Consider the following 72,089-nt stretch of genomic DNA (forward strand, 5'->3'; position numbering starts at 1 on the left):
TTGAAAAAACTGGGGCTGTTAGGCTAAATCTGTTGTGACTGGAAAATGGAAACATCACGTCCATATTCAAGAAAGGAAGAAGAGAAGATCTGGAAAACTACAGGCCAGTGAACCTCATGTCTGTGCCTGGGAAGATCATAGAGTGGATTCTCCTGGAAGAGGCATATGAAAGATGAAGAGATGATCCAAGACAGCCACCATGATCTCACCAATGTTAGATGGTGCTTGACCAATCTGATGGCCTTCTATGATGGAGTTATGGAATCAGTGGACCAAGGAAGGGCCACTGTCATTCACCTGAACTTGTGTGAGGCCTCTGAAATTGTCCTGCATCACATCCTTATTTCTAAATTGGAGAGATACGGATTTGAAGGCTGGACTATTCAGTGGATAAATAATTGTTTGGATGGTTGTAGCTAGAAAATTATTGTCAACGGCTCCATGTCCAGGTGAAGACTGGTGGCATCCCCCAGCAGTCTGTCTTGGGATCAGTGCTATTCAACATCTTTGTCAATCTGGGACTGAATGTACATTCAGTTGACAAAATAAAAGAGAAATGTCATCCAGAGGGACCTGGACATGCTTGAAAAGTTGGTACATGAAGTTTAATGAAGTTAGTTTAATGAAGTTTAACAAGGCCAAATGCAAGGGTGTAGCACTCGGCTCTATGCAAAACCAGATATGAGTAAAGACTGGGAGGTGAACTCCTTGAGTGCAGCCATGCAGAGAAGGACTTGGGGTTCTAGTGAATGAAAAGTTGGACACGAGCCAGCAGAGCACACTTGCAGCACAAGTAGAACAGTTGTATCCTGGGCTGCATCATAAAAGGGGTGGCCAGCATGGAGAGGGAGGTGATTGTACACTTCTCTGAGGCCTCAGATGGAGTACTGTTTCCAACCCTAGGACTCTCAGTACAAGAAAGTCATGGAGCTGCTGTGTCCAGAGGAGGCCACGAAGGTCATCAGAGGGCTGGAGCACCTCTCCTTTGAAGAACGGATGAGATGTTCAGCCTGGAGATGAGAAGGCTTTACGGAGACTTTACTGAAGCCAGTACTTCCTGTACTTACAAGGAGGAGGGGACATTTTAGACAGTCTGATATTAATAGGACACGGGGGAGCAGCTTTAAGCTAACAGAGGGAAGATTTAGGTTAGATGTTCAGGTGAAAGCTTTTGCTCAGAGGGTGGTGAGGCACTGGCACAGGCTGCCCAGAGAAACTAGGTATGCCTCATCCCTGGAGGCATTCAAGGCTAGGTTAGGTGGGGCCCTGGGCAGCCAGAGCTGGTGAGCGGCAAATCTGCCCATGGCATAGGGCTGGAAACTAGATGATCTTTAAGGTCCCTTCCGACTTAAACCATTCTGCAATTCTATGATCCCTCAGTCAGAAGTCCTGAACCTGGGTTTGCTGAGGCAGTGAGAAATTATTATGTAGAAGACTTGACCAGCAGCTCTGTGAAGTTCAAGAGACAAAGGGCTTTGTTTGTACCCTGGAAGTGTGTTTTCAGAACAAAACCACAAAGTGCCTTTTCTGTGCCTTGACTGCAAGCTGTGGCTGCTGTCTCCCTTCACTGCCAGTACCAGAACAGCACATTCACCCCCATACTGTCAGCAGAGGCTTCTCAGTGGGGCTCAGAGCTGTAACACCAGCATCATGGCTCCTTCCTATGGGCTGCAGTGGGTTTCTTGTATCAAGAGATGACTTAAAAAAAAATAAAAATAAATGACAGTGGCTACTTTTGCATCTGCAGATATTGACTTGGTGCTGGAAAATCTGCTGAAGGAGCTGAAACACTCTAGCTACAACTTTTTAATATTTCTAATTGCTGTATATGGCATAAGGTCTCCTAATCAGGGAGATCAGGAAAAATGCAGTGTACTAACAGCAAGCTCCAGAACAGGAATTCCACTGAGGGTACTTTTTCAGTATTGAATTTAAGAAGGAGTATATACATTGTAAAGGCAACAATTTATTTTAGTATATACTAGTCTAGAACTTAAAAACACAGAGGAACAGAAGGAGCTTGTAGGAGTCAACATGCTTTATGCCAGCAATGAGAAGATTTTCCCTAAGTGAAAAGCAAGTACAAGCACTAATGCATGCCTCAGCAATAATGCAAAAACAATTAAGCCTCACTTCCACTGCAGCTACGTGACACTTGTATCACTTTTACCTAAGGAACAAACCTCTGTTTCATTTATTCCCTTCCTGAAAGAGGAATCATCAGGCATAAGAAAGGCTACAAGTCCCTAAAATCCTACCTCTTGCTGGGGTGGGAGCCTCTTTTTAGGACTGTCCAGCAAGGGAATAGCAGGATGGGTGCTGGCCTGTAAAACATGGAATCAGGACAGCCTTTCATATGCTGTGAAAGGAAGTACAGAGGAGAGGAGCTCCCACCACCTTTAGGGGCCAGAGCCTGTCCTCCACTCTTCAAGACAAATGTGGCCAGGACAGACTTTCTACCCCACAAAATTCCACCAGTAGAAACACTATCTATCTCAACTAGTATATCTTATTACAAAGGAAAGACCTTAAAATCTTTTTCATGTCCTTGCAGGAGCTTGACTGCCATTTTTTACTACTGCAAGGACCAAGTGGCACAAAGCAGTACTGTGTCAGCACATGGGTGATTGAACGACCTGTTGCAGCCTCCTGAGGGAATAAAACTATTCTACAACCTGCTACATACTTCACAGTTTCCTTTATCATTCTATAGTGCTGTGCAGCCCAGCTGTGATCAGTAGAACGGTGATGGGCAGCAGTGCCAGGCAGTGGGTATAACTGGTAGGGGAAGCCACCATGGGCAGTGAGGTGTAGAATAACAGAGCAGCTTCCAGATGCCATTCCTTCATGCCCAGGAGGTGCTATAAAATAACACAAGGTATTGTCTGTGGCTTTTATCAGCATGTTTACATACTGAACCAGAAGAACAAGAGTGTGTTCAAAGAAGCTGACTGCCCTGACACCTTGATCCGTATCCAGCTATGAGTGTTCATCAGCAGCCATTTTTCATTAGCAGATCTGGGAGCAAGTGTACCAGCCATTCAGTGATGGTGACAACAATGAAAATAGGCATATGCATCCTTAAGGGAGGCATAACAGTCAGTTCCAAGGTAGGAGTGTGTTCCTGCCACATGGAGTCACCATGAGGGTGGATGCTGGAGCTTGCAGCTTCAGGGCAGCTCTGAGCACAGTCAGTCAGAGGAAAGTCTGTCAGGAAGAGTCAGAGCTCAGTGCTAATAAAGGGATAGAAACTGGATTCATGACCAGTACTTCATTTCCAAGTCTCTGCTCTCACAAAACAGTGCATAACTGTGTATTCACTCCATTCCTTCCAGATTCTGACCATTTTGAAGCATGGAGAGGCCAGCACCTGTAACCTGGTTTACTGAGGACTGCTGCTTGATTTGTTTGGTGCTTTCAGCAAGGAAGAAGGGATGCACTATGAACATGAATATGAGAGGACAGTCTTATCCCTTTGATTCACATTTGTAGCATATGCAAATCTCTCATGTTCCACTCACTTTGATTTGTGGATATTGGAATTTCTGCTGAATTTCTCTTTTTAACAAAGTGGTTTAAAAGTAGGCAGTTCTGCTCAGTTAAGCTCTTTTGCTTTTTCCCCTTGTCTTTTCTCATATATGTACTGTAGCCTGTACTAAGCCCTAAACTGTCAAGTATCCTCACCTTAGAGGTGGTGGAGGACTGCAGTTACAGGCATCAACCATATGTACTAAACAACACACAGTGAATAAATACAGGTACACACGGTTGGTTATCCACAAGTAAATAACTGCTTTTTTCCCTCAGGAGACTGTCCCCATGTCATATTCTAATCCTAGTGCTCTACTCTATTACCTCCTCCTCCCTGAGAATTATGTATCCTACAACTTGAAGAAGAGTTTGGGCATTTCTGTGAGAATGGTGCCCAAGACCAGCTCTGACAATCTGTGGAAGCCTTGCTGAGTCTAGCAGTCCCTGTGGCCTCTCCGACAAACTTGGAGACTGTGTATACAGTGAACACAGGCTGAACCTATGCTTAAGATTGGAAAAAATAAATGAATTTTTCTTAATGGTAGCCTGGCAACCCTTGACTTGAAATAAGGCGGAACTGAGAAGTAGCCATAGCTGTGGATGAGTGCGTGAGCAGAGCCTTGCAAAACATTAATTTGCCGTTGGCTAAGAGATTGCATCTTTGTGCTGTGAGAAATGATTAGGATTGACAACAATAATGATTGGAGTGGCAGGCTCTAACTTTTTCCAGATGGATGTAACAATACTACTGGGAATGTCAACTAATAATTTTGAACTGAAGTGAGTATAACTGCGATGAATTTTAGCTTAAGTCAATACTGAAATCTGACAGTAAGCTGCATGATCTTCCAGAAATGTAGAATTTTTTCTTTGGCTTTCAAACTGATCTCACTTTTTAATCAAAATTTAAGACAGTTTTAAAAATCCAGAAAGAAGTTCGTAATGCTTTTTTTACTCACAGAAATGAAAATGTTGAGCCAGTTGTGTTGTCTCTCTTTCCAACAATGCAATGAAAACAGGCATACAAAAAGCAAACTGAAAATGCAGAGAAAGGGCATTGTTTACAGATGAAGAAAACAGAGTAGTGTTTCACTAACAATTTTGATAGGAAAAGCACAGACTGAGCTTTGTGAGTACATGTTGGTATCCCCTTGCAAAGCATACAACTGATGAAATAATTGCTCATTGAAACACATGGTAAAACTGTCTTTATACAGAGCTGTAAGTCTGATTTTAATCTTTTGAAGATCACTGAGTGTTAGGCAGGCATAGTCAGTATTTCAGTGAAGATCTGTGTAATTGAAATATGCAGAGAAATGTTTTTCTTCAACAGATTCAAACTCTTCACGTTAGCTTTGTTAGAGAAGCTGGATTACTCCATAGAAGTAATATATTTAAAACTGTTAAATATAGGATTCGATAAAATCTGACATATAGTTTAGTTCAGCATTTTGCTGCACAGATTTTTGTATGGCAGTTGTCCTATGATTGGTCAAACTACAGAGGATACTGACTGAAATGGATTTTTGATTACTTAATTTATGACTGATGACTTAGTTCTGAGAATAATAATCAATATGGATCATTTCACATGATCACACATGAGACATTTTAGGATGTTCCTGGAGCTGTTCAGTCCCTCTTTTGTAAATACACTAGTAATAACCTCTTGAAAAGCAACAATGCCAGCCTCTGTGCCTGGCACAGGACGTTATCTGGAAGCAAAGGTTACAGAGAGAGGTTGTTTTACTAGGCTGTTGTCCTCAGAACTTTGAGGCCACCTTGCTGTGGGGTGACCTTTGCTTTTGTACTTCCTATTGACTTCTTTCTACTAACTGTTTCTAACTGTTGTGAGTTCAAAAGAAAATTAGGAAAATATTTTTCAACAAAAAAGTAGAATTGAGTCATTGTGGCATATTATTAACTGGTATAATTTCCTGCACTGTTGGCTATATAAATGTGACAATTTTTAAGAATTTCTTCACAACTGGCTAAAATAGCATTCGCCTTCTATGTCACAAGTAATGGAGAAATTCAAAAGAGGGTTGGGAAAGCACAGGTCTTCGGTCAATGGTAGGAGATGAGAATTTTTATATAGGCATCTCAAACATTTACAATTTTATAAAAGTACGAATGAGTAAAAAATTATGCTTAGTGTTTTGGTTTTTTTTTTCTTATTCCTTGGGCTGAAGTTGATGGATAGTATTCTGAGTAAAGAGTCACCTTACTATTCTGAGTAAAGAGATAGCTCATGTTCATGACAATTTCTGTGGGATGTAACAGTCTTACAAAAATATTTTGCAGACTAAGGTTTTTTATTTTTTTACCTGTCCTTAAAGTGCAGGGGAAAAAATTACTCTTTGCATGGAATTCTAACTGTCTAACAGCCTTGTCTCAGGGAGAAATACAGATACACATTTTCATAAGCTTGAAAATGTAGGACTACATTTAAATACATCTAATTTGATTTGTCAGGGAGCAGATCACCTTAGGTAAGAACTATAACAATTACTAAACTGCCAGAGCTACTGGATTTGGATGTGTCCCATGGCACATCAGAAGAGAGAGGCACTGCAACTATTCTTAAGCCCTCCAGAGCTCCAACAGCCCAAGATGGAGGTTTTGAGTGCAAGAAGAGGGAAACTGTGTAGTGCAGCACTGCCCAGTCCTGTGTTGACCATCACAGAGGTACAAAAGGAGAAGAATGCATCTCCATCCCACATGTCCTCTAATATGGAGACAGCTGCACTAACAAGCAGGGGTTATGTTATTTCTCCTGCAGTGAATGTGGGTGTGTGGGTCTACGTACAATTATAAGGAGCTTGGGGAGCATTAACATTAGGCATGCTACAGCTTGGTGACTCATAACATCCTCCATCTAATCCTTTCTGAGGAATATGACGTAAGCATTCATTCTCATCCACAGGAATAACACCAGTGCCAGCCCTCATTTCTGGGCAACAACACTGCTGACTCAACTCTACCCTAAAAAGTGACTGCTAAGCTTTGCTTTCAGTTCTTTGCTTCTCATATTTTAACCATATTTCAGTCTCCGCTGGCTGCAAGGAAATATGGCTTCTCTAGTACCTTTTGATGCAGAAGTTTGTGAAAGCATTTTGGAAATCCAGATGCACTGTGACCATGGGTGTCCTTTATCTGTGAGGTTCTAGATACCCTCATAATACTCCAGTAAGTTATCGAGGGAGAAATGTTCTTTGCAGAAGACACAAAGGCTATTTGCAAATAGATCACAGTTCTCTATATAAGCATAGTGATTTATTTATTTCTTTCCATTACCTGTAACAGATTTTAAACAGTGATATTTTGGAGGTGAGCAATTTAGGCAGTTGATAAAAATGTTACTCTGGTTCATTAACTGCAGCAGTCAAGAAATGATTAAAAATGAAAATAAAAAGTGGATAAGCATACCTCTTGTATCTTGCCTTGAGGAAGAAGTTTATTTGAAGTATTCCCTCGTAATCTACATACTTCTCCATGGCTGTAACCTACTGAAGGAAACAGAGTGATCACTCTGGCTTTGCTAGTAAATAAGGCAAGATCTGCCCTACAATCACTTCATGACAAAACCCACAATCTTCAATAGCAAGTAAGTGTGACAGTGAGATATGACACTAGCATGGAAAAAAAAATAAATCTGTCACTGTTTAATCTCAGCCTAAATTCACAGAATCACAGAATTATCAAGGTTAGAAAAGACCTAGAAGATCATCTAGTTCAACCATTACCAATACTTCCCAGCTAAATCATATTCATCAACACAACATCCAAACATTTTTTGAACACTCCCATGGTCGGTGACTCCACCACCTCCCTCAGCAATGCATTCTAATGCCTGACTACCCTTTCCGAGACTTTACGCTCTTGCTGCTTTCCTAAACCATCTAGGCCTCACCAAACACAGGGGCATAATCATGCCCAGTGTGTCCTGGAGTATGTGCCATGTAGACTGAACCACTAAAGATTGATCTGAACAGTTTAGTAGTTAAGATCCTTTCTTCATCCATTTCACACTTCACAGAACAATCCAAAGCCATTCCATGGACAGAATATTAAGGCACATGCTGATTTCCACTGCAGAACTAGACCTGCTGCTGGCTTTTCTATTGTCCAGGGTTACAGCGGTGCATTACAGAACTTAGCAGGCAAGAATAATGTGCCAGGACACAACTGAAGGCCCAGAAGGTAAAGCTACTCTTAACTGCCAAAGGAAATGGTTTCATAATAAATTGCAGTAGAAGTGGTCAGAGGACAAACTGCTTAACGATCAGTACTGATGGATTTAGACTTTATCTTATTATTTCATATTACATGTTTGCACCTTGCTGCAATAGCTATACAGGAGATGATATATGAGATTTTTTACAGTGAAAATATTTTTACCCCATGGACTGTGAACTGTGCATTATTTTGGCAATAGTAATGCGAATACCATTATTTTATTTTATTTTTTTTTATTTACTTCTGGGCAGAAAATACAAATGCATAACTATTCCAAGTTCAGGCTGTATGCCCCTTAGACAAGAGGGAAGTCTATACAATAGTTTCTCAGGAACCATTAACCAAGGACTTGATTTTCTACATGGGTATGTAGGGCTTTATATGTGATCATCAACCACAGGAGACCGGATTGTAGGACTACACACCTCTGTCTTTGAAGTGAGGCATATCTTCTAATTCATGTTTTCTTCTTTCACTTTATGTAAGGAGCAAAAGATAAAGCTATTCAAGGTGTAGTGCATGACTTCAAGTAACTCAGTATGATGGCTGTATGTATTGTTCCTCAAACTTAAGAACAGAAAACAGAAAAGCACAGACCTGTTTGTTTTGTCAAATGTGACTCTCCATGAGTGATGGTATTTTATCTATGAAGCTGAATGTTCTCAGAGTCTGTACTCATTAGCTGGAGAGAAATAGAAATGATTAGTTTTCTTCCTTGCTTGAGGCCTACAAACACTAATGTAAAGAAAGAGTGAACTCAAGATTGCATAATGATCTCTGTCAAGCAGAAACTGCTCTACCTCTGAGCTTAGGTAGCTGCTAGTATGACATTCCTCAATAACAAAATAAGAAACTTTTTCCTTACCTCCATATTTTGCGTCACCTCTTGGTGTAAGGTGAGAATTCAGGGCTTTGCTATCTAACTGAAGAATTATTCTCAGCATGTGATATAGGGAAGCATGGAATAATCCTCCCCCAAGCTGTTTTTTTAGCTTTTGCTGTCACTCTTGCAACAACAGTATGGCACAGGGAACAGCAACAAGCAGTAAATGTATGTCTGCTCCCAATGTACATGTAGTTCTTGTAGTTGTGTGTAGTTATTAGATTTTTATGAAGTAACTAATATTGTTACTGAAGCCTAGATCTTCAAATTCCATTCTCTCTAAAAGAATTTTACTCAATAACACCTACAGTTGTTTTATATGTACATACATAAAATATATAAGAATTGATAATGGTTTCCTAAAAATACAGGAAAGAAGTACAAATAAATAAATAAATTAAATAAAATAACCATGTACTTTCTCAGACAGTACATTTGTTTCTTAAGATTGCATAATATGAAAATAGTACATCCTCACTGGGTCTGTGTCATGATTTTCTGCAAGGAATGGCTTTTACTCCTCCTCACCCCAGGGCCCATGAAAGAAGCAGCTCCACTTTGTACTCACGGTGAGCTGTTCACCGCTGCCTTAAACCCAGTCTCTTCTGTGACACACTGCAGTCTGTGACTAACCCCACTGACACAGTACAAGATGTGCAGTTCTTCTCTGACCGTATCTATAACAAATAAACAAAATTAGCCTTGGGAAATGAGTAGTGACGGCTGACAGTCAGCTGCCTTTTGGCTAGAATACTAAACAGTAAATGTGTCATTAGAATGAGATTGTTCCAGAGATATTCAAGTGTAATTTATTTTCAGAGTATTGCTGCTGTGTGCATGTGTGCCTAGACATAGTGATTAGATTCCTTAGGAAAGAAATCCCTCTATAGATAGATTTCATTTTCCCACACTACTTGAATTTTTCCATCTTATTAAAATTTGAGGAGCTGAATTTTCACAATCTTTTATTATTAGTTCCCTGACTGTACCTGGGCATGAAGTTTCTGTTTCAGATAGTACTTTATTTTACTGCAAAACTTATTATGTAGATAGTATATAAACTGTTGACAATAAAATGAATACCTAGACATGATGAAAAGAAAAAAAAAACATTTTGTTTTTCCTTTTTATCTGCAAACCTTGTCTGTTTTAAATCAAAATCTCAAATATTCATATCTGGATTATAAATAAAGGATTTTTATTTTAACCCTATGTACTTTAATAGATTCCAGCCAAGACACTAAGACTTACAGACTTACAATTCCCAATATCTCACTTTTTTTTTACTATCTTAAAGAAGAATATAAGACACCAAAACTTAATATTTTCCTTCATGAAAATAATAAGAGAGATAAAGGACATTAAAAAAAAAAAAAAGCCTCCGTCAAATGCCAGAAATCACTAGTTTTGGTATGTTTGAGCTCAAATATTATAGACATGAAACTTCTGAGGTGAAATGCACATACTTTTAATTTTTCTTTTGTAAATGTAATTCTTAAAAATATAATTAATAATATAATAATACATAAACCGCTGAGAATAATTCATAGATTCTGATTAAGTTTTGCTCTCTTTACTGTTCAGCAAATATGGACAGCAGGGAGATGATGAAAAAATCTGTGAAATACAGTTACCTAATATGGCAAAACATAATCATATTTTTTGGAAAAGCTTCTCAAAAATATTAGACTTGTCAAGTCAGCCTCTTCATATTTTACTGTTGTATTTTTCTACTTCCCAACAGAGTTTTAAAGAAGCTTGTGCTTCTAGTCATCTCTGGTCTGACAGAATGAAGATTATTGGCAGGAATCTTTTATGGACAGTACTCAGGGGTTCTATCATTAGCCTATTCAAGTCAGTGGGACTTCCTCACCAAGTGACAACTTTGCGTTTTTGTGCCCTCAGTACACCATTGCACAGCAGAGGATTTCAACAGGACAATGCAGCCGATTATGCAACCACTCTTGCCAGACGTATGCACAGTTGTGACTTTTATGCCAGGGAAGCACATCAGGATATTCAGTGTGGACAGTCTGATTTAATGCCTGCCAAGGCAGAGGTAGTAGCCTACTAATGAAACAGATGAAAGAGGAGACAATGCTCACTATTTTAAGCTGTGGGGTAACAGACTATTGAACTATGGGAAGATAGCATAAAGTGCTCCCAGTGCAACATGCACAACCACTGATGAACGGCTGAGGAAGCAGAGTAGGGAAGAAGGGCTTAAACTTGCTAGGAATTACAATGTTAGCAGAAGATCTTATACAAAGAATGGCATTTTTTACTAGCTCCAGCTCTAGCAAGTGAAGACAACTTCCATTACATCTCTTTCACTTTAAACATTAGAATCCATCAAAGTTCTTGTTTCTCACAAAAAAAGTGATGCACAAGCAATTGCTCACCACCATCTGACTGATGCTCAGCTAGCTCCTGAACACCTACCCTCTTCAAAACTCCTTTCATGTGATGTCATACGATCTGGCATTGAATGTCCCCTGGGACAATTTAAGTCAGCAGTTCTAATTCTGTTTCCTCCCACCTCCCTGAGCGGGAGGCTCTGTACAACACTGCTTAGAAGGCAACTATAAACATAGTATGTTATCAATACAGTTTTTCTCCTGGAACCACAACATAGCATCATACAAGATACTTTGAAGAAAATAATTCCATCTCCACTGAAACAAAGACACACAAAAAAGGAAATTTCTGGCAAGCTAAGCATAAAACTAAATTGATAGATACTTGCAGAACAATTTGAAAAATCAGTAGATTAAAAACAATTTGAAACCCCTTACGAAATGAATAAAAAACAAGAACTCTGATTAAGTATGAGGAAGAATAAAGTACCACACAATCAGTTATTTACACTAGCATCACTGCAGAAGAGCACTGGCTGAATACCTTACCTGAAGCACTGCGGTGAGAGGGAACCTCTAAACGACATTATTTGCAGTTACCTAATAAAAAAATTAAAGTTTTCACTCACAGGACCAAAGAACACTGCACATATGGCCCTTTAGAAGGAATTCTGATGTGATTACACTCAGATGTGAACTAATGGCCAAAAAGTTTTCATGCCAGGGTGGGAGATGATAGCAGATGTGACAAGAATGCTTTTTAAATGGCTTCAGAAAAGACATGAAAAGCTGCAGAGAACTACAGGTGACAGCATGCCTGGTCACATGCTAGACACTGTAATAACCAGTAGCACTATCAGACACTGAGCTAAGTCCAGTTTAATGGGGAAAGAAAAATGTTTAAAAACTACTCAAGATCTTTAAAGGCATTGCTGGATGCGTTGGTAATATTAATATGGTTGATTAGGTGTGTTTGGATCTCCAAAATAATTCTGAGCAAAAATCTGATTGAGCCTCAAACAAAAAATTAAGAGACAATAAGAAAGCTGTCTTCATGATTCATAACTGAATGGCAAGACAAGAAGTAAAACACTATTAATAGAATCTCATATACTGGAGGAAAAAAAAATAAATAAAGGCTATTTCAGTGCTTGTAGGCAAAATAATAATTATAAAAAAGAACTGTCTGCAATCTTTTGACTGGATTAAACTTCCAAAAACTAAAAGCAGTGTAGAAGTACACAAAGATCTCTAAACACTATTTTACTAGAGCAGACATGAAGGTATGTCCTTTGAATTTTGTGTTTGCTTTTTCACTTATGCCTGATTATAATTATTGGGAGGAAAATAATCTGCCTTTACAATTAACTGATGAAGCAGTATTGACCAAAACCGGTTAAGTGATACATCTTGTCACTGGATGAAGGAAAACAGCGTGGTATTTCTGCTGCTTCACTGTAAAAAAAGGCTATATTTTGTTTTGTTTTGTTTTGTTTTTTCTTGCCCGAGTGAATGAAAACTAGGAAAGAGTAAATTTAACAGTGGGACATGAGTTATTTACAGCATCAAAGTTTTTCTTTGCAGAGTAATAAGCAAAACTGTTGTCCTCAGCATAAGGACATAAATGTTCTTCCTTTGAGAATAGTTTTCACTTGCTTTCTTTGTATTTGAGTGCTTATATGTAATATGTATGACGTTTTTGTCATGGCTTGTAAGATAGAATGAACACCTAAAGCCTCAGCACACAAGTTCTGTGTGTAGACTTAAAAACAAATCTTCCACCTTTCAGCACTTCAGAAACTACTATCACACTTGATCTCATTTTCACACAAGCAATAAGTGGAAAAGCTGAGGGTTTTGTTGTTTTTTTTTTAAATTTGTTCAACAACAACAACAACAAAGAGGGGGAAGAAAGTATAAGTCATAGTTTTGTTCTTGCCATACAGGATTCACCCATGAGAAAAGTAATACTCTTGTGATTATTTTTCATGGGAATGCTTTTTCAATCAAAGCTCATCTTTTAAGGAACAAAAGTCTTCAAAAATCTGTTGAGTAGGCCCATTAACAGCAAAGACTCCCATATATTATCAAGACTATACCAGATAAATCTGGTTTAAATCTGTTTTTTTTTCTTCAAGATCTTCTACTGAAAGAAAACAGCAGAAGTAGTTGTCTTCACATGAGAGAAATTTTGTGATTACATTATAGATAGTGGGGAATTTGTTTAAGCAGTCTACATCAAAACATATTCATTCAGTCTTCTAGAAGATACCTCTGTATGGTCAAATGCCTCACTCCTGGATTCTTGACATTAGGGGCCCTTGAATGTCCACATCAAATCTAGGTACCCCAAAGACATGAGACAGCTACCTTGTCCTCAGTATTACAGTTTATTTATTTATTTATTTTTCTTATCATAAAATTACTTCTGACAGGATGAAAACCATGTTATATTCCTGTACTTGTGACTTATACTTAAATACTGTGAGTAGCTGCAGTGAAATAAGATAAATTTAGATGAATAGCAATAGACATAATATAGATATAATCAAAAATATCTGAATATGCTTTCTTGGAGGTATTCCATCACACTCAGGACTGGTTGACATGCTAGTACAGTATACAAGGACAGAAAAAGGCTCTTCTGGATTACGTGCATATATTGTCAGAGTATTAAGACATACAAGGCAAGTAGCAGACTCCTAGGGCATGGGAAATATTGGTACCATATTTTCTATTTGAACATGAGCAAGTGTCATGCAGTTTTGTAAATGCTACATTTGATACTTAATGCTGCTGTAAATCTGTTTCATAGCTTCTAGTTAGATTCATCCATATGGCAACAGGAGTAAAAAATAAAATATTCCTTATCATCTGATCCAAGCAGAATAGTATTATGCTACCAGTTTGCTGCCAAGAAGATAGTATTAAATAATCTGTGTGTAGTAGACTTCAAAGCCAACTCTAAAAAATATTAATAATAATGAAAATTATTTTGTTGCATGTAGCAGTTACTTTTAAAAAGTAACCATAGCTGAATGAGTAATAAGACCCAAGTAGCAGATATTCTAAAAACAGAATTTTCATTGGATGTACTGTGACAGAACAAATAGTGTTACTAACAGACTTTACTACAGCTAACTACTAAAAAAAAAAAAAAGAGAGAGATTCTTTAGAAGAGTTTAAAAATGAAGACTAGAATAACTTTCCATTAGCTGTATGTTCTTCCTTCAAGAAGTCAAAGAAAATACTTTTTCTTATAATAAAACAAGAAACAGAAATGGTATTGTGGCTTAAATTTGAGGAGTTAAATATCCAGTTATTCATAAGTGTCCAGTCTTCTGGCTTGCTTGAGACATACTGAGTGAAGAGAAATTGTCTATGGCTCCATCTACCAAGGTTGCTCCAAAAGGAATTTCTCCTAATTACAATTATAGAATCAGAATAGAACATCAGATGCCATTCTATCAGACTGCCCTTCTGCTGCCATCTGTCACACAGCAACAACATGTACTGAATACTGGTGGGAAGGTTCAACCCCTACTGCTATATCACCAACATCAGCCTCTGATGTTGTGAGACAGTGTAATAAAATAGGGAGCATTACTTTCATAACAGCCCTTATCTCAGATTCATAAATTCAGGTTCTGCCTGACAATATATTTGAATTGCATCAAACAGAGTTTCATGGTGTTTCAAGAGGCTGACTCAGGAAGCTGAGAGAAGTTGTTTGACTTTCTGTGAAGGACTAGAATTAGAGAAGATAAAACACAACCCTATTCTCTGTTGAGTACCCCCAAAGATGGAGAACCTCTGAAGTGCATTTTTTCACATGCTTTTATAACCATCTGGTTACTTGGATCTGGTGAATTTGAACTTCCAGTGGAAACATGTTTTTTTTTATTGTTGTTGTTTTGTTTTGTTTTTTTGTTTTCTGTTTTTTGTTTTTTCTCATGGTAATGGTGTTTATGCTGGCATATTTATAACTGAACCAAGCTTAAGAAACTGTCCACTAACCATAGTTTCTTCTGATGTAAAATGTATGGGTTATTTTGAAAAATTGAATCCTTTCACAGTCAGATATAGGAATCATGGGCAAAATATATACCAAGAATAGGACAGCATGACGATGAAATCTTGAGTAAAAAAGGATACTTAGGTTCTGCATACAAATCCCATATTTGCAAAAGGGGAGTTTCAAAAGTACAAAATAGTTAAATATATGGATAACAGTATGTGCAGCTTAAATTATAACCTTTCACTCATAGTTTCGAGACCTGCCTTGAAAAATGAATGTCATCTTTTTCTTAATGAACTTTTAGGCACAAACATGTGTCATTTGCAGTACCTTGGAAAATGCATCCTTCCCTGTATTCCCTGCTTACCACTTGGATGCTAAATCATACATTCACCTCCTAACTTTTCTGCTTCTCCTGACAGCTTTATATGTTACATAGATGTACTCTTGGCCATTGCAATTGGCTGAAACTGTATGCCAAAATGACATGTTATTCATTTTTCTGCCTATTAGATATCAACATAGATATCTTAACCAGTGAAAACAGGACTAAATATTTGCAACATAGCAGTTATGGGAGGAACTAGGAAACCTCCTGCTGACTGACAAATCTAAGCACAGATGCTGTTTTCATAGCAGACCATTCACCAGCATAGTCCCAGTGGAGCCCACACAGCCATGTGTGTTACTGTGCATGGTGCCAGGAGGACAGTCAGGTTTTAAACATATGCTTTTCCTGAGGAAGAGGTGATATTTTTATGTTTCAGTAGTTTTGTTCCACAAAGCCCAGACCACATGTATACTGAATATTGCTGAATTCTGCTTTCTTTCCCCATGTCTTGCTCTAAAGGTGCATTTCAGCCTGTGACATGGGCTCAGTACTAGGGAGGATACATGGGGTCTGCAGCTTTGGAAAATGGAGTGTGCATGGCAACAGGAAGAAGCTTGCAGTTGGTTTGGCACAAGGTGCCAAGAAAAAATCTGTCTACTTATGTGGAATGTGATGGGCCTGTGGGCACCAGTCAGACTGTGGTACTGTGCATGGAGGTAGTCTCAGTACCTTAAACACGTGCACTTCTGGTATTTCTTAAAAGAAGAACTCTTTTTAATACTGCTAGCAACATAAGGAAGCTTAGAAGATGTTGTATACTGGGATCATTCCAGAAAACAAAGTTACAAAAATGCTGACAAGAAATAATTCAGCTTAAAAGGCAGGAAAAAAAGTGATCTGTAAATGAAATTTCAACACAGTTTTCTAATTATAAAGATGGCTAAGATCAGAATGGTTCGTCTGGGATATTTAAGAGCTGCTCCAACAGAAGGAGTGTTTTAGGTGGAGATTATATGCATGGGACTGTGAAGTAGGTGTGATGTGATCCATTTTATAGTTTGGTAACTCTGTCTGATGCATTGTGATTGTTCTCAGTGTGGCATCCACCTCACCATGTGTAACACTGAAAGAAGACAAAGCAACTACTACTGTGCTTGGAGTTGTCACAGATCTTCCTTGCCATGCAGAAAACTGTGTCGTTTCATAGCTCCTTGGGAGTGAGAAAGATTGTCTCATAGTCTTGTGAAATAGCAACAAATATTTTTATTCTGGTTTCACAGAAAATCTGCTAGTTGCATGTGACTGCAAGCAAAGATAAGTTGTCAAACTCAGTTTCACTGCTAAACCTATAAATAAGCTTACTGTTCATATTTAACTTATCCTGTCTATTAAGATATTTAGTTATTAAACTATGGAAATAACTCACAAGTGGAGACAAAAACTTGTGTGGTGTATCTGCAAGGTTCTTGGCCTCCTCACATCACAGAATGTGGAATCTTTTCATAAGTTGGTAAGTGAACAAGCACAGAACAGTAAAGGAGGAGAAAGGAATCACAGAGAGGTGTTTGTCTCTTATCTCATGGAGAACTACAGACTGAAATTATGTCTGGGTCATTAGCATAATATTATTTGAACTGACTTCAAAAAGTCTGCATGCTTTGTAATTCCTTACTTGCCTATGGAGAAAAAGTCCTTTACAGTTCCCTGAGCAATTGTAAGGAGCTATTCCGTATAACCATTTCTGTGTTGTGACACATAAATATGAGACCTCTGGGTCTATGTGATGAGTGGCACTGTGAATCTACGCTCAGGGTTCATGTGAATGTAAACAGCTTATTTCATGTAAATCTAGTGACTGTTATTTTTTTTTAAGAAATGTTGTTATCAGAGGTTAGACCTTTATCTACCACATTTTCAATAGCTTGCTCTTTTCTCCTATCGTAGTTTGATTTTAGTTCTTCCATGCTGCACTGACATTTCTGGTCTTTACAGATGAATGTAGAGTTCATTCATTCAGACTATTTAAGTGTTTTACACTTATTTGTAGATATGTCACAAATATTGTACTTAGATATATTTTCTAAGAGTAGAAGTAGCTATTGCTTCATCACTTCTCTCTTTTTTTTCTTTCCTTTTTTTATTCTAAGCAAAATCCTAGTGTCAAAGGTCTAGCAGGGATTCCCTTGCCTGAGCTAACTCCAAATAGCTGTGCTAGATCTGACATATATAAAGCAGATGGATGTAAGCAAGTTCTAGACACCTCTCCTATTTTAGCACTCACAAACACTTCTGAAAAGCAGATCCTGCCAAGCCTTCTTTTCTGAAGCTTGACCCTGACCAGGCTATTGGTCCTACCTTTTACCCTTTATTGCAGCGCAAATCTGCAGCATACCAGAATCTCAGCATGTGACAGTCAGAGCTTTTATACCGAGGGCAAATACTAATGGAGATTTCACAGCAGTTTACAAAGAGTCAATTTTCCCTAGCAAACAGAACATATGGGCACACTGTTAGAAGAAAGAGTGAACTGTCCTACTGAGGTAGGTGTGGTTTCCTTATGTGATCGGATTCTTGTAACTGCAGTTCTTCTTCTGAGCTGTTAAAATGGCTGTGAAATAAATCAGCATATGCCACTTCATAGCATTTCAGTTCTCTCTGTTTTCAGACCTATGGCAAATTGCTCTCATTCTTTTCAGAGGACTCCTGCCTGGTTGTAAGCCCATGCACAGAGTACAGACTCCTGCACCTGGGAAACACCCGATTTGCTTCTTACAAGATTGTACCATGCAAAAAGAATAACATCAGAATTTAATATCCTTCTACTATTGACTCTGCAACATGCATCAGAATTGGAGAAAGAGATAAAAGCAGGAAGATGAAAATATGGATAAAGCATATTCTGCATTCATAGCAACAGACAGCCTTCCAGCTTGGTGCACAGTAGATTTCAAATCTGTCACACCATGATATACTTACTTGGTAGTTTCCAAGTATTATAATGACCATAGATACATTATTACTACTTAAATTAAAAGATATGCCAGAAACTCTTCAACTACTTTGAAGAAAATTTATGACTGATTTAGATGCAACATTATGGCTTTTTTCCTTGTCGTAGTATGATTATTAATGTTGAGCCATGCAGCATTGCACTCAATAACATACACACAAAAAATCTATAATTACCTTTTATTATCAAGAGACTGAGCAGAAGCAGGAACAGGCTGAAAGTGGGGGAAGGAGAGAAGACATGTTCTTCTTAATTTACTCGTGCCACAGAAAGGCTTTAAAAAGATGCATACATGGATAAGACAGAGGACCTAGTTAATAAAATCAAAGCATTCAATACCTGTAGAGGCAAATGTAACAAGAGAGATGAACAGAGAGATGCTATAGGAGGACACAGGCTGAAAACACAGTAGAGCAGGGGATGCTAATGAATAAGGGTGGCTGCCCAATGAGAACAGAGTGCCATATTCTCAAGGATGAAAAGGCTGTGGACAGGAAACCAGAGGACAGAGTTGATGAGGGGTGTTAATGTTCAAACATGCAGACAATGGAGATGAATTTGAAAACATCATTGTGTAGAGGCTGAAGAAGACAGTGACTACATTTTGCAAAATTCTTTATTAATCAAGTCAGCATGCAGGAGGGCCTGAATGAGATCTTTGGCCATAAAGACGGCCAAAAGATTATTCTGTGGAGATGCTGAGGACAAAGAAATGTCAGGTTTTTGGAAATGAATTTGTCATTAGTGATGCTGGTAAGCATGGTATCATTGTGAAAATACTAAAAGCCAGACTGGAAAGCATCCAAAAAAAGAGCTGAAAAGGAGCAAATTGGTAGCATTTTGCAGTGCAATTAAAGATATATAAAGAACCTGGAAGGAGAGAAATGTTGAAAAAGGACAAAAAAAAAAAACAACAAAAAAAAACCAAACTCAATTTCCTGAGGGATGTCGTACCTGGAAATTAGAGTTTGAAGGACATATGAGGAGATTTGAATGAGACAAGAAGAAAATCCTTTTTTGAAAGTTGCTCTACTGAAGAAAGAGATGAGACAGGTTAGTGCTATGCAACAAGATAAAAAAGTACAAAACAAAGAACTAGGTTTGTACACCTCAAAAGTGTTCAATGGTGTGTGAGCTTCCCACAGGAACAGCCATCACCCATTATCTGCATTCATAATAATGTGTATTATTCTCTTCTGCAAAATGGCAGTTGGGATCAGCTTGTTGCTCCTTTTAAGTCCTCACCATGGGAATTGCTTGGGAAATTGATGTTTGTAACACATTAAGTGTGTGTTAGTGCCACTCTAGTAATTTGACTATTTGGATATCAGTGTTCTGAGGCTTGCAGTTTAATAAAGATGCTTATGCTCATGAATGAATTTATTTTGACCAGTCCAGAGTTTCTTTCAGGCTATGTATGCCTGATTGGGTAAGCTGTATGGTAACAGCGTCAAAGGGATGGGCTCAAATTGCTGCGAAAGCTCTGGGCAGTCAGCCTGGCTGCTACAGTGAATGACAAATATGCAGTACTACTGTGGAACAGTTCCCTGTGCATTGTGCTACTTGTGTGAAAGCACAGAACTAAACATAAAAAGACCTTCTTTCCTTGGAGTTGAGACAAAAAACACAGCATCTTAAACACACTAGCTTCTGAAGCAGATACTATTTAGAATCTAGTTCCAAATACAACACATTAAGGATCACTCCGAAAGAAGCAGAAGATAATTCCAGAAAAAAAGATGCATTTGATTCTAACTCATGTATGTCAGAGTCCTACTGATTATATAAATTTTTATCATTTCTGATTGTCAAGACATAGGGCTAAATAGATCTTTCTATTGGTGTATATTTTACTAAGATGGATTCTGAGCATCTCACTAAACTGTTAATCTCACAGTCTCTCCGATGGACTAAGGCCGTAAGTTTAATGTAAAATTAAACTACCACTTTAAAAATATTTCACATTCAGGCACTAGGAAAAGAAAAAGGAGACTGTCATCACTGTGGGCTGTAACAGCTGTGAGTAACCAGCTGTCTTATTTCAGCTACCATGAAGACTGCCACAGATCAATAACTATTGTGACTTCCTTTTCTAAGAATCAACACAAATAAGAGGATAATCTGGAAAGAATTCAAATAGACTTTACTTCAAATGAAACCCATTACCTATGTGTGTTAGGCCAGAAATACTTTTAGTGGGAAGCCAGACTCGTAATATTTCTGAGCAAGGAGTTTCTGTGCAGTCTAAGCCGAAGGTATGTGCTGCCTCCAGAGAGAGCATAAGCAGAAACAGCTTCTGCAGAGAAAGTTGCAAAAGTGTATGAAGTCAAAGAAATTCCGAAGTGGTTGGGAAAATAGCTTTTAATACTACACAATGAAAAAGTGCCCAATGACCTGGAGAACTATATATTTAATCTCCCACAAGCTCCTTCTCAGCCATTCTCCTCCCTACAGCTTATTTTCTCTTCTGCAACTAGTGTTCCCTTTATTTCTCCAAAGGTCTTTGTGAAGATTCACCTCTGAGGTGGGAATTGAATAATCCCCATCTCACAGCTTTCACCATTGTCTTCACTGAATCTAGCTGACTTGTATAAAGAAAATAATTGGTCTGTGTTCCTTGACTAAAAATGCATTCAATTACTATGTTTTATGTTGCAGAGGTGTTACAGTTATGAGAGAGAATTCAGAGAAAGGCTTTGTAGAAAATATTCATGAATCTCAGAAGGTGTAATTCTATGAGAATTATTTTCTCTAACTAGAAAAATTATAAGGAAGTATTACTTCTAATTCTTAGCATTCTTTAGGAAAGCAATTATCCAATACGTGAATAAGAGTAATAGATAATCAGAATGTGTAGTGCAAACAAATAGTTATAGAAATTAATGCTTCCTATCACCTGCACAAGGCTGAATTTTTATCTTGGCTATACTTTTTCATATCTTCTTGCTTTCTCTTCAGTATCACCTCTTGAGCTGCTGCTGGCTATTATCAGAAGGCTTGGATTATTTTGAGTCTGCCTAAGTATGTAGAATGACTGATACCTGGTCATAGAATCATAGAATGATTTGAGTTGGAAGGGACCTTTAAGATCATTTAGTTCAAATCCCTTCTACAGGCAGGGACACTTCCCACTAGACCAGGTTGCTCAGATCTTCATCCTGCCTGGACTTGAACACTTTCAGGGAGGGGGCATCCACAACCTCACCAGGCAACCTGTTCCAGTGTCTTACCACCCTCACAGTAAAGAACTTCTTCCTAACATCTAGTCTAAATCTACCTTCATACAGTTTAAAGCCATTTCTCCTCATCCTGTAGCCACATATCCTTATAAAAAGTCCCTCAGAGCTTTCCTGTAGGCCCCCTTCAGATAATGGAAGGTCGCTATAAGATCTCCTCAGAGCCTTCTCTTCTCCAGGCTGAAGAGCCCCAACTCTCTCAGCCTGTCCATGTAGGGGAGGTGCTCCTGGCCTCTGTTCATCTTCATGGCCCTCTTCTGGACCTGCTACAATAACTCAATGTCCTTCTTGTGTTGGGGGCAGAAGACTGGACAAAAGACTCCAGGTGGAGTCTCATGAGAGCAGACAGGGAAAATCACCTTCCTCGACCTGCTGGTTGAGATGCAACTTCTCTTAATGCAGCCCAGGATACAGCCGGCCTTCTGGGCTGCAAGAGCACATTGTCGGCTCACGTTGAGTCTTTCATCAACTGACACCCCCAGATCCTTCTCCTCAGGGCTGCTCTCAACCTATTCTTCATCCAGGTTGTATCTGTGCTTGGGATTCCCCCAACCCAAGTGCAGGACCTTGCACTTGTCCTTTTTGAACCTTATGAGGTTGGCATGGGCCCACCTCTCAAGCCTGTCCAGGTCCCTCTGGATGGCATCCCTTCCCTCTGGTGTGTCAACTGCACCACTCAGCTCAGAGTCATCTGCAGATTTGCTGAGGATGCATTCAATCCCACTCTCTATGTTGCTGGCAAAGATATTAAAAAATGATCAGTCCCAGCACTAATCTCTCATGTCACTCACCACCAGTCTCCACTTGGACTTTGAGCCATTGACTGCAACTCTCTGGGTATGAATATTCATCCAACTCCTTATCCGGTGAGTGGTTCATCCATCAAATCCATTTTTCTCCAGTGTGGCAACCAGGATGTCACACAGGATGGTGTCAAATGCTTTACACAAGTCCAGGTAGATGACATCAGTTGCTCCTCCTTTACCCTCTGACACTGTAACTCCATCATAAGAGGCCACCAAAATTGTCAGGCATGACTTGCCCTTGGTGAAACAATGTTAGTTACTGTCAATTAACTTATCTTTATTTTCCATATGCCTTAGTAAGGCCTTCAGGAGAATCTGCTCCATAGTCTTGCCAGGCACAGAAGTGAGAATGACTGGCCAGTATTTCCCTGTATCTTCTTTTTTCCCTTCTTGAAAATGGAGGTTATGTTTCCCCTTTTCCAGTCATGGGACCTTCACAAGACTGCCATGGCTTTTCAAACATGATGGATAGTGTCTTGGCAATTTCATCTGCCAGTTCCCTCAGATACTGTGGATGGACCTCATCAGGTCCAATGGACTTGTGCACCTTCAGGTTCTTTACATGGTCTCAGACTTCATCTTCACTTACAGCAGGTAGATCTATCTTCTCAAAGTTCTTGCCATTGCTATCTGCAACTTGGATGGAGTGATTAGAGCAGTTGCCAGTGAAAACTGAGGCAAAGTAGTCAATGAGCACACCAGCCTTCTCCATATCTTTCATGATCAGGTCTAAAGTTTCCTTTTGGAGAGAGCCCATATCCCTCCTGACCTTGGCTAATTGGTGTTTGTGCTTTCTATGTGCTCACCACGTAGAGAGAATTATGCTTTGTATTTCAAGCCCTTTGCAACTAGCTATCCAAGAGGGAGATGTAATGGCAGAACGTAGTTATTGGTCTAAAGATAAGGCAAGTAATTATCCTAACAGAAATTTTCCATTTCTGCAATTTTAACTCAAGAAGTCAAAAGTTTGCTCAAAATTAGACCTTTTTGATTTGCAGCACTCTCACAGTTGCGTAGTATCCCTAAAGAAATCTCATTAGTTAAAGCTTCTCAGTCTTCACTTGCAGAGCTGACCCTCTGCAGCTGCCATGCAGACTACCACTTCTTTCTCTGGATAGCATATACCAGCTTCTGAACCTAATTCAAATTGCCTTGAAAGTGACACAAAGGTTCTTTCTTCAGCAACTGTGTATTACTGTTGCATTTCATGGACTTCAACAAAAAGGCTGAGAGTCCTCTCAAGTCTGTGAAATGAGGTTCATCCACATAATGTATGATATTACAGCTACACAGTAATAAATCAGCCCAATCAAAGTGACATCAGCATCAGCAGATGCATTTTCAAATACATTTAGCCTCTGAAAACATACAAATATGTAATTAAGAACAAAATAAATCTCAATCAGTGATGGAGTTCATACTACAGACTAACTCAAACACCTGCTAAGCTATTTGCATCATTAACACACAAGTTTCATTCCAGTAGAGATGGGGCACCTGCAAAATTCACTCTGCATAAAATGATCATATTCCTTAAGTTGTTTCCTTTCAGGTAGTTCTAATTTTGCTGAATAGTTTCCACTGTATAACTTTTATTTTTTCCTACATTTAAAATAAATAAATAAATAAATAAATAAACAACAACAAAACAAACAAAAGATCCAAACCACCACACACACATAAAACCAACTAAACAAATCACCACAAAAAAAAAGCAAAAAAAACAAACAAACAACCAAAACCAGTTTGGAATGGAGATGACAGGGAGAAACTCTTGGGAAATTCCATGAATCACAGTTTAATGAGTAGTAGAAAACTTAAATTAGTTAAGTCTATCTGCAGCTTTCCTTACTTATAATTTGTGATAGACAGTAAGGGAGAATGTTTCAAGTAAAATGATAAGTGACAGTTCCTCTGTTTGCCCTTTCTTACCTGTGTGTTAAGATATAATAATAAAAAGTCGATGATATAGCATCAACAGAAACATAATTGCAATCAAAAATTCCTAATGTAATGTGTCAAGGAATTCTAAATGTACTAGCCCTTTGCTGTATCTTGTGGGGAGTAACGTGAAATTGGGCCAACCACCAAAATATGCAGTTGAAGTTCACAGTTATTTGTATAGATGCTGACAAATGTGGAATATTCCCAATTTTTATATGGATATATGTACAGCCTAAGTTTAGTCTTTTGTTGTTTGTTCCATCTCTGTTGTGGGATAGATTTCAGAGCTGTTCTTGCCATCCAATCAAGAAACATTAGAAAAGACATTCCAAGTTAAAGACAGACAGTTCTATGTTAGAATTCCTTTCTGAATATATCAGGACATTGACTGGCCTATAATTGGAGTGATGTTGTTACTGTGATAAGTCAAATATATGTTGGAAAAAATTGAAAGCTCTTGATATTTCCTATGGAAAGAAAAATACACCAATTCCTTCATATCTCCTTAAAGTCTAAAAGCATCAGACAGACATGCTCATAATAGCTTAAACTTCTTTAACATTAGTAACATAGAGTTTAATATTCATCTTGAACAAAATTTGCTTTCTGATGTTGTCACAGGCCCTGTGAAGTCTGAACTCCTTCACTTTTAAGCTTCAGCTTTTTTAGTCATGGATCTGAACAATCAGAACTTTCAGTGATAAAAGAAAGCTTCTATCCTCTGCATTTGTAAAGACAAGACTGAAAGTGGGAAGTCTTTTCTGAGGCCTGACAGGCAAATGGAAGTGTTAGAGCATGCATTATTTTATTTAAAACTTTTGATTTTTTTAACTGCTTTTTGATATTTACTCTTGCTTGTGAAGTATATGCTCTCACAGAATCTATATTCATATTTATTTTTAAAAGTATGATCTTATTTCATACAAAGGCCTAAGTATGGGTGATTATTTATATAATGAATTAGTTATGTTAAACATGGTCTAGTTTCTTGCTGATAATTGCTAGTATATTTATTTTCCTGGTTTTATACAAAGAGAGTGCTAAAACCCAAAGGAAATGTAGTTCAACAAATGTCTCAACACAGTCAAGTTATCTCTGGGTACATACGATCCCCATATTCCCTTACAAATAAGGAGACCTGTGGAGACAAACCTAAGAGTATTTGTTGATGCACACACAATGTGCATGTGCCAGCAATATTTACAGGCAGACTATAAAGGCATCTCTAACCTGCATCAAAAGAGGAGTGATCAGCTGGGTGAGGGAAGGAATCTTTGCCCTCTGCTCTGCCCTTATGAGCACCTGCAGTACTGCATCCAGACCTGGAGCCTGCAGCACAAGAGAAGTGTGGAGCTGTTGTCCAGAGGAGGCCATGAGAATGAAAAGAAGTCTGGAGCACCTCTCCTACAAAGACTGAGCTTGTTCAGCTTTGAAAAGAGAAGGCTCTAGGGAGAACTTAAAGCAGCCCTCCTGTATATAAGAAAGATGGAGAAAGACATTCTACTAGTAGTGACCAGTAAGAGCAATGGTTTCAAAGTAAAAGAATTTATTTAGTCTAAGGAAGAAATTATTCATAGTGAGAGTGGTGAGGTACTGGCACATGATACCCAAAGAAGCTGTGGATGCCCCAGCCCCTGGGATGTTAAGGGCCAGGTTGGATGAGGACCTGATCAACTAACCTAGTGAGTGGCAACACTGCTGCCAACAGAGGCTGGAAATAGATCATAGAATCATAGAATGGCCTGGGATGAAAAGGACCTCAAAGATCATCTTGTTTCAACACACTGCTGTAGGCAGGGCCACCAGGCACCAGACCAGGCTGCTCAGAGCCACATCCAGACTGGCTTTGAATGCCTCCAAGGATGGGGCATCCACAACCTCCTTGACCAGCCTGCTCCAATGCGTCACGACCCTCTACAAGAAAAATTTCCTCCTAATATCTAATCTAAATCTCTCCTGTCCCAGCTTAAAACCATGCCCCCTTGTTCTATCACTATCCACCTATGTAAACAGTCATTTAAAACATTCTCCCTTCCAGCCAAAACTGTTCTGTAAGTACTGGGCACCACAGCACACAAAAGGAAAAAAAGTATTAGAAAGTATCCAGGGGAGGGCCATGAATATGGTGAAGGGCCTGAAGGGCAAGACCTATGAACAGTGTCTGAGGTCTGTGGGTGTGCTCCGCACAGAGCTGAGGGGAGGCTTCATGGCAGCTGCAGCTCCCCACTGGGAGCGGAGGGCAATGCTGAACTCTGCCTGAGAGAACAGCACGGAGCTGTGCCAGGAGAGGAGCAGGTGGGGGGTGGGGACAGGGAGTGCACCAGAAGGTTTTAGGGCCCTGGAACAGGCTGCCCTCATTACAGCCCCAAGCTGGAGTTCAAGGAGAGTTTGGATAGTGATCTCAGACAAAGGATTTGAATATTAGTTGATTTTGTGTGGAGCCAGGAGTTGGACATGATGATTCTTACGGGTCTTTTCCAACTCAGGACATTCCTTGATTCTATGATTCTATGAAACTGTAACTTGAAAAGAACTTACTTGCCTTTTATACCTGAGGCTAATTGAATATACTAACTACTATCTATTGCTAACATCAACACTTCAGAGAGAATATATCAGAGGCCTTCGTTAGAATTAAGTACTTTAAACCATATTACTGATAGCTTTTAAAATTTTTAGTAGTCTTATAAACCCTTATTCCCAATGAAAATGGAATATAATCTCTATTGTCAATCACCTCAGGTAACAAAAACAGTGATTTTGCTGCTACTGCCTGTCACCAAAACCATCTGTCAACTTCTTTGCAACAGTTCTGCCTCATCAGGCTCTCTTCCCCCTCCTGCAGTGGTGGAATTGGCAGCAGAGTCCCATCCCCATTTCTTCTCTCCAGCAAGGTTAATGACAATGATGAATACCAGCACATTTTCACTGTGCGCTTTCCATGTCTATTATAGAATCTGAGAATCCTTAGAGTTGGAAGGGACTTTTAAAGGTCATCTAGTCTAACTCCCCTTCAATGAACATGGATATGCACAGCTAGATAAGGCTGCACAAAGCCTGGTCCAGCCTCACCTTTAAAGTCTACTTGGGCAGGCTCCTATCACATCTCTAGGCAACTTGTTCCAGTCCCTCACAGCCCTCACTGTAAAAAGATTTTCCTTATATCTGACCTAAATCTCTCCTCTTTAAGCTTGAAACTGTTTCCTCTTGTTCTGTCACCACAGATTCTGCTAAAGAGTCTGTCCCTTTCTTTCCTGAATCTCCCAACCAATCTTGCTGAGATTAAGGAATCTGCCATTCTGGAGACATTCAGAAGCCTTCTGGACATGGTCTAGGGCACCCTGCTCTGAGTGTGCCTGCTTGAGCAGAGGAGTCAGCCAAGAAAACCTCTACAAGGCAATTCCAATGTCAGCTATTCTGTGATCGCTGATCACTCTTGAGTTTTGTTGATAAGTTTGGTTAACAAGTTGATACGTGCTTAAATCTAGGACAAGTGACAGATACTGTTGTGCATTAATGCAGCACAGGACAAAACTACTTATATCTCACCACTGTACTCTCCCACACATGAAATCTACCTAGCTCTAACCTGATTTGGTGCTAGTACTTATAAACTTTAAACATCTTGGCTTGACCTGAATTCAGACAAAAGAAGAATAATATCAGTTAAAAAAAAATTTAAAAAACCAAGTTAAAATATCCAAAGCCAGTCTATATGCATTGAAACTAGATGATCTTTAAGGTTATCTTCAACACAAGATGTTCTATATGAGGATCTATTATATTATTATATTCAGAAAATGAAAGTCATCATAGTAATTTTGTCAATCTTGAATACCTTCTTCAAAAGCAAAAACTCTTGCCTATAACTAGTAAAACATTACTTAATTCCATCCAATCATGGCAGAATTGAACCCTATGCACATAAATGAATTAGCAAGATTTCTTTAAGGCTTTTCTATTATTTCTAGATGTGCCTGATGGAATCATGTTTACTTATGCACTGGAGCTTTACAATGGGTCATGCCTCTTCACCAAGTAAGGAGGTACGATACAAAGGACTACAAAAACACACAATTTTTTCTTGTGTTGCCTTAAAAGCTGATCTCTACCAAAAGCCTACCATATTGTGAAAACATAAGCTCCATCAACAAAATCTGAGCACCAGACAATAGGGAAATACTACACATTCTTAATTTTATATACTTCTGAAATTCTATTACAGTACATTGCCATACTCTCAGGCAACCAAATGGTGATTAAAACATCCCTTTCTTAATTAACATCCGTTTATCAAAAATGCATTAATTATTAGTGTGTTGAAATGTATTGAAAGTAATTTTGTGTTTTGAGATTGCAGAGATTAACATTTTTATGATTTCTAATGGGGTTTTAAGATTTAATTTCCAATTTAACAGCATGTAATTAAGAATATTTTCATATAGTTAATTCAAAGGGTCTTCTGCAGATTACTATGTTCTTCATATGTTTTCAGTCTCAGGTGTATAAAAGGACAAGAACAAAAGTTTTATCTAAAGCCTTTACTTTTAGTTTTAAATCCTACTAAGTTAGAGCTTTGCCTGCTGTTTTTTGTTTGGTTGGTTGGTTTTTTGTTCAATCTTATTATTTAAAGGAAAAAATAAGTATAAAAATAACGTTGACTACTCTGGTGCCATGTGATAGGCCTTTTAAATACTGAGATGCAGGAGTGAAATTTAGTTTTGGGTTTTGTTATTATAAGCAGTTATTTAGTACACCAAATAAGTACCCTGGTAGCCTCTAACACTGCAAATGATGTGTGCTCTTTCGTGAAGCTGCAATGTAAATTTATATACTTGATATATAGAACTGACTTGAGAAGGAAAACTATTTACACTCCACATCCAAAACATCACACTTTTGCTGGAATTTCACATTTACTTTTCCTCTCACCATTAAGACAAGGAACGTTTGGTCATCGTTTATGTGCACCTGAGGTATTGTGTATGTAGCATATAATATATATTATTTTTTTTTTATTTATTATTATTATTATTCTTTTTTTTTCAGTTGAAGGCAGATAGTATACTTAAAATTCAAAGTCATAATGAGTCCTAAGTTGGCCATGGACCCCATAACTTCAGCTAGCTTTATGGTTTGGGAAATTTAAAGGAAAATTAAATGCGTGACTTCAGCTGGATATGGAGTTAGTCCATTAAGTTTTCAGGCACAATTAGGTTCTCTTGGAGCCCTTCCTTAGGATGCAAATAATGTCTTACTGGAGGATAAATTTCTTATTTGACCTTCTGTTTCCCATTTGCACTGCATGGTAGACTTATGAAGTGGCCTGAATGACTTTCATTGAGAAAGAAGTATAAAGACAGTAAGAAATTTTTGTGGGAATAGACACTTCTGATACTTCTGAGCATTTTGTTTGTTTGTCCACATATGTAGTCACTTGTTTGAAGCAGCAAGAAAGTGTGTTCGTTCACTGAATCAGTAAGGAAGCAGTCAGGAGATGGTGGCTTAGGAGAGATTAAAATACTTTCTGAGATTTTGATGTAAAGAAAGATATGAACCTACTATTATTTATTGTACTGAGGTGGGATGGAAGGGCCTGGGAACTGCTTCTTTGTTGTCTGTGATGAGCTATGTTCCACTCATTTGTCTACAGTTTAAACCATCAGCAGCATCAGACCTTCCCCACTGAGTTCAGCTTACTGATTCATTTGAGCTTCTGTTCATACACGCAGTTTTAGAACCTGTGTCAAAACAAACTGTACTTTTCTACTCTTTAATTTAAAACTTTCTACTCCTTTAATTTAAAAAGTATATAATCTGAATTTTTACTAATACTTTCTAACTCTGCATCCATCAGCATACTTTCTGTGTATGTTTTCTGCCCCTTAGAAACCTTGAATTTTACGTTAACAAACGGAGACACTTTGTTATGTGGGACTAGTTATAAAATAGTATGTTCAATCAGAGAGATACTGTTCAGAGCATTCTAGATAATCCTGGTGCTAGAGAAGAAAGAACAATCTGAACCATTGAGTTGAAATGCTTTTTAATGTAGAACTTGCAGTGTCTGTGCAATAATAGGATATTCTAAAAAGATGCAGATTATTTTAGAGGTGAAGGTCTGCATCTTCAAAGAGCCATAAACAGAATTAGGTACAGAACTCCTTTGAAGATGCTTTGAAATTTTCAGTTTAATTTTGTTTACCTCTGTGGAGTGAGTCATCAGAGTACAAGAGAAATATAGAAAAAGGGGGACTCACCTAACCAACCTATGAACTCATGGCTTTAGACAATCTAGAGGGAGATCAGAGGGTTTTTTCATCCCTTTCATCCAAGGCTGCTCTTTTTAATTCATGGAAGTTTCCGTAGGTCACAGCTCAATAGCTGTTTCCCTCTTCAGTATTATAAAAAATGTTTCAGTAGCTTTAATGTGTTGGCAAGTAAGACATCCAAAGTCTTCCTCTAATAAAGGTGGGATCCCTTTTTGTCCTCTTAATTAGGAGTCCTTTCTAGAACAGAGGCAAAAAGTCTTGCCTCTTTGCTCGGAACACAGACTTCTGTTGGATAAAAAATCCAACCAAGGATAAGCCGTAGAATCACTAAAAGATTATTGTTGGATGGATATTAAAGATAATCTAGTTCCAACCTTTCACAGACAAAGATATTAAATAGTTCCAGTCCCAATGGCAGCATCTTTAGTGCACAACTCATCACCAGGCTCTACCTGAACACTAAATGTTGACCTCTATATGATCAGTCCACCAAATCCATGTCTCTCCATTTTAGAGACAAGGGAGTTATGAGGCTGTTATGCAGAATAGTATCACATGCTTTGCACAAATCTGGGTAGATGGTGTCAGTTGTTCTTCCTTTATCCACTAATGCTGAAACTCTATTGTAGAGGGCCACCAAATTTGCCAGGAAGATTTGCTCTCAGTGAAGCCAAGATGGCTGTCTCCAATCACTACAAATAGAATCATAGAATCACCAAGGTTGGAAAAGACCTCTAGAATCATCCATTCCAACCATCCACCTACCATTAATATTTCACCACCATACCAAAATGTGAGGTTGGAAAAGACCTCTAAAATCATCCAGTCCAACTGTATCCAGTCCAAATACCTACCACCAGTATTTCCCCACTAAACAATATCCCTTAGTACTCTCAGCTTTCCCTGTATACCATGATTGCCCACTCCACTGCAGGACATACCTGCTTTGGTGCTGGTCACCCAAGCTCTTGGTTGTTTTCTGGATTTAGACAACACAATATGAAACAGAAAAAATACTGTCAAATATAAATAACAGGCATCCTTCATTCTGAAGAAGATTCTTTTATAACGTATCAGTGGTCAGAAAGTCATTCAAATTTGATGCCCTATCCCTTAGGTCTTTTATACTTTAAGCCTCCATTTTTTTGTTCTTGGTAATTTAGAGTGTCTGTCAGTGTTACTTCATTGCTCTATCAACAGACTGAAAATGGAGGTCTTTGCTGAAAATCAAGACAGGCTCCAGAAGCCTCAAAGACATATGAGAGAGCACTGTGCATAGCATGTAGCTGTGGATCATGGCAATGGACTAATAATGTTATTTTATTTTTTGTCTGAATTTTTAATACAGATTGGATAAAGCTCTTAGCCTCCAACCAAAGGCAACTTAACATTTGTAAATCCTTGTGCAACACAGATTAGGTCCAAGTTACAATGGACAGAAAAATGTACTGTCATTATCAATTAAAAAAAGGACAGCTGTTTGTTCAACAATTCCCTGCCTGTTTGGACAGTCATAATAGATATTTGTCTGGATTCTGCAGCAGCATCAGTATCAGTAGAGTAGCAAGTGCTTTCAGCAGCTGGACAGTTGCCTATATATGAAACAAAATTTGAAAGAAAAAAAAAAGTAAGAAAGACAGGATTTAAAGTACTTGAGCAAAAGCCAGCAACTTCCATTTTATTTCTTAATGGAAGCAGTCAACCAGATTTTAATGGGCTTGAGGGGTAGAACAGGTCAGTAAATTAAAGACAGAAGGTAAGAGACCTTATCCTGCTTAGAGAGCTTGTCCACCCTTAGACATTGTAATTACCAAAAAAATTTTAGTGGCTGGAAAAGTTAACTAGAAGGGACTGGGAGCAAATTGAGCATTTGACTCTGTTTAAGTATTCTTCTCTTAAAATAGACAGAGATTGGAGACATCTTAATATACTGTATAAAGGAAATGCAGTGTATAGCTCAGTATAATCATTATCCTATTACAACAATGAAAAAGTGAGAAGACAATGATACTTAATGAATACCACAATAAAATTCCTCACCAAAACAGCATCTCATGTTTTTAGTATTAGCACATCATTCGTACTTTTCCAGGCATTAACTTCCTAGTTTCTCATAGCTTCCACTTTTATCTTCTTGCTGCCTTGCTAATTGTGTTCTCCCTGTAACATTATGAATTTGTTATGCCAGCTGTGAGCTGATCCAGGCTTAGCAACTTAGCTGCACAATATATGAACTGTATTTGTATCACCTGTGTAGTCTTTTCCTCCCCATGTACTCAGCTATCTGAGATTTGGGGTGTGAATATCCACATTATCCATAAATTAGATAGGCTATTCTGTTTTACTTCTGTCTTCATTAAAATTCATCTCTCAAACTTTCATCCCCAAAGAAATGAATCTGCTTAACTTTTTATTCCCAAATAAGATACTGAAGATTTTTTTTCTTTTTTTTCTTTTTCTTTTCTTTCTTTCTTTCTTTTTTTTTTTTTTTTGTATCTTCCTTTATAACTCTGATTATATTTTTTTTCTGTACAGGTGATTGTCCTTGCTAATGAAATTTACACTTGAATTTTCCTAACTTGCAAAGCAGGCCAGCTTAAGACATCCTACATTGGAAAACATGCTTTGGATCACTGGCTTCTGCCTTTCACACTCACTTCTGAAAATGCTGACAAGCAAATAAAAAAACACAGCACTGTATCATTTATGGTAATCTATTTTCAAATTGTCTCGCATACAAATCATTCTGCTATTGTCAGGATTGCAACAATGAATTGCATTTATCCCAAGGGAAGTTTTGTGTGCTTTGTGATAGCTGAGAAAGAAAGGCAATGATGTTTAAGTGACCTAACCACCCACTGTCAGGTGTACGGATACATACAGTACAGCCAGTTACACAGTTTGACAGCATTTTCATTAGATGTTTATTTTTGCTATATGCTTTTCACTATTAATGAGGTTGGTTGTGGAAGCATCTTCTTCCCATGACAAACAGTTGACCCCCTCTAACTGGACAGCTTGACAGAGATTTTGGAAGACAGTGCAGTGGAAAATGTAGAATTTTTTTATTTTTTTTTTCAATTTTTCCGGAATAAAATAGCATTTTTGTTCACAACTGGGAATGAAATCTGATTTCAAGCCACTAAAAAGAACAATGGATACATTAAGAAAAAATGTCTGAATGCTTTCTGGGTCTAGTCAGAAATAAAAGCTGTTGTAGAGGAGATCATATGACGCTTCCATGGGCAGCAGCATCAAGTGTGGCAGTGGAGCAAAGACTGCATGCCACAGAGAGAGAAAATGTGGAAAAATACACATATCACCAAGATATTTGATTTGTCAAAATCCAGTATGTTTTGAGAGGTTTGCATACTGTCGATTGATTCAGTATGAGTAGCGTAGTTTATATTTTGTCCTTTACTGTTTAGTTTAATTCAATACCTGGTTACTCTTTCACTCTAATATGAAACTGGTGGAGAGAATGATTTAAATTTGGTGGTTAGTCTGTGATTTAACAAATTCAAAATGACTAGCAGTGATGAAAACAGAAAGGCAGTTGAATGAGTAAACTGAAATACTGAAAAGTTAAATGCTATCAATGTATTAAGGAACATGACAGAAGAATTGCCTTTTATTTCTAAGTGCAGAAAAACACTTTCTTTTACATATTAGCATATGTCATCAGAAAGATTCACCTGCTACAGTGAAACATCGGGGAAATGATGACCAAACAACTGCAACTCTGGTGAAATACCAGCAGATGCAAACAAAAAATTAAATATGGGATCCACACTTTCGCTGTCCAGACTCTAAGACTTCCATAATAACTACCGATTCTCTCTAGGGGGAAGTCATATATATTCAGAGCTCTTCTTCCTATGTTGAAGCTAAAATGCCTTTGGGACACTGTACGTGAGACAAGGCAAGGCTATGAACAGAAAGGCTGAAAGAAATAGTGAAAAGCTCATGTGAAAACAGTTCTTCTGTCATCCCGAACATGACTCTTTTTAGACTGTCTTCATTTTTGCCATCTACAGAAGACAGCCTGAAATGAAAATGCCGACCACTCTCTTTCATACAAGCCTTGTCTCACATTAACCAAAAGGCTTGCTTCTGCAAGGACTTCAGTGAATGCTTTAGTGAAACTCTTTGTAAATTTATACCTAATATAAGAAGAAGAACATCATCATTGCATATTGTAGCTGTACATATTGATGCTTCTTCCTTTTGTCCTTTTTTATCCTCTTAGGAAAAAATATCCATTGTTCCATGTTCACTCTAAGGCATAGGGAATAATACTTTTCACCAACAAACCATGTGCAGAAATAATGAAGGGTCTTGGAGGTAGAGTAAATAGATTTGCTCTTGCTCAGGGTATTCTTCTTCACCAGAGGATTACCAGAAGGAAATAAAGTTACTGCAGGGACATGAGGTGTGGAAAGACCATTAAGGTGGAAGGAATCAAGAAGTTTCTTCTGGTTCAGTTCACATCTCAGTCACTCACATAGTCACTTGTGTTCGAAAAACCTCTTTTGCCATTTTGCTTGCATGTTCTTGCATGGAAATGCCCTGATATTTTTCATATGCCTGAATTGGAGCAACATGAGCAGCATTTGGTAAAGTTGTGTGGTGTCGATTTAGAGTTAGCTCTGATAACAGGCAACCTAAGCTCAGTTATTCATTCCTGCTATTGGCAGTCCCTGAGAGGCATATGCAGAGGATTTCAGAGATGTAGCATCCTCATCCCTGAATAAACTGTTCCTCAGAAATAATAACCCCTGAATTGTTCAAACGGTACCTTCTGAGATGCTGGCAGTATAGACCCATCCAGTCAAACAACTTGTCCAGTCTGATGCACTGCCCTCAAATTCCTCTTGGTCATTGCATTCCCTTGCTGCGTGCTGAAATAACTAAGCACTTCATCTTTTTGTGAAAGGTGCTAAAATGTTCTCTGGCACAAGTGTTAGACTTAAAAGCCTGACTGTTTCCAGCAGAAAATCTTTTCCTTTATTGAAAATGACATAACACTGGCCTTCATCTGCTTCTATGCTATCATCTATACACTGTATGCCAGTTGTACATACACTAAATATCAGTCTGGAAATGTATCTCATGCAGTCATGCTAATTTCTTCTGAATCAAAAATAGATCTGTGTTAAAAGGCTGCACAGTCAAAAAAAAAAAAAAAAAAAGCAGATTTTTTCTAGACATTCAGTTCAAGTGAATTCAGTTATATCACTGCACTTTGATTTAAGTGATCATTTAAAATGAGTTTGCAAGTACTCACCGTTACCTGAAATTTATGTGAAATACTGATTCTGATTTAAGATCTCTAAATAAATAAATAAATAAATAATCGAAAATTGAAGCCTTAGGTGTAACTTCTACAAGAAAGTTTTTCCATTAACTGCTATTCTCCAGGTGGTATAAGTTGAATACAATAACAATTAAAGTGTATTATATTCTAAAACAAGAGAAAAGAAATAAAAAAGATTTCATAAACTTCAATATTCATATGTAGCTATGAAATAGCTATCAAATATTTACCTACAAGGAAGCATTTCTGTTCCTCTATCCAATGTTACTGAGTCTTATCATACTGTCTTTGAAGAAAAACAAACCTGAAGGACATTAATTCACATACTAAATAGTAATTTCAAGGAAAAAATAATCATTTGTAAAGGCCTATTATCTCACCTATTATCTTCCTGGTGTTTTTAATAACAAACTTGATTAATTATACTGCAAAGGTTATTTAAAACCTGACACATAGACTTGATGAAACTGAGCATTCCAAGTGCAAAACGTTTCACATCAGAGTACTGCACAGATGTGCCTTTTTCTGAAGCTGTAACTACACATCATTAAAACAGTAATTGAGTTGGACTAGTCTATAAATAGTTACATCTTCAACAGATACTTTATTTGAATTATGAAAAAAATGAAGTCACCTAGCTGGTAATATTTAGAACATTTTGTTGTTGGCTGTTTCAGAATGCTGTTTAAAGGACAGTATAAGAGCAAGCTATTTAAGCCACACTGTGGTTTAATGGCACACCATTAATGGCTAATTAACCTCCTAAAAAAGTGAGAGAAGTTTCATTTCTGTTTCATCTGGTATTTTTATTGAATCACAGTGGAAGTGGCATACCAAAGCTGAAAAATTAACTTTCGAAATGATTTTCTTTTCACCCAGTGACTTGGCACAAAGCACTACAATGCTGACTGCAATATGCAGTAGTTCATATTAGGATTGCTGGACTGCAAGTAACTTGTGGTTGCAGCAATCACAAATAGGCAAAATGAGAGCATTATTTATGTTGATTCACTGCATGTTATAATGTAAAAAAAAAAAAGAAAAAAAATGTACAGACAGTGTCTACAATAAACATTAGGTTTCTCCTACATATTCAGCCGTCATTACATAATTTTGTGGTATATGCTTTTTAAAGATAAAGAAACACTCTGCTGTAGCACCTTAATATAACTGAAGTGAATGAGAATTTACCTGTGCACACATACTTGCTTCAAGTGCATTGATTGCTTCCTTTTGTAAAGCCAAATGAACACTTAGGATTAAGAGGAGTCTTATGGTTTGCTGGAGCACTGTAACAGACTGTGTTAGATGTTAGTTCTCTCCAGACAATAATGGGTAAATCTGCACACTGAATTCTAATCTGCCTGCAGGCCAAAAGCTGCTCTCATTGGTGAAATGCAGATTAGACAGACCCAAATATACACAAGATAGGGCCTGACAAAAACATGTTGGTCAGTGCTATCAGAGATCTACTCTAGTAAAACTGTTAAGGTGAAGTGGCAACAACCTAGAAGTACACAGAGCCAATTTTATTAGGAACTTTAGGGTTTGTTTTATATAGTATGGAAACCAAGTTCTAAGTTATATTACTAGCTTACATCACCATGTAGTTCACATAGTTGTAAGTACTATAATGCCTGTTATCAAAATATCAAGTCATTCCTACTGCACGGTAACAAACTGAATTACTCTGCCTCATAACAGTATATGTCATGATATAAATAAAAAACTATCATCTGTAAGGATACAGAGGCAGACCGTCAGATGGCTATGGAGATTGGAAGGTAATAAACATGTATCAAACAAGCTGGATACCTTGTTTTTCTTTAAGATTTATGTCTTTCAAATTATTAATAAAAAGGGTGCTGAACTCAGTAACTGTTGAAACACCTGATGAGTTGAAGTGAAAATGTAGCACCTTCTTTCTGTCTGTGGTGGGTCATTAATCTACAGAAAGTTATAGAGTTGTTTTGTTTTGTTTTGTCTTTTATTTCATATCTATTGATATTACCAAACACTCTGAGTCCTTCTACCTTAAAGTCTTTCTTTTTTCAATATTCTCTAAACACATATTTTTCAGTCAAGTGAATTATTACAACACACATATTTTCAAATATATGGATATGAAATTTTATTGGTATATTACACTGTTCTCAGCCAGGACTAACAAAAAATAGCAGTTCCTGGAGTAGTGTTTTTCTGCCTGCTCATAAATATGGTGTTCAGAAACTTACCTTCATTATATTTACTGTAATCCTTTCTCAGACTTTCCTTACAAATTCCTGTTTAACACAAATCCAACTCATGACGCTGCATTAAACAATTTAACTCAATATTTTACTTTTTTTGCCCCTCTTAGATTAGTAAAGTCTGCAAAGAAAACACCTTCCTCTGTAAAATATTTCTATATTGATCTTTCTTACTTATTTCATGAGTAGCTTTTGGCACATATTTATGTTGACCTTCAGCTGTTTTAGATGTTTGAGTTTCCAAACATGAGTTACTCACAATGGAATCCTGACTAGTACAAATGTTTAACTTTTATGATTCCAGTAGAAGTTGAATCAAACTGTTAAAGCTCATCACAATGCCTTTTAAATGCAGATGGCTGTCTCTAATGATCGTAGTACAGATTTACAGTGTCAAAAAATTACAGGAGGTTTTTGTAGTTGAAAATTACAACAATCTCATGTTGTAATACTGTAGATATTAAACAAAGCCATTATAGTGCTGTAAAATTAAGAAAGTCAGAAGTCAGCTCTTTTCCCTGGAAGAAAAGGAGTTTCTGGTTTTGACGCATCTCAGTTTTAGGTAAGGCTGCAGGTTCCACTTCTTAAGTGATACTTCCATGAAAAGAGATATTCCATGGATCCTGGTGTGAATCATGTAATTTGAGATCACTGTTCAGCTCTGGAATGGTTAGGTGGATTTAACTAGTAAAAGTACTTTAGGCTTTTATGATTTAATGTTGAGTATAGCATAGGGATACAGATGTATTATATTTTTTTATATAGATTGCTGCTGGAAGGAATCTATATATTTTCAACATTAATTTTATCTAATTTTGACATATTAGCTAGCTGTCTAATGCACTTGATATTGTGGATATGGTTTCGTAAGTTTTCTATAATCTGGTTAAGTAAAAACTATCTCTGTTATCCTCTGCTAAGAAACTGTAATGAATGCACATGAATATTTAAACACTGGCTTTATTTATTATGAGATATGACTGTCTCCCATGCTGGCAGAAATTCATTTTGCACATGTGTATATAATTATCCCACAGCTGAAATTAAAAACCATAATAAACATCTAAATTGATTTCTGTAAGATGATTAAATAGTTTATTAGACGTTAAACCTTCATATACATTTGGTAAAATCAAATATGGTTAAAATTGACATCCTAGATACTAGTATCTGTTTACACTTTTTTCCTGTATCAAGCATCATTAAATAAATGTTTTTTCCTTTACACTTTCAGAAGCATTTGTCTCAGTTTGAGCTGGAATGGAATTGTTTTCTTCAGAGTGTCTGGCATGAGGCTATGTTTTGATTCTAGTTGCAAAAAACAATGTTGATAACATAATGACATTTACAGTTGCCTACTAAGCAGTGTCAAGGCTATTTGCAATGAAGGACTCAAGGAGCTGGGTGGGAAGAGAATTAGAACAGCTGATCTAAAGTGCCTGAAGGGATATTCCATACCATATGACATCAAGCAAAAAGAGTTTTGAAGAGGATGGGAATTCATTCCTCTCTCTTCTACTGCTTGGGAAGCTAGCTAGGCAATAGAGGGTGGTGAGCAATTACTTGTGCATCACTTGCTATACACACTTATACATACACACACACACACACACACACAAATAAATAAATAAATAAACATTATGTAAAGATATAAATATATAATCATAATTATTTTCCTTTTCTATATCTTAGTAAGTAGTTTCACCTCAACTACAAGTTCTACTTTGCTTTTTGATTCTTTTCCCCATCCCACTGGGATGTGAGCAAACAACTGCATGGTGCTGAGTCACCTGCTAGGTTAATCCACAGCATTTTCTAGCTTTTTTTCTCATTATGATAATTAGAGATAACCATAGAATTATAGAATCAAAGATGGAAGGAACATTAAAGATTATATAGTTTCCAATCCTCTTGCAATAAGCAGGGCTATCACACACTAGATCAGGCTGCCCAGGGCCCCATACATACCATCCTCTGTGTAAAAATAATTCTAACTAACATCTAACCTAAATTTCCTCTCTTAGTTTAAAGCCAGATGCCTTAGTCATATCACTGTCAGACTGTAACTTCATACGGGTTATATAATGGGTTAGATTCTGGCTAATGAAATCAGAAAGCTTAGAGGATGAATGAGGAGTGGCAGTTTATTCATCACATTAGCAACTCTTATTCTCAGAAACATATTTTCTGAAAACTCAGATTCTTGTCATCCCTATACACTGTGGATTTGCCTGCTGTTTTTTATTTTTGTCAGCATTCTTGTTCTTCTAAACCTGGCAGCTTGTAACACTTGATTTGCAGCTGACTGCTTTTCCCCTTGTGAACCTTTATTCTAGGTTATTTGTTCCTCTGCTCCTATTGGGAGAAAATGTACAATTTAACAGCAGCACACATACCGTGTTTTCAATTAACTGCGAGCAGTTCTAGCCCACTTGGAGTTCCAGAGGAGCCCGAAGCTGTAAAGTCCCATTCGTTCCCTAGAGTTCACACCACAAATGCTTCACTTTAACTTTGTTTTATTTCTTGGAAGAAAATCCTGTCTGAGTCACCTGTTTACAAACATTGTAAAACGGTTAATATCTCTGGAACCACAAATACCTGTAGCAAACTCATGTGAAGACTTTCCACTAAACCTCTGTGAAACTGAGTCTTATAGGAATATGTATGGAATCTACATTGAAATGAAAAAGAAACAAAATGTATGTCACCTTGTTTTGAAGATTAAAACATGAAAGAATTTCTAATAAGATTTCATAGTCATTAAATCTTGATAGTGCACTTAACCTGGAATATAAATTCATGGAGATATGATAAACTCCACAATATTCATTTATTCTCTAGAGTAGAAAGCAGAATTACTGGCATTCTGGACAGGATACGAGGTCATTATTTACTTACCTTAATTTACAAAGGTAGATTTCTGTTTTCCATATATCTCTGCTTTAACTGCTGTTCTTCCTTCCATTTCTAGACCTTCCAAACTCCTCAACAAGTAATAGGAGTCTCAGATTGCCTTTAGCTAGAGAAAAAACTAGCTGCCTGCCAAACTATTCCATATTGAATGCTGGTGGGATCAGTCTGTGTGATTTATATCAAGTGCATGAGGGTGGTGAAATAGTATGTTTACATACAGAGGGCAAATGAAAGTTTCAGCATAAATCTCTATTCTGGCATTTTCCAGCTTCTCAGCATTTCAGTTCACAACGTTATTTTCTCTATAACTATGTTTTGTGTGTCATATCCTGTTTCTTTTTTAAAGAGAAAACTGAAAAAAATGTGGAAAAAAAAAATCATGAAAATTTGATGATTGCATTGAAAGCCATCTGTTTGACAGCAGAGCTGGTGTCTTAGCAGTAGAACTCTGCCAGCTAAGCTTCTACCACAACTGAAGTCAGTGGTAAGTTATTCTTTGCCACCAAAGAAGTGAGCAGCTTTCTTTGCACATTTCCCTGAAGGGACATCTTGATGTCCAAGTATGCTCCCCACATCCTGATGTCATTTTCTTTTGCTTCATCATTTTGTTCCACTTGCTTTGCTGAATCTTTTGCACTGATATTCCGCTTCTTCTTCAAAAATCGTTAAGCAGTGACCATATTCTTGCCTCACAGAATATAAATATAATATATTTATTAATATTATACATTAATATTAATATTAATATGTAATATAAAGGTTTTCTTTACTTCTCCCTTCACTAGATTTACATACTGTGAGTATCTTAATTCCATCTGTACATCGTCTCATCCCATCACTAGTCTTATCCTTCTTTCCTTCTTCCCATATTCCTTGTTTTTCCTTGCACTGCTAATCCCAGTTAATCTTCCCCACTTATCTGCTACCCTTCCTGCACAAAGATCAGACATGAGGCAAGCCAATTTGCTTCTCTTGCTATGTCACTGCTCAGCCAGGGTGAATTCTGAACTCCAATTGCAGCTTTTATGGTCAGTGCCATCTCCTTAGCCACACACGGGTACTTGAACAAAAAGCGGTTCCCAGACTCTCTTTAGCAATGCTTTGTGACTTAGTTTTTCTTATGAGTAATAATAATAATATTTCCTACAGGAGATAAATGTATTTCAGCATGTTATTTTTTTAGAAAGGTTTTAACAGGATCTCCAGAGGAGTTTCACTGAGGAAATGTAGTACCTCATATTGTACTCATGTTGTAGTGTAGGCTGATGATATCTTCTTTATCTTAACAACTTGTGTTGCCCAAATGATTACAAACAACCAGATGTTTTTATCTGCATATGAGAGGCTTCCTTTTCTATACATACAGCAATGAAAAACTGAAAAGTATTGATTTTTCCTGTTTATTCTTTGAAGCTATAGACATATATATTATTATGTATCTGTTAGGATAAGGTCTGTATTAAGAAGGACTGACAAGTGAGGAAGTTCAAGCTGGTTTTGCTGGTTATGGATGATTTATAAGAGTATTGGCTTTTCCACGGTCCCATACGCAGCTTAAACAATGCAGCCCCCCCCCCAAAAAAAAAACTACAGCAAAAGAACACCTCATTGAACACTTTCAAGCTTCTAAACTTAAACGTAACATAATGTAACATCCCATAAGCTGCCAGGATTAACTTGCCAAATTTTACTGGACGTAACACATACTTATTGCATACCTCAAAAAAATAAGTGCATGTCAATAGCTGGATGATATCAAACTTCTTGTTCTACGTAGGACTTGGTCTAAATGAGACTGCTTTTTTTTTTTTTTTCCCTCTTTTTTTCCTTCCCCTCTCCCCCCACCTCCTTTATTTTTTTCACTCTTAAAAGATCAAAAAAACCTGCTTCTTTCTGTTAAAGTTGTTTGTTCAGTGCCTGTTCTGAAAAAGGTAATAGAGGGATGCTGAATCTCTGGGTAGGTTTCTCCCAGCCTAAGCATGTGGAATGAGGGTGACTGTGTGTGTTTGTGTATGTGCACGTATGTGTAAATCCATACAGACAAAGTTTGAACTATGAAAGTCCAGAAGATCTTGTTTTCATCCTATTCTTCACATCTTCTAAACTTTAATATAATTATATTCAGAGTCAAGAAAAATACCATTACATTTATCATAATATCTCCACTGATATATTTATGTCCTGAATTAAATTTTGCTTTTTATGATTTTTTTTTCCTCCCTGTAGGTTTCCTAACAGCTGAAGTACCAACTAACCATTGGATTCAATGACCCTTACAGGTCCCTTCCAACTCAGAATATTCTACGATTCTATGGTAATAGCAGCCCTGATGCTGAGGAGACAAAAATACAAATTGAGTATCTAAAAGAAATGACACTTTTGTATAAAGCAGGACAGTGTTTATTGTAACTACCCAGACATTTATTTGCTGCCTGGTGGAAAGAGAGTGATTACTAAGCATTTGTATAAACGTTCACTGATCATTAATGTTTTATATTCTAACTACTACCATTATTCTTCTCAGTGTTCACTTAAAAATAATAAGTTCATATAACTAAGAGCAAACAACAAAAAGTCCAGACATTTTCAGATAATATAAATGCTGTGGGCCTTAGACTCAATAATTAAGCAAATACCTACAAAAATGCATTCTTAAATCTGTGTGTACACTTGTGTGGATGCATTTACACAGCCTTTTCCTTCCATTTTGAAAATCACTTACTCAGCTCCATCTTTCCTTTCAGATAAAGCATGTTTATTCCAAAAACGTTTTGGAGAATCAATAACTTTACTCATGTAAATTGTAGATATATATATAGACTATATATAGATATATATATGTGTGTATAGATAGATATATAGACTTGCATGGGGCAACAAATGGACAGGAAAATTGTTGCCCTACAGCAGCTATTTGTGGAAGTTTAAATATTGGCCATTAAGACACAGCAACATACACTGAAATGCCAGATAACAAATAGGCAATTTGGACTTCAGCTTTTTTCTTCTTCTCTCTGTACCCCACTTTTCCTATATTCTGCTTCTTTTTCCACACATCTAGGCTGCACTTTACTACTCTGCTCATGCCCACCTAGATGCCAGCAGCTTGTATTTGTCAACACCTCTGTCTGTTACAGGTTGAACTGACTCCTTCTTGTGGCAAGGGGCACCGGAAGAGGTTGGTGGACAGTTTTGCAGATATAGTGGAGGACAGAACTAATACATCCCATCTTCTTGCTGGATTAGTCTTCTTTCTCATTCTGTTTTCTCTTCTTCTTGCCACTCTCTCAACCTTGCCAGCAGTATATCTACTGCTGTTCCTCTGCAGATCAGGTGACACAAGGCCTTGGAGTAATTCAGGGACAAACATTCCCGCTAGAGGACCACATTGTCTTTTTTGGCCATGAAGTCTGTGTCTGGGTCTCTATTCTCTATTCAGGTGCTAATATTCAGTTAACTTGTAAAACTTTAATAATCTTTGTCTTATAAATCTTCCAAAGTGATAAATATTTCCAAGTGGTTTTCTACCTGGTTTTATTTTTCTGCTACTTTTTAGTCCCAACATCGCAACCCTTGTTTCCAGAAGCAGTGTAAGGGGCACTGCAGAAATGTCATGGTTACAGGAGCGTTAGATCTCCACAGGAATCCCACACAGCATAAGTAGGTGGACCCACTTTCCTGCTGCTCTGAAGCACACAAGTTAAAGACATACACAATGCCTGGAGAAAATCCTGCTGGCTTGGTAGACACTGATCAGAGAGCAGGTCTGTCCCCAAATCAATTCTGAAATGTAATGCAACAGACCCTAAATTCCCAGTGAAGCTTTATTGGTTTGACAGAACCTGATCAGTCAGTCCTTTGACACCAGTCACCAGACCTATGAGCTTTGTGCTTGGAGGCAGAAACCTTACAAATGTTCTAGAACTCCAGAGTTTGGAATCTCCATTTTTGCTAATGTAAATAGCCTGTGTGCTGCAGCACAGTGTATAAGCAGCCTCTTCATTGGTTCTGTCTCATGTCTCTGTAGGAATCAGGAATCATGGAATCCAGGATGTGCAAATTTTTTTAGTCCAGATGTTATTAAAATTCACAACCAGCCTACACTTGGTACAAGTAGCAAATACAATGTTCTCATGAGGGCTCAGATGTTTGCACATAAGCACACATGTAAGTGTCTTCTGCCTGTTAGTGTTCTAAATTCAATCTTTTTTTTTTTTTTTTTTTTTTTTCCCCATGGAGAAAGTCCCATACAAAGGGCTGCTTCTACTCCAGAATCTCATTTCAGTACAGAAAACATCAACATATTTCCAAAACTGCTTCAGTACTTGCCTTAAATTTAACATGCCTAAAGAAGTCAGTTCAAAGGATCGAAAGCATCTTCAGACCCTTTTCCCAGATAGTTTTTGGTCCTTCTGATAGGAATGTATATTGTATGAAGATTAATGCTGGAGAAGCACGCCAGGGAGAGCTACAAATAGTTCTTGCTCAGTTCTATGTTGTCACACTGGTGAAACCAAAGCCATTTGGGAAACTGCTGAACATACAGAGGATCAAAATGAAATGCCCAGATGAAGAAGAGGAGGCTCAGGGGAGACCTTTTGAGTCTCTGCAGGCTTCCTCCTGTTGGAGTTCTGTTGATGGACTCTTCTTCCCTGCAGCTCCAGTAGAGCTGCTCATCTATGCTTATTTTACTTGACGTGGTTATGTCATCAGAGATTTGCCTCTGGGCCTTCAGCACAGTAGTCTGTCTCCCATGCAGTCATGACCTTACCAGCCTTTTCATCACAGAGAAATCCAAAGATTTTTAGGCACAGCTGTAACTCCTGCTCTACAATAAAGTAGCTTACGGGAAAAACAAAATTAAACAAAAACTGTATGCAATTTCTTACTGATGTGTCTCCTCTTGTAAATTTGTAAGTCATCTCTGTTTTTAAATTATCTGTAATGTCTGTAAGAAATGTTCTCTTTCTCTTGAAAATTTACTAGAAAATTCTAAAACATCTGGTTAATATAGAGTTAATTACTAAGGGCTTCTTATGTCCTCATAGATTATCAGATTTGGTGGAACTCTAAACATTAGGAAACTTGGATTTTTAGTTTTCCAGCAAATCTCATACCACAAGGTCAGCTCTATAAATGTAAACTTAGCACTGTAAATGTAGCCAAACTGCATATGAATATCAGAAATCCTACTTGCAGCTCCTAGCTCCAGCAGGGTCAAGGTTAAGGAAAGAGGTTTGATCTTAATTCTTTATTTCCTAGTTTTCAAAGGTATGTTTAGGTCTCTAATCTGGAAAGCAGATTTCACTGACCAGCTTTAGTTCATTAATTCTGTTTTGCCAGGCAGTTGCCAGAATATAAATTTGCAGTTCACTGAAAACCAAAACTGGGGAGTAAAATATATAGAGAGAGAACTAACAACACTAGAATCATAGAATCATAGAATCCTTAGAGTTAGAAGGGACCTTTAAAGATCATCTACCTCAAATCACCTGCAATTAACAAAGACATCCTCAAAGAGATCAGGTTGCCCAGTGCCTGATCCAGCCTAGCCATGAAAGGAAGATTTGCACCACATCTTTGGGCAACCTGTTCCAATCCTTCAGCACCCGTACTGTAAAATACTTTTTCCTTATATCTTACCTAAATCTACTCTAATTTAATCTGAAACTGTTTACCCTTGTTCTGTCACAACAAGCTGCACTAAGGAGCCTTTTTCCTCCTTTCCTGTAGCTCCCCTTTAGATACTAAAAGGCCACTCTCAGATCTCCCCATAGCCTTCTCTTTCCCAGGCTGAACAGCCCTAGCTTTCTCATCCTGTTATTGTACAAGAGGTGTTCCATCCCTAGGATCACTTTTGTGGCCCTTCTCTGGATGTGCTCCAGCAGGTCCAAGTCTTTCCTGTACTGTGGACTCCACAACTGGACACAATACTCCAGGTGAGACCTCCCAGCACAGAGCAGAGGGCCAGGATAGCCTCCCTCAACCAGCTGACTTGCTTCTTTAGATGAAGCCCAGAGACTAATGCTATAAATAGCAAGAGTCTTGGTATAAGCATAATTATTTAATTTGATACACCATGACATTAAAATATATCTTTGTCTTTTCAAAATTTCAAAACAGGATGCTGAACAATCACAGAGTGTTGCTATAGTTTATCAAGGCTATGGGAAGAGGTTTAATTGTTGGGAAGATGCACTTTATATGTCTTAGCATTATAGTGTTGAAAAAATGATACATTTTTATGGAAGAACACAGAAGTAATTAATTGTGCTGTAAACTTTGTGTCCCTCCTTCTTCTCTGTAATACTGAGTAGCTTCTGTTAGGTTTTAATATGTGAATTCTTCACTATCATTTTCATACAAATTTAGTAATATGGAATTGTCTAATGGGTCATTTGATGCTATTTTTGAATTCTGGTGCGCTGTAGGTATGAATAAGCAAACACACTTCTGTAGGAACTACCGTATTTTCTTTCCCATTTTAAGCCAGCTAATGAGTATAACATTAATTCAAGCCTCAGATTGTGTCTCCGATGTATGACTTCTGTTTTCATGTTAAAACTGTTTACCATATGTTTTATGTCTCAGATACAAATTATTTTTGTTCAAATGAGTGCCTGGTTACAAAACTTATGTGAAGGTAGTTCCCATAGAAACAATGAGGAAGAATCATGTTTCTGTGCCAAATTCCTTTCACCTTCACTTAAGAGAAGTCACCACTGTACTGATTGCTGCCTGCAGGTGCTGTATGTCCACTGTGGCATTTCATCAGCAGTGTAGGAGTAATAATCACTCTGGCAGAGCATCCCATAAAACTGAAGGAATACGCTTGACTGATAACCTGCACACTGACCCTTTACAATGGGAACAAAGTCCACCTATTAAAGCAGGTGCCTAGAACTCTAACAAAAGTGTACACCTTGAATAACTGAATTTTAAAACATGATCTACTGTTAATCTTCTAGTCCTGGAGCTCAGTACTCAGGATCATCTGCTATTGTTGAGTGCTATAAGCTAAAGATTCTCTTCTAATCTCCAAGGGTACACTACAATAATCCTTTGGGTCTCACACTGTCCATAACTGAAGTTCTCTGCCAGTTCCCTTCTCTACACACACACATACACAACTATGTTAATTTGAGTGCCTGCTGTGACATTCACATCTTTTCAAAGCTGTTCAATGACGTACCACAAAGATGCCATTTGGAGTGCCCTTGTTTATGCATTCCATCTACAGCCTTACAAGCTCATACACATCTATCTAGCATCTCACTGATGCCACCTGCAAATGTGCCAGATTTTCTATAAAGTTTTTGCTAAGCATAACTCATTTCTGCTCACCAGAACTAAAGCCCTTACCTGCCTGCACCTTCCAGCAGTGTGGTCACATCACCTTGATGGGCAGGTAAATTTCACCTCACCACTTTCTTACTTTCCCTTCAAAAAGGAAATGATGAAGAAAATACAATGGAAAAGGACTACAAGGTTAGAATAAGGACAAGAAGATACCTCATGAGTTATCCCCCAAAAACCACCGTATCTGCATCTCCCAGCTGCTGTCATCCAGCAGTTTTTTCTCTTTCTTAAATCTGCTCTGCCAGAGCACAACCAGTGATAATCATAGCTCAGCTCTGGACAATGATAGGTCCCTTCTGGAGAAGCAGATAATAGATTCCATTATAAAATCATAGAATGTCTACATCTACACTTTCCTTGAACATCTCCAGAGACTGTGACTCCACCATTTCCCTGGGCAGCTTCTTCCTGTACCTCACCACTCTTTCTGAGAAAAAATAATAATATCCAACCTGAACTTTCTGTAGTGTCCATTACCTCTCATCCCATCACCTGGGAGTAGTTGTAGGGAGCAATAAAGTCTTCCCTGAGCCCCCTCTTCTTCAGACTAAACAATCTCAGTTTCCTCAGCTACTCTTCACTATGCCTGGATCAGGCTCTGGGCAACTGTAGATGTTCCTGTTCACTGCAGGGGAGCTGGATTAGATGACCTTTCAAGGACTCTTTCATGACTGTGAATGTTCCAGATGCTGGAGAGCTTTTTTGCCCTTCCCTGGGCATGCTCTAAAATCTCTATGCCTTTCTGTTAGTGAAGGTATTTGAGATGCAGTCTCACCAGTTCAGAGTACAGAGAGCCAGTTACCTCCCAAGTCCTGCTGACTATGCCATTTCTGTTACAGGTCATGACTGGCTTTCTTGGTTACCTGTCACATGGCTGGCTCATGTTCAACCAGCTATCAACTAACACCCACAGATCCTTTTTCTCCTTGTGGCTTTCTAGCTACTCTGCCCCAAGTGCAGCATGGGGTTGTTGTGACCAAAGTGCAGGACCTAGCATTTGGTCTTGTTGAAGCTCATACCATTGTCCTCAGCCCACTGATCCAGCCTATTACAACCCAGAAAGCCAACTATATCCTGGGCTGCATCAAAAGAAGCATGGTCAGTAGGTCAAGGGAGGTGATCCTGCCTCTCTACTCTGTGTTGGTGAGACCTCACCAGGAGTAATGTGCACAGATATGGAACCGTCAGTACAGGAGAAATGTCGACCATTAGGAGAACATCCAGAGGAGGGACACAAAAGTGATCCAAGGGATGGAACACCTCTCCTTTGAAGACAGGTTGAGAAAGCTGGGGCTGTTTAGCCTAGAAAAGAGAAGGCTTTGAGCTGACCTGTGTGTGGCATGTCAGTGTCAAAATGGGGGGCTATAAAAAAGAAGGGGAAAGTATCTTTAGCATAGTCTGTTGTGAGAGGACAAGGAGAAATGGTTTCAAATTAAACAAGAGTAGATTTAGGTCAGATTTAAGAAAAAAGTCTTTTACAGTGAGGATGGTGAAGCACTGGAAACAGGTTGTCCAGAGATGTGGTAGAAGCTTCATCTCTGTAGACATTCAAAATCAGTCTGGACTGGGATTTGAGCAACCTGATCTCATTCTGGATGTCCCTATAAATTACGGGGGATATGGAGCAAATGACCTTTAAATGTCCGTCCCAACTCTGATAATCCTATGATTCTTATTTCTGATTTACAGAACTTTAAAGTTATAATAAGATGTTCTCTGTCTATAAAAGAGCACCAGAAATCAAGTTTTAAAAGATGATAAACTGTTGTATTTCAGAGTTCATACTGCAATATGCTGACACATGCACCTTTGGTGACAAACCTGAAGGATGCACACAGCTTCCTTTGATAAATTAGAAATCACACTAGTCTGCATGGATTTCTAAAAAATATATTTGCTGTTTTTTTCTGTCTATTCAAATGCTTTTTTTCAAGGGGAGGAAGTTGATACTGCCTCAGTTGTCACTAAAGTATATCATCTGGCACCAACTGCTTCAGATTAAATAAATTAGATGTTGAGTCTATAAATTAATTTTGAAGGGTATTTGCATGATTAGAAACAAGAGACTTGGAATGTGATGCAGGAACTCCTCCTGTGGACTTAGAAGGACAGTAGCAAGAAACAGACACAGCTATGCTGCTCACTGAAATGACTTATTGCTGAGTATTCTACCAAGCAGTCTATCCAGCTTATTAATTGTGTCCTTCTGAACTACAGATGTTCCAGCACAGACCCTTCATTCTGTGGCCTCTTCCTCCTATCAGTAAAGAAATTATATTTTACAGCCTAGAGATGGGCATTGTGTTTGACTTGGAAGAAGTCCTCCAAAGCTGTCAGAGGAAGTCAGCTAATTTGTAATTGGCTCTGAATATATATTTGCATGTCCTCCAGCATAAGATCTTACATACAAGCATACACCAAAAATAGTTTACCTTCATTGCAGGCAGATGCAAAACATTTATATTTGTGCTACCAGATGACTGGAAGTCTTGCAGGCACAGCTGAAATAGTGCAGTGTTTGGAGTAATAGGCTTTACTTCTTTGAAAACTGTTATAAGAACACCCAAAAAAGCCAGATACCAGTAATTTGCCAGCAGATTGACATATGTCCAGAAAGCTTCTATTTGTCTACAGAAATCTGTGTGCATCTACCCTATACTGAGAATTGCAGTCCAGGTTTTCTTGGATTTTTCTTGTTGTTTTTTATTGTTGTTGTTCCCCTACACCCCCCTCCACTATAAATATTTGTTTATTCATTGAACACCCTGTTGGGTACAGTTACTCGTCTATTTCAAAAGTCTTTGTGATGAAATGGAGTAAGCAGAGTAAGCAATCAAAAACAAATTTGTACTGAAAGATAATTAAATATGTGGAAGATTCTTGTTACATCTTAATAGATAAATGATTTTCTGAGCATTCACAGTGTAAGGTTTATATTGGTTTCTTGGCTTGCTTCATTTTTTGAGGGGAAATTTTCTTCTTGCATTTTCCTTTTTTGGGTTTTTTTTTGTTTGTTTTCATTTGTTATTGTTAAAGCAGTAGAATTCACGAGAATAAACAAGGCCCAGCACTGCCACTGGGTGAGAGGAAGGGTTATTCCACTCTGCTCTGCACTGTGCAAACTCACCTCTGGCACTGAGTGCAGTTTGGGGCACAGTAATATAAGATGGGCATAAAGCCCATATCTATGGAGGGGGTCTGAAGGGCAAAATGTTTAAGGGGCAGCTGAGGTCCCTTGGTTTTGATCAGCTCAGAGGAGGCTGAGGGGAGGCCTCATGACATTTTATAGCTGCTCACAAAGGGAGTGGAGGGACGACACTGATCTCTGCTATTTACTAACTCTGGCAGGACCTAAGGGAACATCAGCAGAGGGTTGAGTTGGGTATTAGAAGATTCTTCACTGAGAGAGTGGGTGAACACTGGAACAGGTTCCCCAGATGGTCATAGCACCAAGATGTTGGAGTTTAAGAAGCATCTGGACATCACTCTCCGATGTAAGGTTTGAATTTTGTGTGGTTCTGTGAGGAGAAATAATTAGTCTCAGTGATATTTGTAGGTCTCTTTCAACTCAGAATGTTCTGTGATTCTATGATGCCACGATTCTATGTTGTTACACTGAGCCAATATGAAAAGCAAGAAAAAAAAAAATTGGATTTGGAAAGGATGTTATATTATTTATATGTTACTCTGCTTTCTCCTTTCACTGTGACTTGCTGTTTTTATTCCTTCCAGATATACTCAAGCTAAACAATGTCCCTAACTGTGATCGATTGAGATTCTTTGTTTTCCTTTTGATGCTCTTTCCAACTCAGTGCTGCCCTTCTCAGCTGAGCAAGTAATGCCATTGTGTTACGTTGTACTGAATCTAAGGTAACCTGAAAACACCTTTGGTCTCACTTTTGCTTCAGCCTGGTTCTTCCCATCGCTCAGCAAACGTTTGTACATTTGAATTACGGCAGCTCTGTCACCAAAACAAAAATACTTTGCAGAAAATTTCCAGTGCATAGCTTTCTCATATCTATGCATTTGGCAGTACACAAGTAAGAGATCCACTTCACACTGCACAGCTGAAACTCTCTTGGCATTGTAGAAGTGCTGAGGAGGGAAAGATATAAACAGTAAAGATAGGACTGGTTGATTATTCTTGTGAATGTAAAAAGGTTCAGAAGCCTATTTGCTAGGAATGCACTTAGAACCAGTGGCAAGTACTTCAGGACGCGTCCCACATAGCATTCAAGAAGCATGCTCCTCAGAGTTCAATAAATTGACCATACACAGCCAAGGTGCTTTTTTTCCATTCAAAAGTGATGGCTTCATACATTCCACTAGAGCCAACAAAGTAATTCAGCAAGACTGGAAAACAAGGTCCTTATTCCATGATATTTTTAGTCTCCCTCTGATGCACAGATCTTGCTTTCTCTATTCCTTACTGCTCCTTCAGTCTCTGTATTTGTTTAGCAGTTGTACTGAGCTGTCAAACTTACAATTCTCATGTACCATACATACTGAAAACAGAGATTTGCATGTTGTGCACAACAGATTTTTGACAAAGCTTAAAAAACTTTACACAGATTGCTGACGATTTATCAAGTCAAAAGAATCATAGAAATAACAGCATCATAGAATTATTTGAGTTGGAAGGGACATTCAATGTTACAGAATCACAGAATGACCCAAGTTGGAAGGGACCTCAAGGATCCTGCTAGGCAGGGCCACCAAACTTCCATGTTTACTAGATCAGGTTGCACAGGGCCCCATCCAGCCTGGTCTTGAGCACCTCCAGGGACAGGACATCCACAGCCTCCCTGGGCAGCCCGTTCCAGCACCTCACCGCTCTCCTAGTAAAGAACTTCCCCCTAACATCCAACCTAAATCTTACCTCTTTCAACTTAAAACTATTTCCCCTTGTCCTGCTATTATCAGCCCTTTCAAAAAGTTTACTCCCCTCCTGATTATAGATTCCCTTCAGGTATTGAAAGGCTGCAATGAGGTCACCTCGCAGCCTTCTCTTCTCCAGGGTGAATAAGCCCAGCTCCCCCAGCCTGTCCTCATAGGGGAGGTGCTCCAGCCCCATGATCATCTTAGTGGCCCTCCTCTGGACCCTTTCCAACAGCTCTCTGTCTTTCTTGTACTGAGTGCTCCATACCTGGACACAGTACTCCAGATGGGGCCTCGCAAGAGCAGAGTAGAGACAGACAATCACTTCCCTATCCCTGCTGGCCATCCTTCTCCTGATTGAGCCCAGGATCCCATTTGTTTTCCAAGCTGCAGGAGCATACTGCTGCCTCATGTTAAGCTTCTCATTCATGAGGACCCCCAGGTCCTCCTCAGCTGAGCTGCTCTCAAGGACCACTCCTCCCAGTCTGTACAAGTCCCTGGGCTTCTTCCAGCCCAAGTGCAAAACCTTGTACTTTGCCATGCTGAAACTCATTAGGTTCATTCGGGCCTGCTTTTCAAGTCTGTCAAGGTCCCTCTGGATGACATCCCTTCCTTCCTCAGTGTCAGCCGCACCACTCAGCTTTGTGTCATCAGCAAACTTGCGAAGGGTGCACTCAATTCCATCATCTGAGTCATTGATAAAGATGTTAAAGAACACCAGTCCCAAGACAGATGCCTGGGGAACACCACTCATTACCAGCCTCCACCTGGACATAGAGCCATTGACCACCACCCTCTGTCTGCAGCCTTTCAATCAATTTCTTATCCATCTAGTTGTCCACCCATCAAATCCACATCCCTCCAATTTGGAGATGAGGATGTGGTGGAGGACCGCATCAATGGCCTTGCTCAAGTCTAGGTAAATGACATCAGTCGCCTTCCCTTCATCAACCAATGCTGTCAATCCATCATAGAAGGACACAAGATTGCTTAAGCATGACCTTCCCCTGGTGAAGCTGTGCTGGCTGTCTCAGATCACACGTTTATTCTTCATGTGATCGAGCATGTCATCCAGGAGGATCTGTTCCATGATCTTCCCAGGCAGAGGTGAGACTCATCGGCCTGTAGTTCCCCAGGTCCTCCCTGCTCCCCTTCTTGTATATGGGAGTGACGTGACCCTTCCTCCAGTCATCTGGGACCTCAGTCATGACAGCCATGACTTCTCAAATATGATGGAGAGTGGCTTGGCAACCACCTCAGCCAGCCAGCCAGCCAGCTGTGAATTTCCATCTAATACAACTCCCCTGCAGTAAACAGAGTCATCCACAACTCAATCCAGATGCTCAGAGCCCCATTCAGCCTGTCATTCATTGTCTTCAGGGATGGGACTTCCACCACATCTTTGGGCAACCTGTTCCAGTGCCTCACCACCCTCAGTGTAAAAGACTTTCCTTATATACAGTCTATTTCTACACTCTATTGGTTTGAAACCATTTCCTCATGTTCTGTCACCACAGATCCTGCTAAAGATTCTGTCCCCTTCTTTTGTGTAGCTCCTCTTTAGATACTGAGAGGCCAGTAATAAATAATGAAATAATGAAAAATAACCAGTGCGTTTTTCTCTCTTTATCGAAACAGAGATTTCTCTCAGTTGCATTTCTTTCCCTTGGATATGTTTTTCTGAGATTTTTTTCATTGCTCATATATGAATAAATAGGAAAAAAAAAAGGTAGTTTCCTTTTGGATAGCATGAGGACATTAGTGAGTCTTTGAGAAAGTTGGTGGTGTTTTGTCAAGGTTTAGAATTTTTATACAGTTCTAGTAGTTTTTCAAGATGATGATTAGGTCACAACCCCTGCAGGTTCTATTGTTGATTGTATTATTCGTGGTTTAATTCACATGTTTAATATCAGCCTGTTAGAGCATACACTTCTAACTATTCAATCTGCAAATCAAAGGGCACTTCACAGCTTGCTTTAGCCTGCTCTCAGAGAAAGATTAATGCTGTTTTGATTAAAGCATATTTGAGTTTCTTCTCTTGGAGTGACTGGTTCTGGTTATAGTGAAGAAAAGAACATTTCAAATCTTTTTCTTTTTTTTTTTTTTTTTTTTCCTTTAAATTTATTTATTAATTATTTCATTTATTTATTTTTTTTTTTTAGAAAATAAAGATGAAAGTTATTTCAGATACAAAGAAACCTTTCATCCATCTTAAGACTGTCCATTTGATTTTTGAGGATCACATTAAGTATGTTTGAGGGAAAAAAGTCTTGCCTCAAATTAGCAAAAGTGAACTACTTCATTTGTAAAATATGAAGCTTGCAAGGTTCAGAATTTTTTTCTATGTTGTGCTACATCTTCCCCAAGAATACAATTCTAAGAATAATTGTGAATTTGAAAAGGATTCTGTTGATACTAAATTCTGATTTTTAATGAAAAAATTCAGTGAACTTCCTTGCTACACATTTGCATAATCACCCTATTTTCATATATAGAGCAGTGCATTACAGGTTATTTAATACCCTACAGCATGAGTAATTTTTGTTAACTTGTCCTACAAATGTGGAAATTTAAAAAAAAAAAAAAAAAAAAAAAGTAATACATTACAATAAGCTTTTAGAAAGTGGCTTGTATTAATTTTTTTCTCTGACAAACCTTATCCAAACACCTCCTTAAAGGATCTAGCTGTGTACATTTTTCTTTTCCAGCAGTACTCTGTGCAAGGACAAGTTAGATTGGGTTCCTTAGGCCCTGAGAATTGTCTGTCTCCAAGGAGAGAGGATTTTCCATGATTATATAAAATAGTCTCACCCTCAATTTTTTACATAAGTACCTGGGTTAGGAAGAATGTAAACAAAGTTAACTAACTCATAGTGCCTCAGCTACTGATAAAACAAGTTTCTTTCATGCTGAACATGTTTTTTTGATTGTTTGTGTGTTGGTTTTGTTTGTTTGTTTGTTTGTTTCTTTTTTGAGATGAAATGATTGCATTCTAGCTGGTCCTGAGGTCAAAACCTGCATTTTAGGGCAGTCTTTGAAACTTAATAAAATCAACTTCACTGTGAGAAAAAGAGCATAAATACGAGTACAAAAGAAAGATAAATGTGCTTCTCCTTTTAACTACAGAGTCTTGCTTTCTTTTATTATGTTGATTTTGTATATTTTGTTAGGTACAAATGGTGTTAGATAATGTGCAGCATCTGATTAGTGATCATTTTCTGAGCATAGCTTTAAAATAAAGTGTTGCTTAATGGAGATATCTTTTTTTGCTATTTCATTTTTCCATTTCAAAGAGCACTTCCATTTAAATCATATTAACACATGTTAGTAGCCTTTACTGATTCAGGTCTGTTACTGACAGTTCAGCATAAGAAACCCAACTCTATCTTATTTTATTCTGCTTTAATGACTTTAAGTCTTCTGTCACAGATAGTTTATATTTTTATTGGTGTTTCTCTCACCAGGATTTGTTTTCATAGAGAATTAATTAGAAAAGAAAATTGTGTGTTCCCCCATCTTTAAGAACATTATTATCATTCTTTCAAATGATAATTCAGAGCAATCCATTTTGATTAAATTAAGAAATCGGGAGTGTAAATGTCACATAGGTTGAATGTATGTTCATTCCCTCTTACAGCCAGATTGTCCCATTTCCAATACCCACTATTAATTCAATATTTATTTTGTAGCTAAATAACTGAAATAAACCACAGGAGAACCATAGTCATCAAAATAAAAAACAAATAAATTGAAAGAGAAAATTACTTTTTATACTGAGATGCATGAAATCTAGACCATAACATCATAAAATTAAAACAGAAATAATGAAGAAATAAACTCAGATTTTCAATGAAAAAATGATGACTATCGTCAATAATTTTTGTAACTTGTTTTACAAGTATGACAGTAAAAAATATACAATTGTAATATATTGACATCAGCTTTTAGATCAGGTTCTCTAGGGCCTTAGAACTGATTATCTCTAAGGAAAGAAGATATATGATTTTCAGACCTATGGGAGATCTTTCTTACTAACAAAGAAATATGGTTATTAGCATTTAAATGTTTCATTTCTTTGTTTTTACATTTTACACTGTAAACACAAAACCTCTTTTGATGACTAGCACTTTTCTTTTAATGAATTCTCACCAAAAATCTGTGCAGACTATCAACATGGGGGTGTTCAAGGTCATGCTAGATGGGACTTTGAGCCACCTGTCTAGATGGAGATGTCCCTGCCTATACAAGGGGCTTGGAACTGGATGATCTTAAACATTCCTTCCAACTCAAACCATTCTATGATTCAAAGATTCTATGATTCTTTGTAATGCGTACTCACTACTGGGAGTCATTTGCATGTCATAAATTATGTTTTCTTGTTGTGTAATTCATAAAGAGACATAACAAGTTGGAATTGCAGATGTTTCCAAAGAAAGGAATCTAATAAAATTTTAGTTCTGCTGTCTTCTTATGCCAGCAGGTAAACTTAGAATGAAAAATGAACAGAGTAACAAATATTTGCATACTAAAAGTTACCCATCCTCAACCAAAATTATATCAGTGCTTTCTCACTCAGAGCATATCATGTCTGCAATATAAGTAGCGTACCTTAATTATTTACTTAGTGAAGAGGAAAGCGAAATCTTCAAGAACTGTCTGGAAAATTGTTTTTATTGTAGAGATTATTTTATAGCCATGATTTTACAGCTATAAAAGCGAGGCAAGATTAATAGAGAATGTCTTATTTATTTATTTTTTTAACAAATGTTATTTCTAAATTTCTTAAAATTACTTTAATTGGCATAAGATAATCTGCAGTGTGACTTCTTTAGGTGAACCAGGATAGTGCTGGTCTCTGAAATGTAATATCTGGGATGTGGGGATTTTTCTTTCAATTCTTCAATCACAACGAGCTCTATACAGCTGTTATTCCAACAGAGATCAATGTTAAGTGCACTTTACATTTGTGTCTACCTTTTTTTTTTTTTTTTTGTCAATTGTCTTGAGCATTCAAATCAATAATTTAAGCTTTTATTCTACTAGAATTGATTTCATTTTCCTTTGAAGCTTGCCAAGCTGTTAAAATGATGAATTTAGATATAGTGATGGTAAAAATATTTATTTGAGTTATTTAAGTTCCCCATAGGTTTGCAAAATTAGATCTGTGACATAAAGGATGCCTATATTGTAAGGTATTAGAAATGGAAAGGGAAATTATCCCTACTCTATTACATTTTGTTCATATATATGAACATGTACACATTTTGTTCATATTTACATGAACACTGGAAATAATAATTCAGAGTACATCAGAATGCTACTAATATGGTATCTTGCATATTCTACATAAGAATAGGGCAGTGGCATATTCATAGCTCCTTAACAGTTTTTCCAAGGATATAGTTTTCATATGCAAATGTAACTGATTTGCATGATAGTTATAATTTCACAATGATAATGCCTGGCTATAATTGATTTTCTTCTTTCATAACAAAGACACTGTGCACGGAGTGAAATCTTTCTTGATAGTTGAGAGGTAATGAACTTTCTGCACTAGGAGAGGATGTGAGGGTGCTTTAAAAGAAAATATTGATATTTGAAAAGTCCATTCAGTATTTCACTGTAGAAAATGGTTGTAATTTAAAAATACAGACGCCGTCAGACCTAGAGGATAATAGATAGTATTCAAAATAGATTTGCTCTTCAGAAAAAATAATTAAATCTATAATGTCTCAGGATTCACTCGCACAATAAATTTGTGCCCCAGTATGCCCCTGAGTCTCCTTTTTTCTTTCTTTCTTCTTTTTCTTTTTTTTTTTTTTTTCTTTTTTTTTTTTTTTTTCAGATGAGCACATCATGGCACAATACATGTCCGTCTCTAGTGCAAAAACACCAAATGTCATCCCACAGTCCAGTATCAGATCTTGAACACAGTAGAATTAATAGTGTCAGGAAAACATGAACTGATGGCTACAAAAATATTTTGCATTTTTGTTAAAACAAAGACTACACTAGAACTAAAAGAAATACAGCACAGCTAACAGGCTGAAGTCAGTGTTATGGTTTAAGCAGAAGTTCTGACTTTAAGGAAATGAGTAAAAATTAAATGAAAACAAAATATATAAGGAGTCATGTTATTTGGCATTGACCCAGTCAGAACTTGTAAGTATCTATTCTGAAAACCACAGCTTCTGTTGTACAGTCCCAGGCAGCAATAACCAACAATTTAAAAAACAAACAAAAAAGCGAACAAAAATCCCAAACAGTGAGATGGAAAGAATGCACAATGTGCCTGAATCCTTTCTGCATTTTAAAGAGATGTATATTCTATTTCACAACACCATCAACCACCAGTACAAAATAGAGAATGAGAACAAGAGGTCTAGGCCTTAAAGCTCGTGACGCTGATGAAAAGCTTTGTTTTTCATTCTGATTGCACATAATATAAGATGAATTGATGGTTAAATTCCTACAGAATTGGTACTCAATGTTTAAATTTCTTCCACTTGAACACTGATTAAAGACAAGAAAAGATTGTCTGAAAGCCTTTGGAACAACTCAAATGAGCAAATGAGCAAATATTTATTATTCAGCTCGGTAGCCTAGTGCTGATCTAATCTGTGGCTTAAGAGGATTGACCAAAATTCTGTAAAAATTACTCCTAAGGACCTGCAAGCACTTTGCAGTAAAAATATCATTGTATTTCCATTTAGCTACTCTCTAATAAGTTGTCTGAGTTTTGAGAGACAAATTTCAAAGATAATGACATGAAGGAAGGACAAATGGGAAGTATGTTTTTTGGTTTTGTTTGTTGTCTGCCCCCTCCCTCTACCCCAGATAATGCACTAATGCATTTTTCCAGCTCCCAGGCTGTTCTCTATGTACTTCTTCATTTGAAGTATTCTAATTTTCCTGAAATTACAACGGCATTGTTATAAGTGACAATTTCAAATGAACAGATGAAAATATTCTGATACATTAAGTATATTCTCAACTATATTATTGTATTTCTAGCACAAAATAAACCAAATTACATTTTTTCCATTGTCTGTTATTGAATGAACTACAGTGGGGTATAAAAAAAAAAAAAAGAAATTGTGATGTGTGTAGTATCCCCTGCCAGAAAGGTGAAGCAGGGAAACATTCATCATTGATAACAAAAGCACAATTCAGTAAAAATACAGAGATTGTATAAGTTTATAGCTGGACTCCTCCCAAGTGTCAAATATAAACTTCAATATCTTTTTTTTTTTTTTTTTTTTTTTTTTTTTTAAATTGAATTAACATAGTTTTGGTGAGGGAGCAGACAGACATTAACTAAAGCTTGTAACCCTGCCAGGAGTCTGGCATAGTCTATCATTGCCACTGTTCATTGGACCATAAGCAAAGCTCAGGGGGAGAACTGAGGCAGGCAAAGCAGCTTCCTTTGCCTGAGATTTAATGTAAATATGAGACTCCTTAGGGGGTCAGAATGAAAAACACATTTTTTCAAATTCTTCCATTGTATAGATGTCTCTGTGATAGACTTTCTGTCCAGGCACAAATCGCACTGATTTTTACCCCTTCTTACCTAGGACAGGCTAAAGCTCTTCTCCTTTCCATAAATAATTCTCTTTGGGGTAGGGAAAAACAAATGAGAGGATGTGAAAGTTCTCCCTTAGAATGTAGTTTTTTCCCATGGGTTTTCCATGGGTAAAATGAAAGAGATTTATTTGGATAAGTACGAACCTCCTGAATCATGTGCCATCATATGTACAGCTGTAGCTCATACAGTTTAGGAAAAGGTTCATTCCTTCCAGGCAGAGAGAGGATTTGAGCTATGATCACCCTATTCCAGGTGAATGCTCTAACTATAGGCCACTAAGAAATGTTGGAGTGAAGAGAGTAAGGTCAGAGCTTTCCCTGTCTCTTGTATGGTCAGGAGTTCTGAGTTTGCCAAACTGAATTTTAAGTGTATTGGTCTCACCCTGATGGGTCATTCTCTCAGTCCCTCTGGTTTTGATCTGATACAGGGCAACTGCTGGGCTCTGCTCACAGAGGCTGCCCCTGTAGCCCTGTACTACAGCCACATAAACCCCCCATAAATGCCTTTTACTGTACAGTCAGGGAAATGTGTTGATGGTATGACCCATGATGGATGCAAATTAGATATAAGGTCTATCAGTCTCTGTGTCTTTAATAAGTTGCAGATGTTTGGGCCATTATCTGCATGCATTGAAAGAATAAAAAGAAAATATCAGAGGTGTCAGAGGATTGACATACTTCTGGGATGAGGAAAGAAGTCTAAATTTCACACTGAAATACCCAAATCCCAATTCAGCAGTTCATCATTTCACAGAAGATTGTGGTGGTATTTTTCCATTGATATTGATGGCTCTTTTCAAGGGTTTACTTTGAAATAGTGTGTTTATTTCCAGTAAACTCACCTTCCCCTTATATTCTAGTCTGCATTATTTAAGCAGCTTCCTAATTACCATAAATGAACACAAAATAGAGAACTCATTTTAGAAACTCACAAATCATTTTCTTTCTTCTTCCCATATAAATTTAGAGCTCTGTGAGCAAGGCAATAATATTATCATCAAATTGCCATTGAAACATATATACAGCTAAATGATGACAGTGAAAAGTCCACATAGATGAAGATGAGGTACCATCAGACAGAGCTAAGCAATTGAAAACAATTTGGAAGGGTGTGTCTTACATCTTTCCAGTTTTAGAATAGTGACTTTAAAATAACAATTCGCTTGTAGTAACTGTGAACTACTTATATGACTAAATTCTTCCAAAAAACCTTGATGCCTCAAGCATGTCAATAATATTCTAACTACATTGAGGTAAGTACAAACAAAAGGTTTTGATGCTAGGAACAATCAGCTGTACAGTTTAATCCAGGGTACTTTATGTTATCCCTAATTTGACCTTCTGTTTCATGTGCAAGAACAGTCGTTTAAGGAAAGAAAGAAAATCACAGAGTCAGAGAATGGCTTGGGTTGGACGGGATCTCACTGATCATCAAGTTCCAAACCTCCCTGCTTCAGGAAGAATTGTCAGCCTCTAGAACAAGTACTATATCATACTGCCCAAAGCTCCATCCAACTTTGCCTTAAACACCTCCAGGGATGGGACCTCACTGCTCTTTCAGTAAATAAATTCCCTCTGATATCTAATCTAAATCTCCCTTGTCCTATCACTATTCTGCCTGTGTAAAAAGTTGATTTCCCTCATGTTTAATAAATTCCTTTCAGATATTGAGAGGCTACAATGAGATCTCCATATTCTTCCTGTGTTGGGGGCCCCAGACTTGTATGTAGTACTCCAACTCTGTCCTCACAAGGGCAGAATAGAGAGAGACAATCAATCACCTCCCTCTTTCTGCTGGCCACCCCTCTTCTGATGGAACCCAGGGTACCATTGACCTTCCAGGCTGCAAGAGCATAATGCTGGCTCCTCTTACGTTTTTTAATCAACCAGCCCTAAGTCCTTTGCAGCAGGGCTGTTCTCGAGTTCTCTCAGATTGCCTGTGTTAATTATAAAGATTTTCAAGAAGAATATCCATCACAGTCTTAGTTATATAAATATTTTTTTAAGATCTCACAAACATCAAGATCATATTCCTTATTTGAATGTATAGTTTGTCATTTAAAGCCTCTAATCTTTTTTAGACATTTGTCTGATTACAAAATACATATTTTTGGGTCCCCAGGTTGAACGAAGTTCAAACTCCTAATTGAAATAAGGATACTGAGTTCCCTGAGTTGGTCATGACAGTGATGTGACTGCCTGAAAGCTCTTGCATTGAAGGGAGGAATAAACTGTACATGTATGTGCTTAACCTGTCTAGCTCACAGGAAATATTGTAGAACTTATAAAATTAAATTTTCAGCAGCAATGTTAGCATGATCACATCACTGATGTGCTTCAAAAGCTGGAACACAATGGATTGAGAGTACCATAATATACTGAAATTGAATACAGTGATCCGAGCCGTTAGCAGAGATGGAATTTTAGGCCAACGCCTGACGTGGAAGCCCAGAATTCAGATTCTGTTGTCTGAACCTTGCAGTGCACATTTGAGACTGTGAGTCGGCAGTGAAGAGCAAGGGAACAGTGCGTACATTTATATGAAAAAAGCATACCCCAAGTATGTCAGTTTTGCCTGGAGTAATATTCAGTTCCCTACCTTAAGCCTCTGAGCTAAAACACAGTAACAACAAAGCAAGATCAGATTTCTAATTACAAGATTGGAAAATACAAACTATTATTTTGTGACCATGGTAACACCCATGTCATTTGGTCCAGGAGCTAAACTCAGACTTGTCCCAGGCATTTCTCTTGACGTTTGTCATATACAGCAACCTTTTGGTTTTGTACGAGGTGTGCCCAGAGTTCAGCACCACCATCCCAGGATATAATGTCTGATTTCTTACATTTCTTGTGTTCAGTATTCAACAGACTTGAGTAAGATTTATGATTTAATCTGATGAGTTTTGTTTTTTTGTGAAGAACAATTTTATCCTTTCGTAAAAAGAATGAAGACTAATCTGAGGCCCACAAGAAGACTAAAGACAGGCTATATTACCTTGATAATTAAAACACAATCACAGAACAGTTGAGTTTGTATCCTATACTCATACTCAAAATCTAATATTTGATTAATAAAGGAAAATCACTGAAAGTTGGAAGCATGCCAGTACTGACTGAAGAGTGAGCAAAGCCCCAAAATGGAGGCAAGGTAACACTCTGCTATAGAAAGGGAAAGGGGAACTTCACAGAAACCAAGACAAAGGGTAACTGTAGATAGTTTACATTTAAAAGTGCAGGGAAAGGGGGAATTACAGACACTTAGTCAAAATGAAACCAGAGAAGAGGGCAATAAAGATAAGAAGAAATTGTCCGGAGACCTCTGACAAGAAGAAGGATTAGATACCCCTGGGCAAGATGATGCTGACGTGGGAGAACGATACCAGTAGATAACACCAAGAAGAAAACAGAAGAAGAATTTCACCCCAAAACAACAGCAAGGGTCGTGGGGAATGGGGTCAGGGGGAATGAGGGTATGGGGTTGCAGGGAATGGGGTCATAGGGAATGTAATGAATATGTAATCAAACTGAGGAGGAGACTATTGATTATGTATTAGCTTAACCTATATCTGTAACACACTTTTCTCCTTACGGTGTGCAAGTTTGGTGGAGCTATCCCACCTTGCACCCGGCGCTGCACAACGCTGGAATAAACATACCTGCTTTATAACCTATCTTTGGATTATAGAGTTTGATTCCGCAAGTCATGATCATTTTTAATTTCACCAAATTAAGAATGTACATCATTTAGCTGCAAAAGAAATAATTGCAGACTATGGTCTCCCATCCATTACAACATAAATATTAGAACTGCAAATTCTTTTTAAAGCTTTGACAGAGATTAAAGCCTGTCAATATCAGCAAAAGAGTTAATGCTTTTCAAATGACACTCTTATTCCAATCAGTCCTCAAGAAATTGGAAGTCTTCATTAATACTGTATGCAGTTCCCATGAGAGCTCTCCTCATTGACAAGAATCTTTACTAAAATTCATGGCTGATGAAGAGCATGCCAGGGGATGGGATTCTGGCTAAATGACAAAGAGTACAAACTGTTGGCTTTTCCCAGTCATTTTTATGTTCTAAAAGGCAACTTCTGCAGGTGTAAAAGCTCCTTTATCCCTTGCAGAGAAAAACACAGAGTGCTTAAGTGTAGACCCTAAGAAACCTTACAGAAGACATTTTAAACAGGACATATTACCATCATATAGTCTCTGAGATGTCTTAAGGCATTGGTTCCTGCCTGTTTTCTGTTACTGAAGTTTTGGATCCTTTTCAGTCCTCCTCTGGCTTTCTACTTTTGCTCCTTCTGTGCTTTTATCTCTTTTTTCCATCTCTGTACAATCAAATAAACTTTCTTCTTCAGCATCAAGCTGGAGACACCTCACAGGACTGACAGTATTCAACATCAGATCTCTCCTCTCCTCTTTGGTCATGCTCCACTCCTCTGCTTCCTGTAAGACCGACAGTAGGGATAAGGAATGAGGGTGCTGCATCACAGAGAATCAGCCTGTTGCAGTGACCACTGGCTTCTCCCCAGGCACCTTTCACTACTTGCCATTTCCAGCCCAGTGGGCAGCCTCCTCTTTAACACTAGTCTAAACTGCTCTGTGCGTTCAGGTAATAATTGTTTACCTAGCATGCATATTGTGCTCAGTTTTATTGAATTATCTGATATTAAATGCTACTGGCTTTCTTCCTGATTTTCATATATGAGAGGACAATTTTTCTCTTGCAGTTGAATTCCTCAATGTGAGAAGACGTGTTTAAAGTTTTCAGTGTTACAAGAAAAGTGAAACCATCTCTGTGATCTCTGCTTACCATCCTATGTCATCTATCTGATCTGTTATTTGTACTACAGTATCTGAAGCTGTTAACTCTGTGTGACTGTCATGTTGAAGATCATCTTTCATTCTCAACCCAAGCTCCTCTAAACTGATATTAAGCATACAGAGATACTTTCTGAAAACTGCTAGCCAGCACTTCAAACTTACACTGAAGACAAGAGAATAAATGGAAACCACTGGTTACAAACATCAGAATTTTTAAAGTGGTTCCTTAGATACAATAAAATAAATAAATGGGAAAGAACAATAAATACTCCAAAAACAGAAAACAATCTCTCTAAGTTGTAAGTTCATTCTTGTGTGATGGAGGTGGCTCCTACCAGAACTATAGCTTTTAGTCTTTCGGAAATCACTCCAGTGCAGTCAAGAGTGGGCTGAATTGCAGCATCAGAGGCAATTGTAACTACAAAGAATTAATTCTGCTTGTCAGAGTTCCTCAGACAGATTCAACTGAAGCAGCTTTTTCTCTGATCATGCTTCCAGACATTTTTATTTTCAGAAGTGTCTGTTTTTAACTGTGTGAAAAGAAACCCCAGAAAACATCTACTAAAAGAGTAGGAGCTGCCTGCTGGGTTAAACCACAACAGAAAGATAGCAATCTTTTTTTTTTTTTTTTTTTCTTTCTTCCTTTCTTTAATAGAGAGGGAAATGCAGACTGTGTGGGTTAAAAGAGATTTGTATGGGGTCACAAAAAACAAGGTCTCAATCCTATACTTTTTCCCTCTGATAAGCTCAGTTCCTAACATTTTTGCTCAAAAGCTGGCAGAGAGGAAAGGAAGATAACAGTGATTTGTGATTTGTCTGGAATTACAAGCTAAATTAATGTGTAGAACTCCACAGATCATGGAAATCTTCACTGTATAGCCCAGAAAGGATCAGCCCTCTTCTACGAAGAATTTATGCCTATCCCAGATGTATTTTAATAATTCTTTCTAAAGCTGTAGGAATTTGATGGTTTTATTAGTATGCTCAGGACTCTTTTAATTTTGACATGACAGTGTCTTCATTGTCTTGACTTAACAGCTCGTTGTAACCAATAAATGAATGTTGACACATTGACATTTATGACTGTTAGTTAAGTGCCTGATAAAACTGTAGGCCGCCATGATGACCTGTAACAATTTAACTGATATTAACCCTGGAGAAAACCAAATTTATGGTTATATTTTCATCTCTAATTCTCTCTGAAGAAATGCTAATGCTAACAGTCTCTTACGCTGTCAGATGGTATCACTTCTGCTTCTAGGTACAGAAACTGAAGTAAGGGAATAAGTAAATTTAAACTCAATTTAATATCCGTTGATCTAAAATTAATTCAGTCTTTTGTTCAAATACATATTTTAATAAACTTAAGATCTCCATATTTACTCAATAGTATAATTTCTTTATAATCCTGAAAAAAAAGAAAAAATAAACAAAAAACAGCAAAAGCAAACTTCTCTGATACTGCCTATCTGTATGAATATAAGTGCCCTAGACATAACTCTAGTTCTGCATTATTTGTGTTGTAAGGTTGCTGTGGCTCTAGGCAGTTTTAATAACTTCACTGAGTTCATAGAACCATTCATACAGGCACTCATGTGGAAATGCAATATGAAATCTGACAAGCAGGAGCTGTTTACACTGGTCTACAATTATTCAAAGTCCATTGATTTCAGCAGTTACCCCTGATTCATACCAGTTTTGATTAGTGAAGAATCAGTCTTCATAAGTTTGCTGCAAGTATACATATTTTCAAAACATTCAACAAATTTCTGTTATTGCAATCATGTAAGACGGTCATTAGAAATTATCTGAGCAAGCTAGATCTTTATACCAATTATGAAGAAAATTAAAATGTGCTATCTATCTTAAATTTTTTAATTACTTCTTTGGATGAAGCAGTCAAATTATATGAGCTTCAAGTTCCTGGCTTGATGTCTGTATTAGAACATTCTTTTCAATTAAGTAGCTTCATTGGAAAATGCATCAAAGTTTCATGCAATGTTCACTGAAAAACAATCTGAGGCACCACTATCAAAACAAGCAAACACAACATGATGTGAAAAGTTGAATCCTTTTTAATCTGACAAGTGACAGGATGATGATTCCTTAATGACTGCCAGCACTTCTTCATTCTCACCAGGGTGACCTCTTTATGTAACTTAGCCTGAACTCACATAAATTTAAAATAATACACTTTCATTACATCAGTACTATTCCCACCCAGACTCCGTGATATTTTAGTATTTCACTTTTTGAAACATAGGTGAGGAAATAGGAGTTTTCCAGGCCTCAAATCCCAGGAATAATTATGGAGCAGATTGATGTGAAACTACCTAGTTTTTCACCTGTTTTGCAAGTCCTGATGGGTTTGCATTTCCTCTAAGCCTGAGCACTTTGTAAAGCCACGATATACTAACACTACCATCCAGCACCTCCTTCTGAGAGGTATTACCATCACAGCCTTCAGCAAGAGGAGGTCACCGCTTCACAATGTTCTGGGAACTGGTCAGAGTATCAGTTAAGCTGTGTCTCTTCATCTTCCTTTTAACACTGCTCTGCCATCACCCCTTGAATATGCTCCAGTACAAGTGTTGAGTCTGAACCAGGCAGTTAAAATTCTCCATCTTTCTGCTGAAAAGCTTGTACACTTTAGACTTCCATCCCAACCAAAGTAGCCTCTACCACTTAACAGCATACTTCTTGGTGAACACAGTGGAATCACAGAATCACACAGAATCACAGAATTACCCGGGTTGGAAGGGACCTCAAGGATCATGTAGTTCCAACCCCCCTGCCTAGCAGGGCCACCAAACATACACCTTTACTAGATCAGGTTGCCCAGGGCCCCGTCCAACCTGGTCTTGAACACCTCCAAGGACGGGGCATCCACAACCTCACTGGGCAGCCCGTTCCAGGACCTAACCACTCTTCTAGTAAAGAACTTTCCCCTAACATCCAACCTAAATCTTCCCTCTTTCAACTTAAAACCATTTCCCCTAGTCCTGCTATTATCAGCCCTTTTGAAGAGTTTAATCCCCTCCTGGGAGTAAGTTCCCTTCAGGTATTGAAAGGCTGCAATGAGGTCACCCCGCAACATTCTCTTCTCCAGGCTGAACAAACCCAACTCCCACAGCCTGTCCTCATAGGGGAGGTGCTCCAGCCCCCTGATCATCTTTGTGGCCCTCCTGTGGACCCTTTCCAAAATCTCCATGTCTTTTTTGTACTGAGGGCTCCACACCTGGACACAGTACTCCAGATGGGGCCTCACAAGAGCAGAGTAGAGAGGGACGATCACCTCCCTATCCCTGCTGACCACCCCTCTCCTGATGGAGCCCAGGATCCCATTTGCTTTCTGGGCTGCCAGAGCGCACTGCTAGCTCATGTTAAGTTTCTCATCTATCAGGACCCCTAGGTCTTTTTCAGCCGAGCTGCTCTCAAGGACAACTCCTCCCAGCCTGTACAGGTGCCTGGGGTTCTTCCGGCCCAAGTGCAAAACCTTGCACTTTGCCGTGTTGAACCTCATTAGGTTCACCCGAGCCCAGCTTTCCAGCCTGTCAAGGTCCCTCTGAATGGCATCCGTTCCCTCCACCGTATCAACTGCACCACTCAGCTTGGTGTCATCAGGAACTTGCTGAATCATCCTTTCCATTAGGGAAGAGGAACTAATCTCCTTGGTGGCCTTCAGATGTCTTCAAAATCATGAACAGAACCAGAACAGGATGAACAGGACCAGGAGATTCTTAGGTTTTATGGGAAAAAAACCCAAAATATGAATATAACTTTGGAACATTTTGGCAAAAGATATGTGTTTTCATTTTAGTTTACAGATGAAAAGCAAACACTTATTGTTGCTGCAGGGAAATCTTTATTAATTACCATGAGACAAAGGCAGAGTGTTTCTGTTCTTCGTCTCTCTTAAAACTGTATCAAAGATGGCTTCCTGTTGACATAATGTAAAAGGGCTCAGAACTGAGGCTGGATTACAGCATGAAAGGAGCTGCTCTTTCCTCAGTGGTAAACCTCAGGCAACCTTTGCTCTGCATGAGTTACTTACCTTCTTATTTCAGCCTCAGCAGAGCTTCACTTTGCTGCGAGCTAGATGTCTTCTAATACACTACTTAGAGACAACACCACCCACTTGCATGATTCTGCTGCTGTCAAGAGCACAAATGGACCATGAGGGATTCTTGGCCCTAGTCAGCAGGCAGGGAGTGAAAAGCCTGAAAGCAGTTTCTAATTACCAGCTTTAACAAGTGTATACTCCTCTCAGTAATGAGACTGTCCTTCAGCCTCTCAGCAAGCATCTCTGGACTAGTGCTGTCTTTCATGGCTTAATTTTGATGTGTAAGGCTAGGAGTAGACCAATTCAGCCTGCTTGCAAAGGAGGATATTCTTATATTTTACAGTCACCATGTATAATTGTGTTTTAGTAAATGGGTAAGCTGCCTGGAATTACAGAGTCTACTCATACTAGGTATGTTTTTTGAAGGTAAGCAGAAAGCATATGGGGAAGCAGGAGATGGGAAAATGGACTCAGGTTCAGATGGAGAATAGAGAAAGGGGAGGCTTTTGTTCATTCTTGAGATTTGAAGAGAGTAACCAAAAATCTCATGGCCTGGCAAAGGCAGACTTAATAGGCTCATCTCTGGGAAAAGAAACATTGCTGCCTGCAGGTAGCCCCGCACAACCTGAGATGCAGAGACTGTCCCCAGGGATGTTTTGAATTTAAATGCTCACCAGTTGTTCTTTTTCTCTTACTGTCATTCAAATTAAAAAAAAGGTTTTGTGCTGTGCTTAGAATAAATAAGGGGCAGAAGATCTTAAAATCGTCTCAATAAAAATGAAATATTGAAATGGTTACATCCAAAACTTGTAAAAAACAAGTTAAGTCCAAGAGAAATATTTATAGTTGACATCAGCCATTACCTCGCAGCATATTTCCATGAGTCTAATGTCTGTAGTACTCCAGGGATTGTATCTGGGTTCAGAAGGAGTACCAGGAAGTTGAAAGAGTAAATAGCAAGCTTAGAAGAGAAAAGGGAGCAAAACTTCTAGCTACTTTCAAATGAACATTTGCAGTACACCATCTGTACCATACAGAACTTTCTACAAATCTCTTATGTGTTTGTCTGGAGAAATAACATGAATCCATTTAATCTGCTAGGGTACAAATTCACAGGAAGTCAAAGGCAAAATCTTTTTCTGTACAACCTGAACTTATAACCCATACTGAATATTGTTTATTTATCTTCCTCTCTGCCTACACTCAACCTAACTGAATGAAGAGGATAACTATTTGTTTAAAGCAGAATATTGTTTTTAAGGGAACTCAGTATTGTTGGAAAACACCCATAGTTTAAACTCTGGGAACTCTTGGTCAGTGCTAAGAACATGGGTGGTTGAATAGGTCAATCTATGTTACCAAGTTTGATATGAAAAAAATCACATCCAAAATTTCAAAAATGTTATGAAACATTTCACAAATGAAGCCTTGAGTATCTGACAGATTGGGTTTACACCCGAATGTGTGGAAACTGATACCTGCGGGTGGTACTAAATCACAAATGAGAAGAAGATGCCTGGAAAATGGTTAGAGATGGATTGTTCTTGTTTTCCTGTCTTATGTCTCATCACAGACCTGAGAATTTGGAAGTCTTATCCAGTCAAACCACTGAAACTACACATATACGTCTATACTTAAAATAGACCTCAGACTTTGTGGTATTGAAATACTTCAAAGTTTAGAGAGAATTTCATTGGAAGGAAATTTACTGTTAGTGAAGAACAGAATGAATAAAATGGAGACTGAATGGAACAATAGATCATATTTTTATGGGAATTAATCACTGCTGCAGAAGTTTAAAAAGTGTTAACTATCGTATGACACTAAGTTGCATTGATTATCATTTAAACTCAGAGTAAAAGGAATTGTTTGTGGCATTACCTGCGAACAGAATAGTAACTGTTGACTGTTACTATCAGTCCCAAAAAGGATAGTGCATCAGGGCTGGTTAATAACCTTCATTCTGATCCCTCTGTCTTGATGCAGTACTTGAAGACTAAAAGCAGCACTGACAGGAACTGCCTGTCAGTGACCAAAGTTTAACCCAGCCTGATTTACCAAATGTTTTATTTCTTCTGCCCCTTCAAGGATACTTCTAAATGTACCATGTTTAGAAAATGCTTTATGCTGCAATCTAGTCTCTTATTAATTAATTCCCTCATTTTATATATTAAATAAATTCTAAACCACTGAGAATTTCATCATAAAAGGAATTTTATTTATTTATTTTTAAGCAGGTATTCTTGTAACAGAAGCGGAGAGCAAGACT

Source organism: Coturnix japonica, chromosome Z, assembly GCF_054131305.1.
Source record: "Coturnix japonica strain WE chromosome Z, WE-NBRP24, whole genome shotgun sequence".
NCBI classification, from domain to species: domain Eukaryota; kingdom Metazoa; phylum Chordata; class Aves; order Galliformes; family Phasianidae; genus Coturnix; species Coturnix japonica.